Source organism: Narcine bancroftii, chromosome 12 (genome assembly GCF_036971445.1).
Source record: "Narcine bancroftii isolate sNarBan1 chromosome 12, sNarBan1.hap1, whole genome shotgun sequence".
Classification (NCBI taxonomy): domain Eukaryota; kingdom Metazoa; phylum Chordata; class Chondrichthyes; order Torpediniformes; family Narcinidae; genus Narcine; species Narcine bancroftii.
The window spans coordinates 1698-73235 of NC_091480.1; the positions used below are offsets into that span (position 1 = coordinate 1698).

General features: G+C 49.1%; 1 protein-coding gene across 3 annotated transcripts; it reads left to right on the forward strand.

Moving 5' to 3' along the window:
• Nucleotides 1-5885: 5885 nt before the first annotated feature.
• On the forward strand, nucleotides 5886-57553 carry LOC138747528 (soluble guanylate cyclase 88E-like). 3 transcript variants are annotated; one of them, XM_069906816.1, is made up of 18 exons: nucleotides 5888-6640; nucleotides 11091-11231; nucleotides 14385-14524; nucleotides 14841-14975; nucleotides 17716-17839; nucleotides 26253-26372; nucleotides 26637-26721; nucleotides 29969-30055; nucleotides 33400-33517; nucleotides 38104-38233; nucleotides 38328-38474; nucleotides 39567-39713; nucleotides 41226-41382; nucleotides 42378-42487; nucleotides 42902-42991; nucleotides 46605-46751; nucleotides 48244-48375; nucleotides 56945-57553. In XM_069906816.1, exons 1-18 carry the CDS (start codon nucleotides 6518-6520, stop codon nucleotides 57083-57085), a joined length of 2274 nt encoding a protein of 757 aa, XP_069762917.1. In that variant the 5' UTR covers nucleotides 5888-6517; the 3' UTR covers nucleotides 57086-57553. The 3 variants fall into 3 exon arrangements, with proteins under 3 accessions (XP_069762919.1, XP_069762917.1, XP_069762918.1); XM_069906817.1 differs by lacking the exon at nucleotides 48244-48375; XM_069906818.1 differs by lacking the exons at nucleotides 42902-42991; nucleotides 46605-46751; nucleotides 48244-48375; nucleotides 56945-57553 and adding an exon at nucleotides 42703-42806 and having other exon boundaries at nucleotides 5886-6640.
• Nucleotides 57554-71538: the final 13985 nt, after the last annotated feature.

Consider the following 71538-nt stretch of genomic DNA (forward strand, 5'->3'; position numbering starts at 1 on the left):
CGGGCCGCGGGGCCACACGCGTGGGTTCACGGGCCGCGGGGCCACACGCGTGGGTTCACGGGCCGCGGGGCCACACGCGTGGGTTCACGGGCCGCGGGGCCACACGCGTGGGTTCACGGGCCGCGGGGCCACACGCGTGGGTTCACGGGCCGCGGGGCCACACGCGTGGGTTCACGGGCCGCGGGGCCACACGCGTGGGTTCACGGGCCGCGGGGCCACACGCGTGGGTTCACGGGCCGCGGGGCCACACGCGTGGGTTCACGGGCCGCGGGGCCACACGCGTGGGTTCACGGGCCGCGGGGCCACACGCGTGGGTTCACGGGCCGCGGGGCCACACGCGTGGGTTCACGGGCCGCGGGGCCACACGCGTGGGTTCACGGGCCGCGGGGCCACACGCGTGGGTTCACGGGCCGCGGGGCCACACGCGTGGGTTCACGGGCCGCGGGGCCACACGCGTGGGTTCACGGGCCGCGGGGCCACACGCGTGGGTTCACGGGCCGCGGGGCCACACGCGTGGGTTCACGGGCCGCGGGGCCACACGCGTGGGTTCACGGGCCGCGGGGCCACACGCGTGGGTTCACGGGCCGCGGGGCCACACGCGTGGGTTCACGGGCCGCGGGGCCACACGCGTGGGTTCACGGGCCGCGGGGCCACACGCGTGGGTTCACGGGCCGCGGGGCCACACGCGTGGGTTCACGGGCCGCGGGGCCACACGCGTGGGTTCACGGGCCGCGGGGCCACACGCGTGGGTTCACGGGCCGCGGGGCCACACGCGTGGGTTCACGGGCCGCGGGGCCACACGCGTGGGTTCACGGGCCGCGGGGCCACACGCGTGGGTTCACGGGCCGCGGGGCCACACGCGTGGGTTCACGGGCCGCGGGGCCACACGCGTGGGTTCACGGGCCGCGGGGCCACACGCCGTCTCCTTCGTTGAGACCAGATCGGGATTTTGGCGGCAACGCCGTACGGCTCGAATGGGACGGGGGACGGGGGTCGGGCCCAGGCGCCGTTTCACCCCCCTCCCCGTCCCCCCCGTCCCCCCTCTCCTCCCCCTGCCCCCCATCCGACCCTCACCGAGTCCCCAACAGACGGTCGGAGCCCCCGATCTGCGCTCGGCAACGCGGTGCCGGAGATCAGCGGCTTTCACTGCGGTTCCCATCGCGGCGCCGGGGCCGAGCCGGCCCCTCCCGGTCGTTCAAGTGGGGGGGGGGGGGCGGGGGAGTGTGAGGAGGGAGGGAGGGAGGGAGGGAGGGAGGGAAAGAATGTGAGGAGGGAGGTGATGAGGCGAGGGAGTGAGAGGAGGGAGAGACTGAGAGGGAGTGTGAGGAGGGAGAGACTGAGAGGGAGTGTGAGGAGGGAGGGAGGGAGTGTGGGAGTGTGAGGAGGGAGGGACTGTGAGGAGGGAGGGAGTGTGAGGAGGGAGGGAGGGAGTGTGAGGAGGGAGGGAGGGAGTGTGAGGAGGGAGGGAGGGAGTGTGAGGAGGGAGGGAGGGAGTGTGAGGAGGGAGGGAGGGAGGGTGAGGAGGGAGGGAAAGAATGTGAGGAGGGAGGGGATGAGGGGAGGGAGTGAGAGGAGGGAGAGACTGAGAGGGAGTGTGAGGAGGGAGAGACTGAGAGGGATTGTGAGGAGGGAGGGAGGGAGTGTGAGGAGGGATAGAGGGAGTGTGAGGAGGGAGGGAGGGAGTGTGAGGAGGGATAGAGGGAGTGAGAGGAGGGAGGGAGGGAGTGTGAGGAGGGAGGGGATGAGGGGAGGGAGTGAGAGGAGGGAGAGACTGAGAGGGAGTGTGAGGAGGGAGAGACTGAGAGGGAGTGTGAGGAGGGAGGGAGGGAGTGTGGGAGTGTGAGGAGGGAGGGAGTGTGAGGAGGGAGGGAGGGAGTGTGAGGAGGGAGGGAGGGAGTGTGAGGAGGGAGGAAGGGAGTGTGAGGAGGGAGGGAGGGAAAGAATGTGAGGAGGGAGGGAGGGAAAGAATGTGAGGAGGGAGGGAGGGAAAGAATGTGAGGAGGGAGGGAGGGAAAGAATGTGAGGAGGGAGGGAGGGAAAGAATGTGAGGAGGGAGGGGATGAGGCGAGGGAGTGAGAGGAGGGAGAGACTGAGAGGGAGTGTGAGGAGGGAGAGACAGAGGGAGTGTGAGGAGGGAGGGAGGGAGTGTGGGAGTGTGAGGAGGGAGGGAGTGTGAGGAGGGAGGGAGGGAGTGTGAGGAGGGAGGGAGGGAGTGTGAGGAGGGAGGGAGGGAGTGTGAGGAGGGAGGGAGGGAGGGAAAGAATTTGAGGAGGGAGGGGATGAGGGGAGGGAGTGAGAGGAGGGAGAGACTGAGAGGGAGTGTGAGGAGGGAGGGAGGGAGTGTGGGAGTGTGAGGAGGGAGGGAGTGTGAGGAGGGAGGGAGGGAGTGTGAGGAGGGAGGGAGGGAGTGTGAGGAGGGAGGGAGGGAAAGAATGTGAGGAGGGAGGGAGGGAAAGAATGTGAGGAGGGAGGGAGGGAAAGAATGTGAGGAGGGAGGGGATGAGGGGAGGGAGTGAGAGGAGGGAGGGAGGGAGTGTGAGGAGGGAGGGGATGAGGGGAGGGAGTGAGAGGAGGGAGGGAGGGAGTGTGAGGAGGGAGGGGATGAGGGGAGGGAGTGAGAGGAGGGAGAGACTGAGAGGGAGTGTGAGGAGGGAGAGACTGAGAGGGAGTGTGAGGAGGGAGGGAGGGAGTGTGGGAGTGTGAGGAGGGAGGGAGTGTGAGGAGGGAGGGAGGGAGTGTGAGGAGGGAGGGAGGGAGTGTGAGGAGGGAGGAAGGGAGTGTGAGGAGGGAGGGAGGGAAAGAATGTGAGGAGGGAGGGAGGGAAAGAATGTGAGGAGGGAGGGAGGGAAAGAATGTGAGGAGGGAGGGAGGGAAAGAATGTGAGGAGGGAGGGAGGGAAAGAATGTGAGGAGGGAGGGGATGAGGCGAGGGAGTGAGAGGAGGGAGAGACTGAGAGGGAGTGTGAGGAGGGAGAGACAGAGGGAGTGTGAGGAGGGAGGGAGGGAGTGTGGGAGTGTGAGGAGGGAGGGAGTGTGAGGAGGGAGGGAGGGAGTGTGAGGAGGGAGGGAGGGAGTGTGAGGAGGGAGGGAGGGAGTGTGAGGAGGGAGGGAGGGAGGGAAAGAATTTGAGGAGGGAGGGGATGAGGGGAGGGAGTGAGAGGAGGGAGAGACTGAGAGGGAGTGTGAGGAGGGAGGGAGGGAGTGTGGGAGTGTGAGGAGGGAGGGAGTGTGAGGAGGGAGGGAGGGAGTGTGAGGAGGGAGGGAGGGAGTGTGAGGAGGGAGGGAGGGAAAGAATGTGAGGAGGGAGGGAGGGAAAGAATGTGAGGAGGGAGGGAGGGAAAGAATGTGAGGAGGGAGGGATGAGGGGAGGGAGTGAGAGGAGGGAGGGAGGGAGTGTGAGGAGGGAGGGGATGAGGGGAGGGAGTGAGAGGAGGGAGAGACTGAGAGGGAGTGTGAGGAGGGAGAGACTGAGAGGGAGTGTGAGGAGGGAGGGAGGGAGTGTGGGAGTGTGAGGAGGGAGGGAGTGTGAGGAGGGAGGGAGGGAGTGTGAGGAGGGAGGGAGGGAGTGTGAGGAGGGAGGAAGGGAGTGTGAGGAGGGAGAGAGGGAGGGAGGGAGTGTGAGAAGGGAGGGAGGGAGTGTGAGGAGGGAGGGAGGGAGTGTGAGGAGGGAGGAGGGAAAGTATGTGAGGAGGGAGGGGATGAGGGGAGGGAGTGAGAGGAGGAGAGACTGAGAGGGAGTGTGAGGAGGGAGAGACTGAGAGGGAGTGTGAGGAGGGAGGGAGGGAGTGTGGGAGGAGGGATGGACTGTGAGGAGGGAGGGAGTGTGAGGAGGGAGGGAGGGAGTGTGAGGAGGGAGGGAGGGAGTGTGAGGAGGGAGGGAGGTAGTGTGAGGAGGGAGGGAGGGTGAGGAGGGAGGGAAAGAATGTGAGGAGGGAGGGGATGAGGGGAGGGAGTGAGAGGAGGGAGAGACTGAGAGGGAGTGTGAGGAGGGAGGACTGAGAGGGATTGTGAGGAGGGAGGGAGGAGTGTGGGAGTGTGAGGAGGGAGGGAGTGTGAGGAGGGATAGAGGGAGTGTGAGGAGGGATAGAGGGAGTGTGAGGAGGGAAGGAGGGAGTGTGAGGAGGGAGGGAGGGAGTGTGAGGAGGGAGTATGAGGAGGGAGGGAGGGAGTGTGAGGAGGGAGGGAGGGAGGGAGTGTGAGGAGGGAGGGAGGGAAAGTATGTGAGGAGGGAGGGGATGAGGGGAGGGAGTGAGAGGAGGGAGAGACTGAGAGGGAGTGTGAGGGGGAGAGACTGAGAGGAGTGTGAGGAGGGAGGGAGGGAGTGTGGGAGTGTGAGGAGGGAGGGAGTGTGAGGAGGGAGGAGGGAGTGTGAGGAGGGAGGGAGGGAGTGTGAGGAGGGAGGGAGGGAGTGTGAGGAGGGAGGGAGGGAGGGAAAGAATTTGAGGAGGGAGGGGATGAGGGGAGGGAGTGAGAGGAGGGAGAGACTGAGAGGGAGTGTGAGGAGGGAGGGAGGGAGTGTGGGAGTGTGAGGAGGGAGGGAGTGTGAGGAGGGAGGGAGGGAGTGTGAGGAGGGAGGGAGGGAGTGTGAGGAGGGAGGGAGGGAAAGAATGTGAGGAGGGAGGGGATGAGGGGAGGGAGTCGAGAGGAGGGAGAGACTGAGAGGGAGTGTGAGGAGGGAGGGAGGGAGTGTGAGGTGGGAGGGAGGGAGTGTGAGGAGCGAGGGAGGGAGTGTGAGGAGGGAGGGAGGGAGTGTGAGGAGGGAGAGAGGGTGGGAGGGAGAGAGGGAGTGAGAGGGGGAGGAGGGAGTGATGTGGGAGGGAGGGAGGAGGGAGAGAGGGAGTGAGAGGGGGAGGAGGGAGTGAGGTTGGAGGAGGGAGTGTGAGGAGGGAGAGAGAGGGAGGGAGGGAGTGTGAGGAGGGAGGGAGGGAGTGTGAGGAGGGAGGAGGAGTGTGAGGAGGGAGAGAGAGAGGGGGAGGGAGAGAGGGAGTGAGAGGGGGAGGAGGGAGTGAGGTGGGAGGGAGGGAGTGTGAGGAGGGAGAGAGAGGGAGGGAGGGAGGGAGAGAGGGAGTGAGAGGGGGAGGAGAGAGTGAGGTGGGAGGGAGGGAGTGTGAGGAGGGAGAGGGAGGGAGGGAGTGTGAGGAGGGAGAGAGAGGAAGGGAGGGAGGGAGTGAGAGGGGAGGAGGTTGGGAGGGAGAGGGGGTGGAGGAGGGAGGGAGTGTGGAGAAGAGTGGGAGGGAGAGAGGGAGGGAGGGTGAGAGGGAGTGAGAGGGGGAGGAGGGAGTGAGGTGGGAGGGAGGGAGGGAGTGAGAGAGGGAGTGAGAGGGGGAGGAGGGAGTGAGGTGGGAGGGAGGGAGTGTGAGGAGGGAGAGAGAGGAGGGAGGGAGTGTGAGGAGGGAGGGAGGGAGTGTGAGGAGGGAGGGAGGGAGTGTGAGGAGCGAGGGAGGGAGTGTGAGGAGGGAGGGAGGGAGTGTGAGGAGGGAGGGAGGGAGTGTGAGGAGGGAGAGAGGGAGGGAGAGAGGGAGAGAGGGAGGGGGAGGAGGGAGTGAGGTGGGAGGGAGGGAGTGTGAGGAGGGAGAGAGAGGGAGGGAGGGAGGGAGAGAGGGAGTGAGAGGGGGAGGAGAGAGTGAGGTGGGAGGGAGGGAGTGTGAGGAGGGAGAGTGAGGGAGGGAGGGAGTGTGAGGAGGGAGAGAGAGGGAGGGAGGGAGGGAGTGAGAGGGGGAGGAGGTTGGGAGGGAGAGGGGGTGGAGGGAGGGAGGGAGAGGGGGTGGAGGGAGGGAGGGAGAGGGGGAGGAGGAGGGAGGGAGTGTGGAGAAGAGGGGGAGGGAGAGAGGGAGGGAGGTGGGAGGGAGTGAGACCCCACCATTGCTGTACCCCAGTGTTACACAGTGATAAACCTGTCTCCACCACTACTGTAACCCGGTGATACACAGACCTGTCTCCACCAGTACTGTACCTGGGTACCCCTGTGATACACAGGGACAGACTCGTCCCCACCAGTACTGTACCCTGGTACCCTGGTGATACACAGGGACAGACTCGTCCCCACCAGTACTGTACCCGGGTACCCCTGGTGATACACAGGGACAGACTCGTCCCCACCAGTACTGTACCCCGGTGTTACACAGTGACAGACCTGTCCCCACCAGTAATGACCCCCATTGGGAAGGGCTGGTGTACACAGTTATGTCAGAACCTCCAGGGACTGCAGAGGGATGCCACATGTCCCAAGCAGAGGCTGAGAGACCCCAGGCAGTGAGTGCAGTGAGCAGAGACTTGGGCCCTGACTTCACTGCTGGATATGTATACCCAAGATGGGGCAAGTGAATGAGGTCAAGGGTGCAGGGAAGGTGTTTCTGACATTGTTGACAATGAGGTGAGCATGTGCTGTTGAAGGCCACCTCTCCATGCCCAGGTTGTCTGTGCCAGCTGCCAGCAGAAGAGCCTCACATTAATAAGTTGGTGAACACACCGGCCAGACGCAGGAACACTGCAGCTCTGTGTACTGTCACCCCTCACTCATGATGTATGGGTTGCTGTGTGAGAGTCTGCATGACTTCATCAAGGAATCCTATGGGGACGATGTGTGGAAGCTGGTACGGGAGCGAGCTGACGTCAGACTTCACTCCTTTGTTACTCATGAGGTAAACAGCACCAATTCACACCTTTTATGTTTGATCTAGTCATCTGAGGTGGGAGAAAGTTTACCGCTTTTAGACTGCAATGTGGGAAAATCACAGAAAAATTAACATAATTACTGCCCGTGTGGTTGTTCACACTGGACCCCTTTGTGGACTGCAAGTCCCTGAGTGTGACAGTCCTGGGGGTTGGACAGGAAGTCGAGTGGATGACTGACAATTAATGTATCTGGTACGATTTACACTGCAGGCTTTCTCCAATAATTTGTAGGGATCCTGCAGGATCAATCGCGCAGCAGGAATTCCTGCACTTCCCTTTCTCGGCTGTGCGCGTAGCGGTAAAATTCCATGATTGTGCCCTTAATAGCTGCAGAATAGGAACCATAATTGTTCCAGCCACAAGGACATATGCCCTGAGATTCCACATTGACTATGATTGGAGATAATAAATTAACACCATGTGCTAACAGAAAAGGAAAACTGTATAAAATCAGTTGGGAATAGCAGGAGAAATTTCAGCCAATGTTTGCTTCCAGTAACAGAGAAGGTAATTCCTCTGGTGGCTGATTCAAATGCACCTCCTTTGTTTGGACGCTCGTGGTTAGCTGAGCTCCAGTTAGATTAGTCAAAGATCTTTTCACGAGGACAGTAGGCTATCAGCATAGATGCTGGATCAGTGTTACAAGAGAAGTATACGGACATATTCAGGCAAGAGTTGGGTAAAATGAAGGAATTCAAGGCAACTTTCCTTGTTTTTTTTTTTTTTTTTTTTTTTTTTTTTTTTTTTTTTTTTTAAATTTTTTTATTTTTCACACCATAAATCACATTAGCCATGATATACACTATTTCTTTTCACACATATACAGTGACTTTTTCTCCCCCCCCCCCTTTCCTCCCAAACCACCCCCCCACCCCCCCCTCTCATCCATTTTAGGTATACAATCTAGGTTGCGTTAAGCCAGTCAGACAATGTTGTCATTCAACCAAATTACACCAGAAATTCTACTGAGTCCATTCTTTTCTTTCCTTCTCCTTCCATCAACTTAGGTAATGTTTGTCCCCGGTAGGTTTTTGCTATTGTATTTAATGTAAGGCTCCTATACTTGTTCGAATATTTCAATGTTATTTCTTAACCAATATGTTATTTTTTCTAATGGAATACATTTATTCATTTAAATTTGGTAGTTTCTTCCTTTTAATTTGGTTATGTATTCCATTAATATTTAAAGACATATAGTTCAGCGTAGCCCTTTTATATTTTGTTTATCTTCTCTTTCCGTTTTTCCATCATTACCTTTCCTCCTTTCCCATTTCTGTTTTCTTATTTTCAACTCTTTATAAGACAACATTCCTACAACATCTAACATTTTCCTTATTCTCCTATTTCTATCTTATTTATCCCCAATCTCCCCTTCACCTCCTGAGTTGTCCTTTATCCCTTGTCGGACAACCACATCTCCCCTCTCCATTTGGATTTGCGAATCCACTCGCAAGCGTCAACTGATTTTGCAGTGACCGCTATTTCCCCCCCCCCCGCCTCCCCCAGAAAAGATTTCACTTTTCATATGTCACAAAGGTCCCTCTTTTAATTCCCTCCTTATTCTCTCTATTCCATTACCTTCCCTTATTAATTCTTGTCTATACTATCCATATTTTCCTCTAAGTACAGATACATTCATGTATGCTCATTGTCTCTATTCACTCTTATACCTCTTTACCTGCATACATATCAATCGTGATCATTTTTACTCTCATTACCCGTCTTCATCCCTCAGTCTATTTTTGTCTTTACCCACATACATATCAGTCGTGATCATTTTAACTCTCATTACCCGTCTTCCTCCCTCAGTCTATTTTTGTAATTGTTCTGCAAATTTTCGTGCTTCTTCTGGATCCGCGAATAGTCTGTTTTGTTTTCCTGGAATAAATATTTTCAATACCGCTGGATGCTTTAGTATAAATTTATACCCTTTCTTCCATAAAATCGCCTTTGCTGTATTGAACTCTTTTCTCTTCTTTAGGAGTTCAAAACTTATATCTGGATAAATGAAGATTTTTTGCCCTTTATACTCCAGTGGTTTGTTGCCCTCTCTTACTTTTTCCATTGTCTTCTCCAGTACCTTTTCTCTTGTAGTATATCTTAGGAATTTTACTACAATAGATCTTGGTTTTTGTTGTGGTTGTGGTTTAGAGGCCAATACTCTATGTGCCCTTTCTATTTCCATTTCATGCTGTAGTTCTGGACATCCTAGGGTCTTAGGGATCCACTCTTTTATAAACTCCCTCATATTCTTGCCTTCTTCATCTTCCTTAAGGCCCACTATCTTTATGTTATTTCTTCTGTTATGGTTTTCCATTGTATCTATTTTTTGAGCTAGTAGTTCTTGTGTCTCTTTAGTTTTTTTATTAGATTCCTCCAATTTCTTTTTTAAGTCTTCTACCTCCATTTCTGCTGCTACTGCCCGCTCTTCCATCTTGTCCATTTTCTTTCCCATTTCTGTTAAGGTCATCTCCATTTTATTTATTTTCTCTTCTGTGTTGTTTATTCTTTTTCTTAAATCCTTAAATTCCTGTGTTTGCCATTCTCTAAATGATTCCATGTATCCTCTAATAAGAGCAAGTATATCCTTTACCTTGCCTCTCTTTTCTTCTTCTATTTCACCATACTCTTCCTCTTCTTCTTCCTCTGGGTTGGCCATCTGTTGTTTCTTTGCTGCCCTTTCCTCCTCTTCTATCTTGTTTCTATTGTCTTCTGTGGTCTCTTCTTGCTGCAGGTGTTCTGCAGCTGTCGTTGCCGGCTGTGGAGATCGACTCCCCAGCTGGTCCCCCCTCCCGTCGGTGTGTTTTTTTTCATTCGCATCGCGCATGCGCGAAACTTCGCGCATGCGCGGTTGCGCACTTTTGTTCGGCTCTGCGAGCCATTTTTGTAGTCCATTATTTACCGACCTGAGGGAGCGGGTTTTTCTCTCCGCAGCGGGCCTCTTCGGACAGGTAAGGCCTTCACCTTTTTCCTCCTTTGTCTTCTCTTCCTCTCTTCTTACCGTTGCTTTCGACTTTTCTTTTTTTGTCGCCATCTTCTTTCCACCTTTATACTCACTTTTCTGTAACTTTTGTTTCTGTGCCTTTGTGTTTTCTCTTGTTTTTCCCGACTTTTCTGGAGAGGGCTGGAGTTCACCGTCCGGCCACTACTCCATCACGTGACTCCTCCGCAACTTTCCTTGTTGAGGTGAACGTGGTTCCTGTTTTCCATAAAGCCCGTAATGTACCAAATGATCTACGAACCACTGTTGAAAGGAATTGGACTGCATGCAACATGAAGGGGTGATTGTTCTGGTTGAATTCAGTGAATGGGCAACCTTACTAGCATGCATTCCTAAAGTGGATGGACAAGTTAGATCGTATGGTGATTACAAGGTAACCATCAACAAGAACATTCATTGTGGTATATAGAAATGAATAAATGTATTCCATTAGAAAAAATAACATATAGTTTAAGAAATAATATTGAAATATTCGAACAAATATGGGAGCCTTACATTAAATACAACAGCGAAAACCTACCGGGGACAATCATTACCTAAGTTAACGGAAGGAAAAGGAAATGAAAAGAATGGACTCAGTAGAATTTCTGGTGTATTTTTATTGAATGACAACATTGTCTGACTGGTTTAATGTATCCTAGATTGTATACCTTAAATGGACGGGAGGGGGGAGGTAGGGAGGGTGGGATGGGAGGAGGGGGGGGGGAGAAAATGGCACTGTATATGTGTGAAAAGGAAAAAGTGTGTACCATGGTTAATGTGATTTATGGTGTGAAAAATAAAAAATTTAAAAAAAAACAAGAACATTCATTGTGATCGGTACCTGATTCCCACTCCAACAGAAGTGTGCAGCAAGTTGGTAGGAGAGAAGTTCTTGAAAATTGATCTCATGTGTGTCTATCAGACACATTATAACACGGGAGTACAATGCTAGTCTCTGTGTAATACCGGGGTACAGTATTGGTGGGAATGGATCTGTCCCTGTGTAACACCAGGGTACAATGCTGGTGGGGACAGGTCTGCCACTGTGTAACACCAGGGTACAGTGCTGGTGGGAATGGTTCTGACCCTGTGTAACTCTGGGGTACTGTACTGGTGGGGACGGGTCTGTCCCTGTGTAACACCAGGGTACAGTACTGGTGGGGACGGGTCAGTCACTGTGGTATGTGGTACCTGGTGGAACCCCAGACAGAGGACTGTCAACCGGTGTGGACCCAGACAGAGAGATGAAGTTGGTGGGGACCTAGGTTGTGGGGATCCAGATGGTGGATTCCCAGATGGAGGACTGCCAGATGGTGAAGTCCCTGATGGTGGGGACCCAGATGGTCTGGCCCCATATGGTAGGGACCCAGAGGAGGTCCCAGACAGCGGTGTCTTACCCCTACTCTAACCTCATTATGGTTGCCCTGCCTCAGGTCTACAGTGAGAGCGTCATCCCCCGCATTGCCATGGCAGCCAGTGGGGTCACCGGCACTCCCTACAGCGAGCTGATGAACTCCTGGGGCATCTATTTCCTGGGATTCGTGGGGAAATACGGATACGATAGGATCCTCAAGGTCAGTGCTGATTGGACAGGAGCTGAGGGGGAAGGGCTGCATATGATGGGGACCGGCCCATATTTTGGGACAAGGAGAGAGGGAGGTTGGTGAGGGAGACGGTCGTTCCTGTGGGCAAGGAGGAAGGGAGAGGGGTGTAGGAGAGGGACATTCCTGTGGACAGGGAGGGAGGTGGGTATGGGTGAAGCACATTCCTGTGTTAGGGAGGAAGAACCAATGCTACAGCACAGAAAACAGGCCTTTTGGCCCCTCTAGTCTGTGCTCACCACTATTCCACTAGTCCCAATAACCTGCTTCCATTCCATAACCCTGCAGAACTCTCCCATCCATGTATCCATCCAATTTACTTTTAAAACAAACCTATATTCACCAAGTCAGATGGCAGCTCATTTCACACTCCTATCACTTTCTGAGTGAAAAAGTTTCCCCTCATGTTCCCCCTAAACCTTTCGCCTTCAGTTTAAAACTATCACCTCTTGTATTTTTCTCCCCCAATCTCAGTGGAAAGAGCCTACTTGCATTTTCTCTGTCTATACCTCTCATAATTTTGTAAACCTCTATCAAATATCCCCGCATTCTTCTACGTTCCAAGGAATAAAGTCTTAACCTGTTTAATCTTTCCCTGTAATTCAATTCCTGAAGACCCAGAAACATCCTAGTAAATCTTCTCTTAACTCTTTCAATCTTACTGACATCCTTCCTGTAGTTAGGCAACCAGAATTGCACACAATACTCCAAATTTGGCCTCACCAATGTCTTATACAACGTCAATGTAACATCCTAACCCCGATACACAGTACTTTGATTTACAAAGGCCAAGATGCCAAAAGCTTTCTTTACAACCCTGTCCACCTGCGATGCCACTTTCATAGAACAATGTACCTGTATCCCCAAGTCTCCTTGCTCCTCCGCACTTCTCAGTGCCCGATCATTTACTGTACATTCTTCCATGGTTTGTCCTTCCAAAATGCATCACCTCACACTTGTCTGCATTAAACTCCATCATCCATTTACTAGCCTATTCTCCCAGTTGGTCCAGATCCCTCTGCAAGCTTTGAAAATCTTCTTCACTGTCCACAGCGCCTCCTATCTTTATGTCATCAGCAAACTTGCTGATCCAATTTACCACATTATCATCCAGATCACTGATATAGACGACAAACAACATTGGTCCCAACACAGATCCCTGAGGCACATCACTTGTCACAGGCCTTCAGTCTTAGAAGCAAGCATCCACTACCACTCTGTTTTCTCCCACACAGCCAATTTCAAATCCAGTTTACAACCTCTCCATGGATACTTAAGTGAACCAACTCCCATGTGGGACCTTGTTGAAGGCCTTACTAAAGTCCATGTAGACAACATCCACAGCTTTTCCTTCATCTACCTTCTTGGTAACTTCCTCAAAAAAGTCTACAAGATTAATTAAATACGACCTACCACGCACAAAGCCACGCTGACTGTCCTTAATCAGCCCATGGCTGTCCAAATACCTATATATCCTATCCCTCAGAACACCTTCCAATAATTTACCCACTACTGACATCAAGCTCACTGGTCTATAGTTACCTGGTTTACTTTTAGAGCCCCTTTAAACAACAGGACCACATGAGCTACCCTCCAATCCTCTGGCACCTCACCTGTGGCTAAGGACATTTTGAATATATCCATCAGGGCCCTGCAATTTTCACACTCGTCTCCCTCAAGAACATAGATCATTGACCTTGGGGTTCAAATCCACACATCCCTCAAGGTTGCCACACAGGTTGATTGGATAGTTAAGAAGACCCATGGGATGCTGGGATTCATTAATAGGGGATTGAATTCAGGAGTAGAGAGGTCATGTTACAAATCTCTGCTGAGACCACACTTAAAAGAGTATTGTGTTCAGTTCTGGTCACCTCATTCCAGCAAGGATGTGGCAGCAATGGAGAGGGGGCAGAGGAGATTGACCAGGATGTTGCCTGGATTGGGAAACAAGTCTCATAAAGTGAGGTTAGCAGAGCTGGGACTTTGCTCTTTGGAGTCTAGAAGGATGAGAGGAGACTTGGTAGAGGTCTACAAGATTATGAGAGGCATAGACAGGGTGAACAGCCAGTACCTGTTTCCCAGGGCAGGATCAGCAAACACCAGAGGACACCTGTACAAAGTGAAGGGAGGGAAGTTTAGGGGAGATGTCAGGGGTAAGTTTATTTTTACACAGAGTTGTGGGGCCCTGGAATGGTGGTCGAGGCTGGAACATTACAGGCATTTTAGAGATTCTTAGATAGATTCATGGATGGAAGAAAGATAGAGGGTTATGGGGTAGGGAGGGTTTTTTTTAAGGAATATATGGATCAGCACAACATTGAGGGCTGAAGGGCCTGAACTGCGCTGTAGTGTTCTGTGTTCTTTTTATACATAACCAATGTGTCGAGCCTCAGCCCTTTAAGGTGTGAGTAAAATGTAGACAGGTGTCTAAACTAAAAGGTAAGAGGGCAGGGATGGGGTGTGGGGGTGCATGGTCCCAAAGGCAGGAAGTAATGGGTGGAGAAGGGAGAGAGGGCACAGCAAACTGCGGGAGGAAGGATGGCTCTGGGAATAGGGATAGACGGCAATGCTGAGGACTGCTTTTAAATATGTAGTCATGAGAAGATGAGTGAACACAGAACAGAACACAGGAGGAGGCCCTTCGGCCCCAAGTGTCTGTGCTGAACGTGGTTCAAATGAAACCACGTCCTGACCCGAGACATCCCTCTATCCCCTTCCTGTCCAAGTGTGTCGAGAAACCTCTTGCCCGCCACAGTTGTCTCTCCCTCCGCCACTCCTGCGATTCTGGCACACCCCATCCCTGTGTGGACTCTGTACTCCCTGGGTGCACAGGGAAACTCTCCCTGGTTGCAGATGGCCCAGATGGAGATGTTGGAAAAACGAGAGGTGGAAAGTGAAGCATAGACCACTGACCATGAGGCCAGGACACGCAGGGCACAGCAGCGCTGGACTCTCTCAGCAGGCCAAGGGGCTTGGTCCTGGGCCAGTCGTCAGGCCCCAGAGCCAGGCTCCCTGTAGGACTGGCTGCCGAGGGGGACGAGGAAGGAGTCTGAGGGAAACCATGACTATTATGTTGTCTGTGTGTGAGTGGCTACCCCTCACACTGCTTCTTGTCCCCAACAGGTCCTGGGCAGGCATGTGCGTGACTTTGTGAATGGACTGGATAATCTGCATGAGTATCTGCGTTTCAGTTACCCCAAGGTACAGCCTCCCACCTTCTTCTGCCAGGAGGAGTCGGCTACGGGAGTTACCCTTCACTACAGGTATAGCAGGGAGGGTCCTGCGGTCAGGGGTGTGTCCTGGGGTTAAGGGGAGGATCCCAGGGTCAGGGGGCAGGACCTGGGATCAGGATGCAGGTCCTGGGGTCAGGTGGAGGGCCCTGGGGTCAGGGGAGCGTCCTGGAGTCAGGGAGAGGGTGCTGCTGTGGTCAGGGAGAAGGTCCTGGGGTCAGGAGGAGGGTCCCGGGGTCAGGAGGAGGGTCCTGGGGTGGCACAGGCTCATGGACTGAAATGGCTGTAACTGTGCTGTGTGTAAATTTAAGATTGAACCATTAACCCTGGTTCTGATGGTTGTGAACAGGAGTAAACGGAGGGGATACCTTCATTACGCCATGGGCCAGCTGCGGCAGATGGGCAAGCAGTTCTATGATACAGACATCCACGTCGAAGTGTTGTCAGAGCAGTCAGTGGGAGATTACTCACACGTGACCATGAGGTACGAGCAGCAGTTCCTGCAGCGACCCCGACCCCGACCTTTCCTGTGGTGACTCCGACCTTTCTCGCGGTGAATCTGTGGACTTTGTTGCCGAAGACATTTGTGGAGGCCAGGTCATTGGGTCTGTTTAAGACAGAGATTGACAGATTCTTGATTAGCTAAGGCATCAAAGGTTATGGGGAGAAGGCAGGGCAGTGGAGCTGAGTGGGGATATGGATCAGCTCATGATTAAGTGGTGGGGCAGACTCAATGGGCTGAATGGCCTATTTCTACTCCTATACCTGACATTCTTGTACATGCCAGGATGCAGGAGAGACAGAGGTGCCCTGCCTTGGTCACAGCCCACAAGTCCACAGGTGAAAGGTGGTCAAGGTGCTCCCTCCCCTCTTTGCTCAGCAGATGACCCCTGTGCTCCTCCTGATGAGAACTCCCCTCGGTCCCATCATCCTCTTCCCCACTCTCTCCTGCACCTCCCACCCCAGCCTGTTCATGCTCATCCACTGCCCTCAGCTACCATTGTGCACCCTGGTTCCTTGCAACCCCTCTCCTGCCTGCTCACATGCTGTCCCACTACCCTCACCCCATCCTGCCCCTTCCCCTCACTCCCTCCCCCTCATTAGAAATGGGAAAAAGGATTATGAAAGTAAATTGGCACAAAATATAAAAACAGAAAGCAAAAAATTTTATAAATATATAAAACGGAAGAGGGTGGCCAGAGTTAACATAGGACCCTTGGAGGATGAGAAAGGAAAACTGGTAGCAAAAAATGAGGAAATGGCCGAGGCATTGAACAAATATTTTGTGTCAGTCTTCATGGTGGAAGACATGTCCAGCATGCCCAAGTGCGGAGTTAAGGATGCAAATGTTGGGGAGGGCCTTGATAAAATAATTGTTACAAAGGAAGTAGAGATGGAGAAACTCATTGGACTAAAGTCAGACAAATCACCTGGTCCTGATGATATGTATCCAAGGGTTCTGAAGGAAATGGCAGAAGTTATAGTTGATGCATTGGTGGTCATAGACCAAAATTCCTTGGATTCTGGGCAGATCCCGGCAGACTGGAAGACAGCAAATGTCACGCCACTTTTTAAGAAGGGATGTAGGCAGAAGACTGGAAATTATCGGCCAATTAGCTTGACGTCTGTAGTTGGAAAAATGCTTGAAGCCGTCATTAAAGATGAAATAGTGAAACTTTTGGAATGTAGGGGTTCAATCAGGCAGACGCAGCATGGTTTTAGAAAGGGAAGATCTTGTTTGACAAATTTGTTAGGATTCTTTGAGGATATAATGGATGCGTTGGATAGAGAGGAACAGGTTGATGTTGTATATTTGGATTTCCAGAAAGCATTTGATAAGGTGCTGCACAATCAGAAAGTTACAGCAAAGTGGAGTTCGGGGAAGTCTATTGGCCTGGATTGAAAATTGGTTGTCTGACAGGAGGCAGAGAGTCGGGATAAATGGGAGTTTTTCAGGTTGGCAGAGAGTGGTAAGTGGGGTGCCGCAGGGGTCGGTGTTAGGCCCACAACTGTTCATCATTTACATTGATGACTTGGAGGAGGGGACAAAATGTGGTGTAGCCAAGTTTGCAGATGACACCAAATTGAGTGGAAGAGCAAATTGTAATGAGGATGTGGAGAGTCTGCAGAGGGATAGAGTTAAGCTGGATGAGCGGGCAAAGGTCTGGCAGATGGAGTACAATGTTAGTAAGTGTGAGGTTATCCACTTTGGCAAGAAAAATAAAAGAGCTGAATATTATTTAAAGGGTGAAAAACTACAGCATGCTGTTGTGCAGAGGGACTTGGGAGGGCTTGTGCATGAATCGCAAAAAGTTAGGTTGCAGGTTCAGCAGGTTATTAAGAAGGCAAATGGAATGTTGGCCTTCATCGCCAGAGGAATTGAATTCAGGAGTAGGGAGGTCATGTTGCAACTGTACAAGGTGAGACCGCACCTGGAGTACTGTGTCCAGTTCTGGTCTCCATATTTGAGGAAGGATATATTGGCTTTGGAGACGGTCCAGAGGAGGTTTACTAGGTTGATCCCTGGGATGAAGGGGTTGACTTACGATGAAAGATTAAATCGTCTAGAATTGTATTTGCTCGAGTTCAGAAGAATGAGAGGAGATCTTATAGAAACATATAGGACTATGAAGGATATGGATAGGATAGATGTAGGAAGTTTTTTTGAGCTGTTCAGGGAAACTCAAACCAGAGGACACAGTCTCAAGATTCGGGGGAGTAGATTTAGGACAGAGATGAGGAAAAATAGTTTTTCCCAGAGAGTAGTGAATGTTTGGAATTCTCTAACCAGGGAAGTGGTTGAGGCTGCTTCATGAAACATATTTAAAATTCGGTTAGAAAAATTTTTACATGATAGAGGAATTAGGGGATATGGGGAGAAGGCAGGTAGGTGGAGTTAGGTCATAAGTTAGATCAGCCATGATCGTATTGAATGGCGGAGCAGGCTTGATGGGCCATTTTTGGCCAACTCCTGTTCCTACGTCCTATGTTCCTATTGGCTCCCACACAACCCCTTCTATCCCCTACCACCCCTTCCTCCTCACCCCTTCCCCCACCCTCTCTCACCCTTCCCCTTCCTCTCATTCCCTCCCCCTCCTTCCCACCCTCGACCTCTCCCACCCCTCCCCCTCCTTCCCACCCTCGACCTCTCCCACCCATCCCCCTCCTTCCCACCCTTTCTCACACCCTTTCCCCTCACTAACGTTGTCTGTTCCTTGAGCCAGGTTGAACTTTGATAATTCTGCCTACCGCTACATTCAGAAGGAGGACACAGATGAGCAGGAAATGTTGCCATTCACCAGCGACTTCTTCTTTGAAGTTTTCCCATTCAACATTGTCTTCAGACAGGTACCTTCCTCTCTCCCTGCTGTGGCTTAGCCAGTCGACATCCCTCTGATTCCTGCTCTCCCCTCTCCTCCCTCTCCATTCCCCCTCTCCCTCCCACTATGCCAGAGTGAGACCGAAGGGAGGAAGTCTAGCCCCTCTTGTCCTGATCATTGAACCAGCAAAACCATGAAAACGATCAGCAACTTAGCAGCTTGCTCACTTTCTGGTGTCAGGATGTCATGGCATCACGGTGTCAGGGTGGGTTAACGTGTGTCACGGTGTCAGGGTGGGTTGACGTGTGTCACGAAGTCAGGGTGGGTTAACGTGTGTCACGGTGTCAGGGTGGGTTAACGTGTGTCACGGTGTCAGGGTGGGTTGACGTGTGTCACGAAGTCAGGGTGGGTTAACGTGTGTCACGAAGTCAGGGTGGGTTAACGTGTGTCACGGTGTCAGGGTGGGTTAACGTGTGTCACGGTGTCAGGGTGGGTTGACGTGTGTCACGAAGTCAGGGTGGGTTAACGTGTGTCACGGTGTCAGGGTGGGTTAACGTGTGTCACGGTGTCAGGGTGGGTTGACGTGTGTCACGAAGTCAGGGTGGGTTAACGTGTGTCACGAAGTCAGGGTGGGTTAACGTGTGTCACGGTGTCAGGGTGGGTTAACGTGTGTCACGGTGTCAGGGTGGGTTGACGTGTGTCACGGTGTCAAGCTGGTTGACGTGTGTCACGAAGTCAGGGTGGGTTAACGTGTGTCACGAAGTCAGGGTGGGTTAACGTGTGTCACGGTGTCAGGGTGGGTTGACGTGTGTCACGGTGTCAGGGTGGGTTAACGTGTGTCACGGTGTCAGGGTGGGTTGACGTGTGTCACGGTGTCAAGCTGGTTGACGTGTGTCACGAAGTCAGGGTGGGTTAACGTGTGTCACGAAGTCAGGGTGGGTTAACGTGTGTCACGGTGTCAGGGTGGGTTAACGTGTGTCACGGTGTCAGGGTGGGTTGACGTGTGTCACGGTGTCAAGCTGGTTGACGTGTGTCACGAAGTCAGGGTGGGTTAACGTGTGTCACGAAGTCAGGGTGGGTTAACGTGTGTCACGGTGTCAGGGTGGGTTAACGTGTGTCACGGTGTCAGGGTGGGTTGACGTGTGTCACGGTGTCAAGCTGGTTGACGTGTGTCACGAAGTCAGGGTGGGTTAACGTGTGTCACGAAGTCAGGGTGGGTTAACGTGTGTCACGGTGTCAGGGTGGGTTGACGTGTGTCACGGTGTCAGGGTGGGTTGACGTGTGTCACGAAGTCAGGGTGGGTTAACGTGTGTCACGGTGTCAAGCTGGTTGACGTGTGTCACGGTGTCAAGCTGGTTGACGTGTGTCACGATGTCAGGGTGGGTTGACGTGTGTCACGGTGTCAGGGTGGGTTGACGTGTGTCACGGTGTCAAGCTGGTTGACGTGTGTCACGATGTCAGGGTGGGTTAACGTGTGTCACGGTGTCAGGGTGGGTTGACGTGTGTCACAGTGTCAAGCTGGTTGACGTGTGTCACGAAGTCAGGGTGGGTTAACGTGTGTCACGAAGTCAGGGTGGGTTAACGTGTGTCACGATGTCAGGGTGGGTTGACGTGTGTCACGGTGTCAAGCTGGTTGACGTGTGTCACGAAGTCAGGGTGGGTTAACGTGTGTCACGAAGTCAGGGTGGGTTAACGTGTGTCACGGTGTCAGGGTGGGTTGACGTGTGTCACGGTGTCAAGCTGGTTGACGTGTGTCACGAAGTCAGGGTGGGTTAACGTGTGTCACGAAGTCAGGGTGGGTTAACGTGTGTCACGATGTCAGGGTGGGTTGACGTGTGTCACGGTGTCAGGGTGGGTTGACGTGTGTCACGAAGTCAGGGTGGGTTAACGTGTGTCACGGTGTCAAGCTGGTTGACGTGTGTCACGGTGTCAAGCTGGTTGACGTGTGTCACGATGTCAGGGTGGGTTGACGTGTGTCACGGTGTCAGGGTGGGTTGACGTGTGTCACGGTGTCAAGCTGGTTGACGTGTGTCACGATGTCAGGGTGGGTTAACGTGTGTCACGGTGTCAGGGTGGGTTGACGTGTGTCACGGTGTCAAGCTGGTTGACGTGTGTCACGAAGTCAGGGTGGGTTAACGTGTGTCACGAAGTCAGGGTGGGTTAACGTGTGTCACGATGTCAGGGTGGGTTGACGTGTGTCACGGTGTCAGGGTGGGTTGACGTGTGTCACGAAGTCAGGGTGGGTTAACGTGTGTCACGGTGTCAAGCTGGTTGACGTGTGTCACGGTGTCAAGCTGGTTGACGTGTGTCACGATGTCAGGGTGGGTTGACGTGTGTCACGGTGTCAGGGTGGGTTGACGTGTGTCACGAAGTCAGGGTGGGTTAACGTGTGTCACGGTGTCAGGGTGGGTTGACGTGTGTCACGAAGTCAGGGTGGGTTAACGTGTGTCACGGTGTCAGGGTGGGTTGACGTGTGTCACGAAGTCAGGGTGGGTTGACGTGTGTCACGGTGTCAGGGTGGGTTGACGTGTGTCACGGTGTCAGGGTGGGTTGACGTGTGTCACGAAGTCAGGGTGGGTTAACGTGTGTCACGGTGTCAGGGTGGGTTGACGTGTGTCACGAAGTCAGGGTGGGTTGACGTGTGTCACGGTGTCAGGGTGGGTTGACGTGTGTCACGAAGTCAGGGTGGGTTAACGTGTGTCACGATGTCAGGGTGGGTTGAAGTGTGTCACGGTGTCAGGGTGGGTTGACGTGTGTCACGAAGTCAGGGTGGGTTAACGTGTGTCACGGTGTCAAGCTGGTTGACGTGTGTCACGGTGTCAAGCTGGTTGACGTGTGTCACGGTGTCAAGCTGGTTGACGTGTGTCACGATGTCAGGGTGGGTTGACGTGTGTCACGAAGTCAGGGTGGGTTGACGTGTGTCACGGTGTCAGGGTGGGTTGACGTGTGCCAAGAAGTCAGGGTGGGTTAACGTGTGTCACGGTGTCAGGATGGGTTGACGTGTGTCACGGTGTCAAGCTGGTTGACGTGTGTCACGATGTCAGGGTGGGTTGACGTGTGTCACGAAGTCAGGGTGGGTTGACGTGTGTCACGGTGTCAGGGTGGGTTGACGTGTGTCACGAAGTCAGGGTGGGTTAACGTGTGTCACGGTGTCAGGATGGGTTGACGTGTGTCACGGTGTCAGGATGGGTTGACGTGTGTCACGGTGTCAGGGTGGGTTGACGTGTGTCACGAAGTCAGGGTGGGTTAACGTGTGTCACGGTGTCAAGCAGGTTGACGTGTGTCACGATGTCAGGGTGGGTTGACGTGTGTCACGGTGTCAAGCTGGTTGACGTGTGTCATGAAGTCAGGGTGGGTTAACGTGTGTCACGATGTCAGGGTGGGTTGACGTGTGTCACGGTGTCAGGGTGGGTTGACGTGTGTCACGATGTCAGGGTGGGTTGACGTGTGTCACGATGTCAGGGTGGGTTGACGTGTGTCACGATGTCAGGATGGGTTGACGTGTGTCACGGTGTCAGGGTGGGTTGACGTGTGTCACGAAGTCAGGGTGGGTTAACGTGTGTTACGGTGTCAAGCTGGTTGACGTGTGTCACGGTATCAAGCTGGTTGACGTGTGTCACGGTGTCAGGGTGGGTTGACGTGTGTCACGGTGTCAGGGTGGGTTGACGTGTGTCACGAAGTCAGGGTGGGTTAACGTGTGTCACGGTGTCAAGCTGGTTGACGTGTGTCACGGTGTCAAGCTGGTTGATGTGTGTCACGATGTCAGGGTGGGTTGACGTGTGTCACGATGTCAGGATGGGTTGACGTGTGTCACGGTGTCAGACTGGGTTGACGTGTGTCACGAAGTCAGGGTGGGTTAACGTGTGTCACGGTGTCAGGATGCGTTGACGTGTGTCACGGTGTCAGGGTGGGTTGACGTGTGTCACGAAGTCAGGGTGGGTTAACGTGTGTCACGGTGTCAAGCAGGTTGACGTGTGTCACGATGTCAGGGTGGGTTGACGTGTGTCACGGTGTCAAGCTGGTTGACGTGTGTCATGAAGTCAGGGTGGGTTACGTGTGTCACGATGTCAGGGTGGGTTGACGTGTGTCACGGTGTCAGGGTGGGTTGACGTGTGTCACGATGTCAGGGTGGGTTGACGTGTGTCACGGTGTCAGGGTGGGTTGACGTGTGTCACGATGTCAGGGTGGGTTGACGTGTGTCACGATGTCAGGATGGGTTGACGTGTGTCACGGTGTCAGGGTGGGTTGACGTGTGTCACGAAGTCAGGGTGGGTTAACGTGTGTCACGGTGTCAAGCTGGTTGACGTGTGTCACGGTATCAAGCTGGTTGACGTGTGTCACGGTGTCAGGGTGGGTTGACGTGTGTCACGATGTCAGGATGGGTTGACGTGTGTCACGGTGTCAGGGTGGGTTGACGTGTGTCACGAAGTCAGGGTGGGTTAACGTGTGTCACGGTGTCAAGCTGGTTGACGTGTGTCACGGTGTCAAGCTGGTTGACGTGTGTCACGATGTCAGGGTGGGTTGACGTGTGTCACGATGTCAGGATGGGTTGACGTGTGTCACGGTGTCAGGGTGGGTTGACGTGTGTCACAAAGTCAGGGTGGGTTAACGTGTGTCACGGTGTCAGGATGGGTTGACGTGTGTCACGGTGTCAGGGTGGGTTGACGTGTGTCACGAAGTCAGGGTGGGTTAACGTGTGTCACGGTGTCAAGCAGGTTGACGTGTGTCACGATGTCAGGGTGGGTTGACGTGTGTCACGGTGTCAAGCTGGTTGACGTGTGTCATGAAGTCAGGGTGGGTTAACGTGTGTCACGATGTCAGGGTGGGTTGACGTGTGTCACGGTGTCGGGGTGGGTTGACGTGTGTCACGAAGTCAGGGTGGGTTAACGTGTGTCACGGTGTCAAGCAGGTTGACGTGTGTCACGATGTCAGGGTGGGTTGACGTGTGTCACGGTGTCAAGCTGGTTGACGTGTGTCATGAAGTCAGGGTGGGTTAACGTGTGTCACGGTGTCAGGATGGGTTGACGTGTGTCACGGTGTCAGGGTGGGTTGACGTGTGTCACGGTGTCAGGGTGGGTTGACGTGTGTCACGATGTCAGGGTGGGTTGACGTGTGTCACGGTGTCAGGGTGGGTTGACGTGTGTCACGAAGTCAGGGTGGGTTAACGTGTGTCACGGTGTCAAGCTGGTTGACGTGTGTCACGGTGTCAAGCTGGTTGACGTGTGTCACGGTGTCAGGGTGGGTTGACGTGTGTCACGATGTCAGGATGGGTTGACGTGTGTCACGGTGTCAGGGTGGGTTGACGTGTGTCACGAAGTCAAGGTGGGTTAACGTGTGTCACGGTGTCAGGATGGGTTGACGTGTGTCACGGTGTCAGGGTGGGTTGACGTGTGTCATGAAGTCAGGGTGGGTTAACGTGTGTCACGGTGTCAAGCTGGTTGACGTGTGTCACGGTGTCAGGGTGGGTTGACGTGTGTCACGAAGTCAGGGTGGGTTGACGTGTGTCACGGTGTCAGGGTGGGTTGACGTGTGTCACGATGTCAGGATGGGTTGACGTGTGTCACGGTGTCAGGGTGGGTTGACGTGTGTCACGAAGTCAGGGTGGGTTAACGTGTGTCACGGTGTCAGGATGGGTTGACGTGTGTCACGGTGTCAGGGTGGGTTGACGTGTGTCACGAAGTCAGGGTGGGTTAACGTGTGTCACGGTGTCAAGCTGGTTGACGTGTGTCACGGTGTCAGGGTGGGTTGACGTGTGTCACGAAGTCAGGGTGGGTTGACGTGTGTCACGGTGTCAGGGTGGGTTGACGTGTGTCACGGTGTCAGGGTGGGTTGACGTGTGTCACGGTGTTAAGCTGGTTGACGTGTGTCACGGTGTCAGGGTGGGTTGACGTGTGTCACGGTGTCAGGGTGAGTTAACGTGTGTCACGATGTCAGGATAGGTTAACGTGTGTCACGGTGTCAGGGTGGGTTAACGTGTGTCACGATGTCAGGATGAGTTGACGTGTGTCACGGTGTCAGGGTGGGTTGACGTGTGTCACGGTGTCAAGCTGGTTGACTTGTGTCACGAAGTCAGGGTGGGTTAACGTGTGTCACGATGTCAGGGTGGGTTGACGTGTGTCACGAAGTCAGGGTGGGTTGACGTGTGTCACGATGTCAGGATGGGTTAACGTGTGTCACGATGTCAGGGTGGGTTGACGTGTGTCACGAAGTCAGGGTGGGTTAACGTGTGTCACGATGTCAGGATAGGTTAACGTGTGTCACGTTGTCAGGATGAGTTGACGTGTGTCACGGTGTCAGGGTGGGTTGACGTGTGTCACGGTGTCAAGCTGGTTGACGTGTGTCACGAAGTCAGGGTGGGTTAACGTGTGTCACGATGTCAGGGTGGGTTAACGTGTGTCACGATGTCAGGATAGGTTAACGTGTGTCACGATGTCAGGATGAGTTGACGTGTGTCACGGTGTCAGGGTGGGTTGACGTGTGTCACGGTGTCAAGCTGGTTGACGTGTGTCACGAAGTCAGGGTGGGTTAACGTGTGTCACGATGTCAGGATGGGTTGACGTGTGTCACGAAGTCAGTGTGGGTTGACATGTGTAACGATGTCAGGATGGGTTGACGTGTTTCACGATGTCAGGGTGGGTTGACGTGTGTCACGAAGTCAGGGTGGGTTAACGTGTGTCACGATGTCAGGATAGGTTAACGTGTGTCACAATGTCAGGATGAGTTGACGTGTGTCACGGTGTCAGGGTGGGTTGACGTGTGTCACGGTGTCAAGCTGGTTGACGTGTGTCACGAAGTCAGGGTAGGTTAACGTGTGTCACGATGTCAGGATGGGTTGACGTGTGTCACGAAGTCAGGGTGGGTTGACGTGTGTCACGATGTCAGGGTGGGTTGACGTGTGTCACGATGTCAGGGTGGGTTGACGTGTGTCACGATGTCAGGATGGGTTGACGTGTGTCACGATGTCAGGGTGGGTTGACGTGTGTCACGAAGTCAGGGTGGGTTAACGTGTGTCACGATGTCAGGATAGGTTAACGTGTGTCACGATGTCAGGATGAGTTGACGTGTGTCACGGTGTCAGGGTGGGTTGACGTGTGTCACGGTGTCAAGCTGGTTGACGTGTGTCACGAAGTCAGGGTGGGTTAACGTGTGTCACGATGTCAGGATGGGTTGACGTGTGTCACGACGTCAGGATGGGTTGACGTGTGTCACAAAGTCAGGGTGGGTTGACATGTGTCACGATGTCAAGCTGGTTGACGTGTGTCACGATGTCAGGGTGGGTTAACGTGTGTCACGACGTCAGGATGGGTTGATGTGTGTCACGGTGTCAAGCTGGTTGACGTGTGTCACGATGTCAGGGTGGGTTGACGTGTGTCACGATGTCAGGGTGGGTTGACGTGTGTCACGAAGTCAGGGTGGGTTGACGTGTGTCACGATGTCAGGATGGGTTGACGTGTGTCACGATGTCAGGGTGGGTTGACGTGTGTCACGAAGTCAGGGTGGGTTAACGTGTGTCACGATGTCAGGATAGGTTAACGTGTGTCACGATGTCAGGATGAGTTGACATGTGTCACGGTGTCAGGGTGGGTTGACGTGTGTCACGGTGTCAAGCTGGTTGACGTGTGTCACGAAGTCAGGGTGGGTTAACGTGTGTCACGATGTCAGGATGGGTTGACGTGTGTCACGAAGTCAGGGTGGGTTAACGTGTGTCACGATGTCAGGATGGGTTGACGTGTTTCACGATGTCAGGATGGGTTGACGTGTGTCACGATGTCAGGGTGGGTTGACGTGTGTCACGAAGTCAGGGTGGGTTGATGTGTGTTACGATGTCAAGCTGGTTGACGTGTGTCACGATGTCAGGGTGGGTTAACGTGTGTCACGATGTCAGGATGGGTTGATGTGTGTCACGGTGTCAAGCTGGTTGACGTGTGTCACGATGTCAGGGTGGGTTGACGTGTGTCACGGTGTCAAGCTGGTTGACATGTGTCACGATGTCAGGGTGGGTTGACGTGTGTCACGATGTCAGGGTGGGTTGATGTGTGTCACAATGTCAGGGTGGGTTGACGTGTGTCACGAAGTCAGGGTGGGTTAACGTGTGTCACGATGTCAGGATGGGTTGACGTGTGTCACGAAGTCAGGGTGGGTTAACGTGTGTCACGATGTCAGGATGGGTTGACGTGTGTCACGATGTCAGGATGGGTTGACGTGTGTCACGATGTCAGGGTGGGTTGACGTGTGTCACGAAGTCAGGGTGGGTTGATGTGTGTCACGATGTCAAGCTGGTTGACGTGTGTCACGATGTCAGGGTGGGTTAACGTGTGTCATGATGTCAGGATGGGTTGATGTGTGTCATGGTGTCAAGCTGGTTGACGTGTGTCACGGTGTCAGGGTGGGTTGACGTTTTGTCATTGTGATGGATATTGATGCCACTTTGCCTTCCCCAGGACATGGTGGTTCACAACGTGGGCTCTGGTCTGGCCACGGTTTTCCCTGACCTGGACGGAAAACTGATCACTGATACATTCCTGCTGGCCCGTCCCCTGGTGGAGTTCACCTGGAGCATGGTGAGGCCGTACCGGGGGGGGGGGGGCGGGGGTGGGTGGGGGTTTGGGTGCTGCTGAATGGGGGTGATGCTTGGAGAGCCTCTCACTGTCTCTCTCCAGATGTCTAACACCAGTCCCTCCGACCCCTCTCCACTGACCCCTCCCCACCAACCCCTCCCCATCCCTCTCCGCCCACTGCCCTCCAGGGACCGGCTGCTGTGCAGGGCTGAACAGTGACCCATATAGAGAGAGGTTGATCAGCGAATCTCCCACTTCCTGTTGCAGATCATTTCTCACCCCAACAACCTCTTTGAGATCATCTCCAAGGAACCAGTGAAACGGGAGAGAAACCTCCACAACCGAGTACAGAGTGAGTGAGGGAGGGGAGGGGAAGAGGGATTGGAGGAGGGGGGGAGAGGGAGCTTGGGAGGTGGTGGATGGGAGCAATGAGGTAGGGGATCCTATTAGAGAGGATTCTTATGGACAGGATTTGTGAGCATTTAGCGATGGACTGTCTACTCAGGGAGAGTCAGTGTTGCTGTGTGAGGGGCAGTCATTATTCAAGAGTTTTTGAAGGAGTGAGAAATGGAATTGATGAGGGTAGAGCAGTAGATGTGGTCCACATGGATTTTAGCAAGACATTTGACAATGGTAGACTCATTCAGAAAGTCATGAGATCCATGAACCTTGGCTGTGTGGATTCAGAATTGGCTTGCCCGCTCTGGGACCCCTGCTCTTGATGATTTTTATAAATGATCTGGATGAAGATGCGGAAGGATGGGTCAGTAAGTTTGCAGATGACACGAAGGATGGAGGAGATGTGGATGGTGTAGAAGGTTGTTGTAGGTTACAACAGGATACAAACCGAATGTAGAGTTGGGAGGAAAAGTGACAGATGGAATTCAATCTGGGTAAGTGTGAATTGATGCAATTTGGAAGGAAAACCAGAACCCAGAAGGGTTAATGGCAGGAACAGTGTGGATGCTTGAGGTTGCTGCACAAGGACATCCCAGGTCAAGGTTCCATTTATTGCCAAGTAATATACATGATATACTTCAACTTTTGCATGTCCCTAACAATAAGAGGAGAAGCACAAGAGGGTCTGTGGATTTGCCTCCAGCCACCCCACAGCCTCTGCAGCCACACAGACTCCGGTTCAAACCTTCGGCAGCCAAGCTCCTGATCCAGACCTCCAACACCATCAACAAGACCAGTGCCCGAGGTCCCTTGCAATCCCTTATTGGCTTCAGCACCCTCGAATACTAATACCTTGTTCCCATCTCCAGTAGCCTGTGTGAGTCCTTCAAAGTTCAAATTTATTGTCAAAGTACACACATGACATCCCATACTACCCTGAGATTCTTTTTGTTGCATGCAATACAGAATTTATCGATAACTATACTCAAGAACGGATACCTATACTAAAGAGAGAAATGTAAACAAACTGTTCAATACAGAAAAAAAATATTGAATAACAAATAATGTGCAAAGAGGCCTTGACAAGTCCCCAGGAGGTTGCAGTCTGTGTTTATCCTTCAGCCACTGAGCCCCTCACTGGTCAGCTGCCATGGCCATCTTCCTTGTAGGGTCATCACCCACACTATGGGGGTGGGAGGGTGTTCTCCCCGTTTCTGATCCTTGTGCCGGTTTGCTTCCCCTTGTGGTATGCTGCCCAGCACAGGCGCTGCCATCTTGGACACAGATCTCCATGGTCATAGATTAAAAAAAAGTCAGCTCCTTTAACAGGCTGTTTGAAGCCTAGTTGGAGTCAGGTGTCAGGACTGGGCAGTAGGACTCTGCAGAGCAGCACTGTGTCTCCACTCCCCATGCTCCCGGGTCTGTAGTGCTGCCACAGTTCTGGGATGCTGGCTTTCATTCATCAGGGGATTAAGTTGAAGGGCAGAAAGGTTATGTTGCAGGTCTATAGATCATACTTGGAGAATTGTGTTCAATTCTGGTCGCCTCATTATAGGAAGGATGTGAAAGGGATATTTACCAGGATGTTTCCTGGATTGGAGAATATGCCTAATGAAACAAGGAAGACAGAGCTGGGGCTTTCTCTTTGGAGCGATGAAGGATTAGACGTGACTTAATAGAGGTCCGCAAAATTACGAGAGGCATTGATAGGGTGGGCAGACAGCCAGCACCCATTCTCTGGGAGGACAGTAGCAAATATCAGAAGACATCATTTTAAGATGAGGGGAGGAAAGTTGAGGGGAGAAGGGAGACATTAGGACTAAGTTTTTTTACACAGAGATGTGGTGGATTCCTGGAATGTGTTGCCAGGGGTGGGGGTGGAGGGTGATACAATAGGGACATTTAATAGACTCTTGGACAGGCACATGGATTCAGGAAAAGTAGGTTATGGGTGAGAGGAGGGAAGATTTAGATTGACATAGGAAGGCACAACATTGTGGGCCTATGCTATGCTGTAATGATCCACGTTCACTGATGTCCCTCTCCCTGGAGAACACTGAGGCAAAGTATTCATTTCAGAGCTCCCTGAACTCCTCTCCCTCCAGGTACATTTCTCCCTTTATCCCTAATTGGGTCCACCCTCACTAACATCACCATTCGTATGTGAAGAACGACTTTGGGATTTCCTTGACCTTTCTCGCTCTCCTAAGTCCTTTATTAAGCTTCTTCCTGGCTACCATATAATTCTCATGAGCCCTTTTTGACTTCTACTTCCTCAACCTATTGAGTGTCTATGTGTGTGTGTGTGTATGTATATGAATGTGTGTGCGCGTGCGTGCGTCTGCACGAATGCCTGCTTCCTTTTTCCTCTTGACAAGCTGTCCCACCTATTGGTCAATCACAGATCCTTAACTCTATCTTTTTTTCCCTGTCTCAGTGAAACAAACCCATCCAGAACCCTGCATAAGTGGTCCCTAAACATCCTCCACATGTGCCTTTCCCTGAGAACATCTGTTTACAATTTATTCTCCATAGTTCATGCCCCATCCCATCATAATTAGCCCTCCTCCCCATTCCTATCCTTGCCCATAGCTAAAAGACATGGTCACTGAGGTGCTCCCCCACCGAGATCTGCACCACCTGACCAGGTTCATTACCCAGAATTAGATCCAGTCTGCCCTCCCCTCTCATTGGCCAGTCCACACACTACGTCAGGGATCTCTCTTGGACACACCTGACAAATTCTGCCCCATCTATCCCTCTTGCATTCTGGAGGTGCCAGTCAATATTAGGGATGTTGAAGTCTCCCACGACTACAGCCCTGTTATTTTTGCATCTTTCCAAAATCTTTCTGCTTTTCTGCTACTCGCTGTCCTGAGGGTCTATCTGAGGGTATTCTCCCGATAGAGTGTGGCTCCCTTCCAGCTTCTAACTTGCACTGACACCGACTCAGTGGACTCCACTGGACAACGACTCCACCATGTCCTCCCAGCTGCGACAGTATGCTTAATTAGCAAGGCCACCCCATCCCCCCAATCAGCCCATCCTGTCCTTGGGACAGCCAAGTCTCTGGAATGACCACAACACACATTGTATCTCATTCTCTGTCTTGGTCTCATGGACCTCCACGATGGCCTCATCCTCCCACTCTCTGTCCTGTCCCTCGTTCTCAGGATCACTTTCTTTCCTTCTTGCTGCAGATGCTGACTATGAGAGTGCGAACCGTGCTGGGGATGTCAGTGTCCTCCTCTTGGCTTTTCAGTCTATTGTCAGTGAAGATTATAAAGGTGACATGTCTTGCATACCTTTTTCGCTGTTCTCGGCTAATTTCAGGTCTATGTCGTAAAAAAGACAGATTGAACACAGAGTGAAGCTCCCTCCGCACCATCCCATCACACATGGCCGGGGTCAGACACAGGGTGAAGCTCTCTCCACACCGTCCCATCACACACTCCTGGGGTCAGACACAGAGTGAAGTTCCCATCACACTCTCCTGGGGTCAGACACAGAGAGAAGCTCCCTCCACACCATCCCATCACACACTCCCAGGGTCAGACACAGAGAGAAGCTCCCTCCACACCGTCCCATCACACACTCCCAGGGTCAGACACAGAGTGAAGCTCCCTCCATATCATCCAATCACACACTCCTGGGGTCAGACACAGAGTGAAGCTCCTTCCACACCACCCAATCACACACTCCTGGGGTCAGACACAGAGTGAAGCTCCCTCCACATCTTCCCATCACACTCTCCTGGGGTCAGACACAGAGAGAACCTCCCTCCACATCGTCCCATCACACACTCCCAGGGTCAGACACAGAGAGAAGCTTCCTCCACACGTCCCATCACACTCTTCCGGGTTCAGATACAGAGTGAAGCTCCTTCCGCACCGTCCCATCACATTCTTCCGGGTTCAGATACAGAGTGAAGCTCCTTCTGCACCGTCCCATCACACTCTTCTGGGGTCAGACACAGAGTGAGGCTTCCTCCGCACAGTCCCATAACATACTCCTGATGATGGTATCTGCTCGTTATCCCTAACAGTTTCACCCCTTACCTCTTACAGTTTCTGCTATTACTGCTGGCAGGTTCACCCCATTATCGCTGACGGTTTCACCCTGTTATTGCTGACGGTTTCCACGTTACCACTGACAGTTTCACCCCGTTATCACTGACAGTTTCACCCTGTTATTGCTGACCTTTTCCACATTATCGCTGGCAGTTTCACCCCTTTACCGTTGACAGTTTCACCCTGTTGTCGCTAATGGTTTCTACATTACCGCTGATGGTTTCACCCCGTTAACGCAGACGGTTTCTACATTATCACTGACGGTTTCACCCCGTTATCACTGACAGTTTCACCCCGTTATCACTGACAATTTCACTCCGTTATCGCTGACAGTTTCACCCCGTTATCACTGACAGTTTCACCCCGTTATCGCTGACAGTTTCACTCCGTTATCGCTGACAGTTTCACTCCGTTATCACTGACAGTTTCACTCCGTTATCGCTGAGTTTCACTCCGTTATCACTGACAGTTTCACCCCGTTATCGCTGACAGTTTCACTCCGTTATCGCTGACAGTTTCACCCCGTTATCACTGACAGTTTCACCCCGTTATCACTGACAGTTTCACCCCGTTATCACTGACAATTTCACTCCGTTATCGCTGACAGTTTCACCCCGTTATCACTGACAGTTTCACCCCGTTATCGCTGACAGTTTCACTCCGTTATCGCTGACAGTTTCACTCCGTTATCACTGACAGTTTCACTCCGTTATCGCTGACAGTTTCACTCCGTTATCGCTGACAGTTTCACCCCGTTATCACTGACAGTTTCTCCGTTATCACTGACAGTTTCACCCCGTTATCGCTGACAGTTTCACCCCGTTATCACTGACAGTTTCACCCCGTTATCGCTGACAGTTTCACCCCGTTATCGCTGACAGTTTCACTCCGTTATCGCTGACAGTTTCACCCCGTTATCGCTGACAGTTTCACCCCGTTATCGCTGACAGTTTCACCCCGTTATCGCTGACAGTTTCACCCCGTTATCGCTGACAGTTTCACCCCGTTATCGCTGACAGTTTCACCCCGTTATCGCTGACAGTTTCACCCCGTTATCACTGACAGTTTCACCCCGTTATCACTGACAGTTTCTCCGTTATCACTGACAGTTTCACCCCGTTATCACTGACAGTTTCACCCCGTTATCGCTGACAGTTTCACTCCGTTATCGCTGACAGTTTCACCCCGTTATCACTGACAGTTTCACCCCGTTATCGCTGACAGTTTCACCCCGTTATCGCTGACAGTTTCACCCCGTTATCGCTGACAGTTTCACCCCGTTATCGCTGACAGTTTCACCCCGTTATCGCTGACAGTTTCACCCCGTTATCGCTGACAGTTTCACCCCGTTATCGCTGACAGTTTCACCCCGTTATCACTGACAGTTTCACCCCGTTATCACTGACAGTTTCTCCGTTATCACTGACAGTTTCACCCCGTTATCACTGACAGTTTCACCCCGTTATCGCTGACAGTTTCACTCCGTTATCGCTGACAGTTTCACCCCGTTATCACTGACAGTTTCACCCCGTTATCGCTGACAGTTTCACCCCGTTATCGCTGACAGTTTCACCCCGTTATCGCTGACAGTTTCACCCCGTTATCGCTGACAGTTTCACCCCGTTATCGCTGACAGTTTCTCCGTTATCACTGACAGTTTCACCCCGTTATCACTGACAGTTTCACCCCGTTATCGCTGACAGTTTCACCCCGTTATCGCTGACAGTTTCACCCCGTTATCACTGACAGTTTCACCCCGTTATCACTGACAGTTTCACCCCGTTATCGCTGACAGTTTCACCCCGTTATCACTGACAGTTTCACCCCGTTATCACTGACAGTTTCACCCCGTTATCGCTGACAGTTTCACCCCGTTATCGCTGACAGTTTCTCCGTTATCACTGACAGTTTCACCCCGTTATCGCTGACAGTTTCACCCCGTTATCGCTGACAGTTTCACCCCGTTATCACTGACAGTTTCACCCCGTTATCGCTGACAGTTTCTCCGTTATCGCTGACAGTTTCACTCCGTTATCACTGACAGTTTCACCCCGTTATCACTGACAATTTCACTCCGTTATCGCTGACAGTTTCACTCCGTTATCGCTGACAGTTTCACCCCGTTATCACTGACAGTTTCACTCCGTTATCGCTGACAGTTTCACCCCGTTATCACTGACAGTTTCTCCGTTATCACTGACAGTTTCACCCCGTTATCGCTGACAGTTTCACTCCGTTATCGCTGACAGTTTTACTCCGTTATCGCTGACAGTTTCACTCCGTTATCGCTGACAGTTTCACCCCGTTATCGCTGACAGTTTCACCCCGTTATCGCTGACAGTTTCACCCCGTTATCGCTGACAGTTTCACCCCGTTATCGCTGACAGTTTCACCCCGTTATCGCTGACAGTTTCACCCCGTTATCGCTGACAGTTTCACCCCGTTATCGCTGACAGTTTCACCCCGTTATCGCTGACAGTTTCACTCCGTTATCGCTGACAGTTTCACCCCGTTAACGCTGACGGTTTCCACGTGACTGCTGACAGTTTCACCCATTACAGATGGACACAGCTCGAGTCGGGTGGATACCGGGGGAGATGGTAGCCGCTGCCTCAGACTAAAGGGCCAGATGAGATACATGCCTGAGTGGGAATCCATCATCTTCCTGGGAACGCCAGTGTACGAGGTGTTGTGCTTAGCAGGCAGGGGCACAGGGCAATGGTTGTGCACTGGGTAGAGCCATTATCTGGTTGTGATGGACACCATGGTCAATCCCCTGCATGGAGTTAGCCTATCTTCACCATCAATTCTGCATCCTGTCTATATCCTCTTGGCATCTTCACCTTCATCCACAACTCCTCCAACCTTCGTATCATCTGCAGACTTACTAAACCATCTTTCCACAACTTCATCAGGGTCAATTATAAAAATCACAAAGAGCAGAGGTCCTAGAACTGATCCATGTGACACTCTACTAGTCACTGACTCCAGGGAGAATACCTTCCTTCCACTACTACACTCTTACAATACAATTTTTTAACTACACATCCAAGGTTCCACTGATCCCTTGACTCCTGTCTTTCTGAATTTTTAAAAAAATTTTTAAAAATTTTTCACACTATAAACCATATTGATCAAGATACATACATTTTCCTTCTTGAATATATACAGTGTCGTTTTCTCCCCCCCCCCTCCCCTCCCTCCCTCCCTACCTCCCCTCCCATTTATTTAAAGTTCAGAAAATAAGATACATTAAACCTGTCAAACAATGTTGTCACTCAATAAAAATAAACAAGAAATTCCACTGAGTCAGTTCTTTTCATTCTCTTCTCCTTCTGTCATTTGAGTCTCTCATGGGGACCTTGTCAAATGCTTTGCTAATATCCATGTCGATCATATCTACCACCTGACCCTCATCAATTTATTTTGTTACCTCCCCAAAAATCTCAATTAGACTCGCGAGGCATGACCTTCTCTTCACAAACCCATGCTATCCTTGGGTAGACTGGACTTCTCCAAATGCTCTCAGATCCTGTCCTTAAGAATCCTCTCCAATAGTTTACATACCATTAACGTTAAGACTCACTGGTCTATAATTCCAAGGATTCTCCCTATTACCTTTTTTAAACAAGGGGACAACATTTGCCATTCTCCAATCCTCCGGCACCTCGGCTGTGACCAAAGAGGACTCAAAGATCATAGCTACTGCTCCAGCTACCTCTTCTCTCACTCCCCACAGCAACCAAAGGTATATCGATGTTTTTAACCTCCACATTGTCCAGCACACAAACCTGTTCTATTCTGACCTCACCCTGATCAAAATCCTTTTCTCTTGTGAATACTAACGCAAAATATTCATTCAGGACCTCTCCAACCTCCTCCACCTCCAGGCACTTTGCCTCTTTTATCCTTTAGTGGCCCCACCTTCATTCTTGTCATCCTTCTGTTCTTCACATACACATAAAGCACCTTGGGATTCTTAATCCCACATACCAAGGCCTTCTCATGCCCCTGAGCTCTCCTAAATCCTTTCTTGAGCTCCTTCCTGGCTACCATATACTTCTCATGAGCCCTTCCTGCTTCCTGTATCTAATGTAGGCTTCCATCTTCCTCTTGACCAGTTTCCTCACCTGTTTTGTCATTTCCCATCATCTTTTCCTTGTCCCAATGGGACAAACCTATCCGGAACCCAGCACAGGAGGTTCCTAAACTTCCTCCACATTAGTTCTGTGCTTTCACCTTTGAACATCTGTTTCTAATTTATTCTCGCTAATTCCTGCCTCATCCCTTCCCCAATTTTTAAAACACCTTAACCCCAGTACCTGCATCAGCCAGTTCTGCCCTTCCTCCAGCCAAGTCTCAGTAGTAGCCATAATATCGTAGTTCCATGTACTGATCTATGCTCTAAGTTCATCCCCTTTATTCCTTCCACTCAGAACACAGACCATCATGCTTTTGACCTTCTGCCCTATTCTCTGCACTCACATTTTGGTTCCCAGCCCCCCGCCAAACTAGTTTAACCCCTCCCAACAGCTCTAGCAACATTGGTCCCTTTCCAATTCAGATGCACCTTTTTTGTACAGGTCAGACATTCCCCAGAAGTGATCCCAATGATTCATAAACTTGAACCCCGGCTCCCTGCACCAACTCTTCAGCCATACTTCAGCCTACAACCTCCTGTTTCTATCCTCTCAGGCATGTGGCACAGGCACCAGTCCTGAGATTACCACCCTTGAGGTTCTGCTTTTTAACTTCTTATCTAACTCCCTATATTCCCTCTTCAGGGCCTGATCACGACTCCTATCGATGTCATTGGTCCCCATGTGGATCATGACATCCACCTGCTTGCCTTCCCCTCCAGAATGCTGTGTACTTGATTAGAAACATCCCTGACTCTGGTGCCTGGGAGGAAACATACCATCCCATTCACCAAACCTCCTATCTGCTCTCCTAACCAACGAGTCCCCAATTACCATCAGGCCAAGTTAACTACCCTCTGGAGATGCATCGTTGCTCTTGTTCCCTACCCCTCTCGAAACAAACACCAACACTGCATTTGGCTTCTTCACCTTCGACTCAACTAGGAGTTAATCTTTAGGGTGCCCTGCACGAGAGCCACAGGTCCCTTTGCTACTTGGAATTTTGAATTTTCTCCCCATCTAAATAGTCTGCACATTTATTTCTTCTACCAAAGTGCTTGACCGTACCCCTCCCAACACTATATTAGATCTGCCACTTCTTTGCCCATTCTAATTAATCTATCCAAGTCCCCCTACAGCCTTTTTGTATCCTCAGCCCCACCTCCCCTACCACCTATTTGGGTGCCATCCACACATTTAGCCACAAATCCATTTATTACATGATCCAAATCACTTATATACAAGGTTAAAACACTGCAGAACACAACTAGTAACAGGTAGCCAACCAGAATATGATCCATTTATTCCCACTGTTTCCTGCCTATCAGCCAACACTCCACCCATGTGAGAGCATCTTTCCTGTTATTCCATGAGCTTCATCTCGTTCTGTAGCCTCATGTGTGGCACCTTGACAAAGGCCTTTTGACAGCCCAGCTACACGACGTCCATTGCTTCTTCCCCGTCCATCCTGTCTGATCTCCTCAAAGAATTGCAGTAGGTTTGTCAGGCATGATTTTCCTTTCAGGAAACCTTTCAGCATCGTGTGATGCTCCTCCAGGTACTCTCTAACCTCACCTTTGATCATTGATTTCAACATCTTCTCAACTGCTGACGTCAGACTGATGGGTTCAGTTTCCTTTCTGCTGCCTCCCTCCCTATTAATCAGCGAGAGACGATCGCGATCCTCCAGTCCACCAGAACCTCACCAGAATCCATTGATTCCTGCAAGATCATTACCAATGATTCCACAATTTCTGCAGCATTCCTCCTTTGGAACCTGAGGGTGGTTCCATCCGGACCGGGAAACTCATCTACCCTTGGACCATTTAACTTCCCAAGTACCTTCTCTCTCATGATCTTGGCTGCACTCACTTCACTCTCCGGAGATCCCTGCGAGCCCGGGATGACACTAATGACTTTTACCATGAAGACTGATCCAAAATATTCATTCAGTTCCTCTGCCATCTCCCTGCCTCACATTACAATCTCTCCAGCTCAGTCCCAGGTTCACTTTAGCCACTCTTTATATATTTACTGAAGCTTTTAGATTTTACCTGCTGACCTCCTTTCATAATTTCTCATTCCCTTTCTATTCTCCTTCCCCACGTGTTGAAACATTCCCCAGTCCTCGCCTATCCCACGTTTTGAAACATTCCCCAGTCCTCGCCGTCATCACGTGTTGAAACATTCCCCAGTCCTCACCTTCCCCATGTGTTGAAAAGTTCCAGTCCTCTACCTTCCCCACGTGTTGAAATGTTACCCAGTCCTCGCCTTCCCCACGTGTTGAAAAGTTACCGTCCTCTACCTTCCCCATGTGTTGAAAAGTTCCCCAGTCCTTGACCTTCCTCACATGTTGAAATACTCTCATCCTCTACCTTTCCCACATGTTGAAATGTTCCCCAATCCTTGCTGTCTCCACGTGTTGAAACATTCCCCAGTCCTCGCTGTCTCCACGTGTTGAAACATTCCCTAGTCTTCACCTTCTTCACGTGTTGAAACGTTCTCGTCCTCGACCTTCCTACTAGTTCTTGCTCTCTTCTCTGGCTTTGTTGCTTTTCCTTTGGTATTAACTTTCCTGGTCGGCCACAATTGCCTCATGTTCCCATTCATTGTTTTCTTTCTTGTTGGTCTGCACCTGTTCTGCACGTCCCTCATTTCTCGCTGAAATTCAACTCGTGACTGATCCGCTGCCTTCTTCGTTAATGTGTTTTGGCCAGATCCTCTCTCACTGTAACTTCCTTTACTCTACTGAAATACCCACACAACAAACTTTAGCCTCTCCTTTTGAAATTTCACAGCAAATTCAATCAAATTGTGATCATTGCCCTTTGCTTTAAGCTCTCTAATCCCTTCTGGTTGATTCTACAGCACCCAGCTCAGAATAGCTGGTTCCCTGGAGGGCTCATCTACAAGCTGCTCCAAAAACCATCCCATCAGCTTTCAACACAAACTCCTCCTCCTGGGATCCTGCACCAACCCGACTTCCCCAATCTACTTTCATTACTTTCGTGACTCTGTCCTTCTGACGGGGAAATGGGATGGGGCTGAGCAGGCACAAACTTAATGGGTGGAATGGCCTCTATGTGTGACAGGCGGTTGGTGATTATTTGGGCTCTTGTGTTGCAGAATGGAGAATCTGGGGGCCATGTTTAAGACAGGATTATACATCAATGACCTCAGCATGCACGATTCCAGTCGCGATCTGGTTCTTGCAGGAACACAGCAATCTGAAGAGCTGAAACGTGCTCTGATACAGGCAAGTGGATGTGGGTGTAGGGGTGTGTTGGTGTGTGTATGGGTGTGTGAGTGAACACTTGCTTCTACCTGTGTGAGATGCTGTTCCCTTTTAGGAACAGAAGAAGTCGAGCAAACTGGAGGAGAGCATGAAGATGTTGGATTACGAGATGAAGAAGACCGACGACCTCCTCTATAGGATGATCCCCAAACCCGTGGCCAAGAGTCTGCGCAAAGGAGTGCCTTCAGTCAACACATGTGAAGTAGGTCTCCCTCTCCCCTCCACCTCCTCGCTACCCATCCCCTCTATCCTCATACCCCTCCCTCCCTACCCATCCTCTCTCCCATACCTCTCCCTCCTCCTCATTCCTCCCTCCATCTCAACCCCTTCCCTTGTTCTGAGGGCCCTGTCCCTGTACTCTACTGCGCTGAGTGTAGCCCCCGTCTCTATAACCCACACCTCCTCATGTCCCACACGGTCAGTGACTTGGACCATTGCCTGAAGGCCCAGGCAGCACGTTATTCTTCACCACCAGGCATACATTCCAAATTCCAGCCACTCTCTGGGGAAAAATATGTTATTCAGATCCTCTTGAAACCGTAGTCCCCACATTAAGCCTGTTTCCTCTGCCAAGAGGATATGTGTGTAGCGCTACAATTAGACCCGACAGACTAGAAGTTGTGATTAATAGGCTTTAATTTCTATAAACTTACAGGCATCTCTTACATGCTGTTGGTCCAATTCTAAGGCAGTACTGAGGGAAGGGATTGGGTGACACCACCTTCATTAGGGATCCTGGAGGGGAAGGGGGTTACAGTATCAGGGCCAGGTCAACCAGTACAATGCCTGTAATACAGTGTGTTCCTCACAGGGCACCTGCTGAAGATGAGGAGGTGGGAGTTGAGTGGGAGGAGGAGGAAGATGTCAGAGGTGCTTGGCAGGGCAGGCATCCTGAGGCAGTGATGGAGGGAGACACTCCCCAACCTGTAAAGGATGAGAGCTGGTAAATGGGATCAGGATTTGACAACAGACTCAGAAAGTGGGTGAAGGCCCTTGGTCTATGTGACACAATTCGAGCATTTCACTCTGCTTCATCCTTGAAGCCGATGCTGGGCCTTGGGAGTGGAATGAACAGCGGGCAGAGAGATGGGAGCATGCTGAGTAGAGCAGAGGCAGGAGGCCGTGTCACCCAATGGACGGAGGCAGGTTCTGAGGAGTCACCAGCCTGCTGTCAGTTTCTCCAGAGTAGGAGAACATCAGGGGAGGGGGTGTCCCTCAGACGCTCCCAAGGAGGGTGCAGAGGGCGATGTGTGGGTGGACACGCAGTGTGATGTGCTCCTCCATTCCACTACAGGTATTCCCTGACGTGACCATTCTCTTCAGTGACGTGGTGGGTTTCACTCGGATCTGCAGCCACATCACCCCGATGCAGGTTGTGTCGATGTTGAACACGATGTACACGCTCTTTGACACCCTGAGTGAGAAGCACCGAGTGTTCAAGGTCAGTGTGAGAGGAAGGAGCAGGCAGTGTGGTGACGGTGTTATGGTGACCGGGAGAACTCCGGTGCAAATCTCCCGGACACATGCCAGGAATCCAAACCCAAGCTCACTCTGCTGCTAGTCTCAGCTGTCTGAGCACCATCCGCAGGAGACAAAGAACAGCCCACACCTGAGTCAAAACCCTTCACCTATCATCTCTGACCTGTTGGCTGAGACTCCTCCCCTCATCCCCCTTCCCTTCCTCCTCCTGTACCCCCTCCCCTAATACCCCTACCCACCTCTCCTCATCTTCCCCACCATTCCCACTGATTTGGCCGAATGACAGAGCCCCATGGCCAATTCCTGCTCCTTCACAACTGGAACACTCGATCCAGCAATGCTTCAGTGCATCTCTTCTGTCCCCTCTCCAGTGCAACCCTGTCATTTTCTGCAGATAATATTCCACCTGTGGCCCTACATGGTATCACTCCTGCCTGTTCTGTGCCCTTTCTCCACCACTTTATCCAACCACATCTGGATTCTCCAACATGTACACAGGGATCTGTCTGTCCCTCTGTGTGGCCCAAGGCCCCACCATTCATTGAGGCTGACATAACTCAGTTGTCTTCCCAAAACGGCCTGGAGGTGACAACAAAGCTGATAAAGGAAGGTGGTGTGGAGGCAGATGAGAGGGGTGGGGGGTGGTGGGATCTGCTGGGAGGGGAGGGAACCCGGGGAGGGGGTGAGTAGATGAATTGAGGTAGGGTGGAGAAATGGGCTGTGGGATGGAGGGGAGAACTGGGGGGGGGGGGGTGGTGAACAGATGGAGCCAGTGGGGAGGGGGATGGTGAACGTGGGGGATGAACAGATCGAGCCATTTGGGAGGGGGATGGGTGATGGGCTGGGGGAAGGGCAGGATTAGGGAGGAAGGAGCAGGATGGGTCGGACAGAGGAGTGTAGTTCCCTGGGGATCCAAGGCTGGTGAGCACGGAACAGAGAAGGTCTCCCAGCTGTGGACCCCCATCTACACTTGGATGCAAGTGGAGGTCGTGCCCGACATACCATCTGATAGGGAGGGATGATAAGATCTGACTCATTGACCCACGGATTGGTCTTAATCCCATCCGATAAGTTGGAATGGGCCTGTGTGTCTGGGGGTGACTCAGCAACATGGCTGGTGTCAGATTGAAGCTGCTGGGACTGGTCTGATTGCAGTCAATGTTGTGTTTAACCTGACGGTTGTGTATGAGGGTTCCTGAGTGACTCCTGGTGACTGACCATGTTTCCTGACTCACCTTGACCCGTGACCCTGGATCTATGTTGAGTCCTTTCCCTGATGCTCGCCTGCTGCCCACGAGAATTGCCTCTGCCTTTGTGCAGGCCTCCAGATGGAGGCACGGAGTGTGTGGGCACACTGGAAGTCTCGTGTTTGTATCCCTGGGGGAGGGAGGTTGTCCTCGTCAGCCAGACACGAGCAGAACCTGTGGATGAGGGAGCAAATGGTTATGCCTCTCTGATCAGCTGGTACCTGCAGGTGGAGACAATCGGAGATGCCTACATGGTGGTGGCAGGAGTCCCAGAGAAAACCATGTTCCACGCCCATAACATCTGCGACATGGCACTGGACATGGTAAGGTCCATTGACCACCTGAAGGACCCATCGACAGGGAACAACATTCAGATCCGTGTGGGTGAGTAATACCTCAGTGGCTGAGCTGGGTGGGAGACTGAGCAAGGGAGAGAGGTAATGGTGGGGAGAAGGAGCAAAGTGTGTTCACAGGAGCATCACCGTGGCAATGATGTGATCAGGCACTCACGGTAACACCCATCCTGTCCAGCAGTGGCACCTATCCTATTCAGCAGTGGTGGGGGGTGGGGTTGGGGGTACTGAACACCCTCTGAATGAGAAAGTTGACCACAGTTCCCTTTTAAACCACCCCCCCCCAACTCTAAGCCTCTGTCATCTCACTCCAGAATCATCCCTCAGGGGAAGAGTCTGCGACCATCTCCTTTCTCCACAACCCTTCTACAAGATTTCCCCCCCTCACCCTTACACACTCCAGAGCTCCTGTCCAACTTGTTCCTGTGATAACCCCAGTCCAGTCTCTCTGCACCAATTCCAATGGTTCCAAAGTGGTCTGCAGAGACCTCCTCTGGCCCTGGCCCCCATTTCAATGTGGTCTGCAGAGACCTCCTCTGGCCCTGGCCCCCATTTCAATGTGGTCTACAGAGACCTCCTCTGGCCCTGGCCCCCAGCAGCAGCTCCTAACATGGCCACAGCCAGTATGTGTCTGGGTGGTCTCTTCCGTGACGTTTCTCTGCTGAACATTTAACTCATAAGGAATTTATATCAAAACATCAATCTTCACCATCATTGTGAAGCTTGAATGTCCAAGAGTTATGCAGCCTCAGCCCACAAGCCCCTGCTGCCCAGTGTCGCACTCTGGCCATCCATTTTCCGGCAAGCCCCTCTTTAAATAGCCATCTCTCTGCCTGTTCCAGCAGGCCAAAGGCAAACGGCAGTCTGCGGACACACAGGTTGGGGAGGAACTGATGAGGTTGAGGTGATCACTGCCTTTCCCAGTGGCCGGGCACATCCACACACTCGTGGCTGCCAGGGCCCGCGATGTTTCCAGTGGCCACTCTAATATGGGTATCCATCCCTTCATGCCTCTCCTGTGACCAGGTGTCCATTCAGGGATGGTGGTGGCTGGAGTGGTGGGACACAAGATGCCTCGTTTCGGGCTCTATGGAGATACCGTGCACTCGGCATCCGCCATGGAGAGCAATGGCAAGGTAGGGAATTGGCGAGACTTGGGGGCACTCATTCCACCTCCTCTGCACCATCCTGGCCTCCCGCATTTCTCCCACGATAACCCTCTCAGTCCCAATGTCATTCGAAGGAATCGTGCTCCGATATCTGTGTGGGACGAGTCGGGGGGAGGAAAGGTGCATTAACTGATCCTCTCTTTGCTGTTGTCCACCCCACACCCCACTCCCCACTCCATCAGGTCCTCACTCCTGACCCCTTTCAATTCGCTGCGATTCTCCCACGTAGGACCTTGTCAACGTCTTTCTGAAATATGCATGATCTGCAACCTGTACGCCATGAAACTACTGGCCACTGCTGTCATTCTGCAGCCCCAATCCAGTTGGTACTCGTCTTTGCTAGAGTTTCCAGTAATACCTGCACTCACCTCCTCCCTCCAGGAAATGCACATCCAGCTGAGTGGCGCAACCTACCAGCACCTCATCGATAGCCCTTTCATCTTTGAGAGACGCGGGACGATCACAATTAAGGTAGTGCTCATGATGCCTGCAGGACCATTACCGTGTATGTGTGTGTGTTTATCTGTAGCTGTGTCTGTCTGTGTGTTTGTGTGTGTGTGTGTGTTTATCTGTAGCTGTGTGTGTTTGTGTGTGTGTGTGTGTGTGTGTGTGTGTGTGTGTGTGTGTGCGCGCGCGCATGTATGTGAGTAGGCTGTATGTATTCCTGTCTCCCATAGATTCTGTCACCTCCTTCCCCCAGTCTGTTTTGTGTCTCTCCCCATCTCCCCCCAAGTGAGTTCCCGAACTTTCAGTGTCTCTCCCCATCTCCTCCCCATCTCCCCCCCACAGCGAGTTCCCGAACTTTCAGTGATTCTCCCCACCTCCCGCTCCCCCTGTGCGTTGACCATTTACTTCCCCCTGTTGCCTTCTTCACTCACACACCAAGATCCATTCCTCGATATTTCGTGGGGGACACCCTTCATGATCTTTCCCAGTCTCACATGCTGCCCCACGTTGATCAATGTGAAATTATTCATCCACTTTACGACGCTCTGTCTCTGTAGCCTGAGACACTACCAGCTCCCCTCATTTGTGAGCCTCCTGTACTGCACCCAAGTCACTGATGTGCATGGCCCACCGTGAGGGTCCCAGCATTGCCCCGTGGACACCAGTGGTCAGATTACCCACTCTCCACCATTACCCTCCAGCTCCTTATGCTGAGTCAGTCTTGAACCCATTTGCCACCTTGACCCAGTCGCCCATGTGGGACCTTGTCCAAGATCTCTCTGTCCTCCATGTAAAACACATCAACGAACTTCGATACCTCCTGGAATGGTTCAGTCAGGCTGGCCTGATAAGTTCTGCCCTTGTCAGTCATGGTGTCTTTTTGTAACTCAGTGGCATCACCAGGGCTGACAAAAGCAGTGACTATAAAAAAACAACAGCGCTTGCTGGTGGACGTGCAAACGGAACCATGTGATTTGAAATGTCGTTGTTATTGGGGAATAACGGCAGCTCTGACTGGAGCACATAGAAGGCTCAAAGAGTAAATGAGCATTGACACATGTAGCTGGGCCGACGGCAAGGAGAGTTTTATAAAAATAATACATTTCTGCTGAAATATTGCTCAAAAACGTTATAGACAGTCATTTTGATGTCTTATGGTCTGCACCCCCCACCCCCACCCCCTAGTGATACCAGTGCTCCAACTACACCCTGCATTCCCCGTGGGCTGTCATCCTCTCCAGCACTTTTTCTAACCGGGTCCCTGCTCCTGATCTCATGTCATCTGCTGCCTTTAGAAGGAGGAGGATCAGAGTCACCTCCAAACCCTCGTGTTCCACAAAGATTTAAACATCTCAGCTAGCAGAGTCAAGATGTGCGACAGTACACAAACAGGCCCTTCAGCCCAGCTGGCCAATGCCAACCAAACTTGCCCCATTTGCCTGAATTTGATCCATTTCTTCCTAACCCCACCTCTGCCACTCCAACAAACCCATTCATCACCCTGTGTGGAAAAGGTTCCCCTCAGGGCCCTGTTAAATCTTTCTCCTTAAACTTCTGGTTTCAAGTTTTAGATCCCCCATCACGGGAAAAGGACCATGACTATTTGCCCTAATGAGCCCATCTTGCTGAGGCATGGAGTCCTGGGAAACAAGGCTGCATGGCTTTGGAATGGCTCCCCCGCAGAAGGCAGAGGGTAATTGTAGATGGAAAGAATTCTGTCTGGAGGCTGGTGACTCATGGTGTTCTGCAGGGGTCTGCTCTGGGACCCCTATAAATGACCTGGATGAGGAAGTGGAGTGGTGGGTCAGCAAGGCTGGAGCTGTGTGGATAGTGTAGAAGGGGTTACAACAGGAGGCACCTCAGGGGGCCAATACAGCTCCTCAGGGGGCTGATCCAGGCATTTCGGTGGGGGGGGGGGAACGACAATCCAGCACCTTGGGGCTGATCCAGGCACCTCAGGGGACTGATTCGGGCACCTCAGGAAGGGGCCAATCCAACACCTCAAGGGCTGATCCAGGCACCTCAGGGGATGATCCGGGCTCCTCAGGGGGACTGATCCAGGCACCTTGGAGTAGGGGGGGCTGATCCAGGCACCTCAGTGGGGGGAGTGATCCAGGCACCTCAGGGGACCGATGGAGTTAAATCTGGATAGAGTGTGAACTGTTGCAATTTGGAAGGTCCATGGTCAGGGGTGCAGTGTGGCTGGAGCTCACAAGAGCAGTAATCAGGGGGTGTTGATCCAAGCAGCTCAGGGAGCCTCAAGAATGATTAAGTCCCTGCTGTGGTTCACAATTAATGTTCCCCATTAGATATGTCAAATATACTTGCTTTTTATTCTCAAAGTAATATGTATCATTATCAATCACATCTCAGGGACAATTGTTAGCTTCTGCGATGCTAATGTTTTAATTAAACTAGTACCAACTGCTTTCAAATTAAAGTAATGAGGCAACCTTCTCTAATTTAGCGGTTAGTAGAATATCTTGCTTCACAAACTTCAAACATCTTGGCGAGGTACTCATTCCACAAAAATTAAGTTGATGGAAATTAAAAACCAATCTAGATTCCTTACATACAAAAAAAGTGAGAACATTTATTCCAGCACCTTGGTGGGTGGGGGGGGGGGGTATTGAGCCGATCCAGGCACCTCAGGGGGCTAATCCAGCACCACAGGGGGCCAATCCAGGCACCTCAGTGGGGGCTGATCCAAGCACCTCAGTGGGGGCTGATCCAAGCACCTCCTTGTCACCATTTTTGGTGAGCTCTGCCCACCTGGAGAGAGTAGTTAAGAAGGGGCTGGCACATTAATCAGGGGGGTCTGTTCAAGTACCATAAGGTGATGTTGCAGTTCTATAAACTCTGGTTTAATTCTGGTTGTCTCACTACAGGAAGGATGTGGAAGCTCTGGAGAGGGTGCAGAGGAGTTTCACCAGAATGTTGCCTGGATTGGAGAACTGAAGCAAGGTTGACAGCTATGGCTTTTCCCTTCGGAATGGCGAAGGATGAGAAGGATGGAGGAATGTAAGATTCTGAGGCAGAGACAGGGTGGACGGCCAGTGCCTGTTTCCCAGGGCAAGATCAGCAAACAGCAGAGGACACCTGTACAAAGCGAAGGGAGGGAAGTTTAGGGGAGATGTCGGGGTAAGTGTTTTACACAGAGAGTTGTGAGGGCCTGGAATTCTTTTCCAGGGATGGTGTTGGAGGGTGGAACATTAGGGGCATTTCAGAGACTCTTGGACAGACACATGGATGGAAGAAAATTAGAGGGTTTTGGGTGTGAAGGATTGTTGTAGTGTAGGTTGGCACAACATTGTTGGCCGAAGGGCCTGGACTGTGCTGGAATGTTCTATGTTCTAAACTAACCATTCTAACTTTTTGTTCTACCTCCCCACCTCACACCCATAGGTGTGTCACTCTACCTGTCTCCCTGCCTCTTTCTGCGGCACTCTCTCACCCCCTCACGTTTTCTCTACTGATAGGTCTGAAACCACCTTTCTCATGTTGCCTGACCATTTCTCTCCAGGAATATTGCTCGATCTGTCAAGTTCCTTAGACTTCCTTTGCTCAATCTCCCTTTGAGTGCCTGCAATTGCAGTGAGTCTCTGTGACACTGTAACGTGTTTGATTATTCTGGCAGGGGAATGTGGAAATCGAAACGTACTGGCTGAAGGGAAAACGAGATAAGGATGGCAATACACAGGCTGCATGCCCCCAGTTTGATCATCAGACGGTTCACACAACAACTGTCTCACAGCACTCCTCAGCATGCAGCAACAGGAAGTTGGTGAGTGCTTCCAATGCTCTAGTGATGGAAGGAAGGGGTTAACATCAACAGGAACCCTCAGTGAATGAAGGAGGGGTTAACAGTGACACAGTGAACCACAGTGACTGACGAAAGGGGTTAACAGTGACACAGTGAACCACAGTGACTGACGAAAGGGGTTAACAGTGACACAGTGAACCACAGTGACTGACAGAGGGGTTAACAGTGTCACAGTGAACCACAGTGACTGATGGAAGGGGTTAACAGTGACACAGTGAATCACAGAGACTGATGGAAGGGCTTAATGATGACACCGTGAATTACACGCAAACACGGGGTCAGGGGTATGTGCTGGGTCTGCACAGCATTAGAAACGCAGGAATACTGTTTTTTGGTGAGATTGAGGTTGGGATCTGGTCCACCACTGAGAGCCCCGGGGAAATGTTGCTGACCACTCTCTTCCATTATGTAACCCAGATTGAAGTAGCGACAGCAGTAATGTTATTCCCAACGTCCACACCTGTTCAACAGCACCCAGAATTTACTGCTCACCCCAACCAGCAGCACCCAGCACCTACTTCTGAACCTGTTCATCAGCACCCAGCACATACTGCTGACATCTGACCCTGTCCAGCAGCACCCAGCACATACTGCTGACATCTGACCCTGTCCAGCAGCACCCAGCACATACTGCTGACATCTGACCCTGTCCAGCAGCACCCAGCACATACTGCTGACATCTGACCCTGTCCAGCAGCACCCAGCACATTCTGCTGACATCTGACCCTGTCCAGCAGCACCCAGCACATACTGCTGACATCTGACCCTGTCCAGCAGCACCCAGCACATACTGCTGACATCTGACCCTGTCCAGCAGCACCCAGCACATTCTGCTGACATCTGACCCTGTCCAGCAGCACCCAGCACATACTGCTGACATCTGACCCTGTCCAGCAGCACCCAGCACATTCTGCTGACATCTGACCCTGTCCAGCAGCACCCAGCACATTCTGCTGACATCTGACCCTGTCCAGCAGCACCCAGCACATTCTGCTGACATCTGACCCTGTCCAGCAGCACCCAGCAAATACTGTCCTACATCCTCACTACCCCAGAGTTGGCCTGGTCTCTTCTGCTCTAATTACTTCATCTCACTAGGCTGAATGACCACTGAACACCAGTCGCTCACATACTTGCCCCGTCCAGGGGCTCACCTGGAGCTGTTCATTAGTGTGGGAGGCAGGTCCCCAGCACAAGATTCTGGGGTCCATACATGTGTGTGTTCAGACTGGGTGGGGCCAAGAGCCCACTGGGTGCCCGTGATGACTCCGTGTAAACTCTGGGCACGAATCGATAGATGTTCACAACTGCAACAAGGTGATCCACTGAATTCCCTACTTTTCCCAAACAGTGAATGAACTGGGTGCAGTTCACGATGGTTCCAGACCCCTTGAATTTCAGGTTGTTCACAGATTGGGTAAGCTGCTTCAACATCATTATCCTCACCTTTTAGATCAATCTAAGCACAGGGGAAGATGACGAAACTCTGAAACCCCTCAGTCCCCAACTGAAAATGGGGTTGTCAACGGCATCGCTGGAGAAGACAGTTGAAGAATTCAGCAGTGATAAAAACTCTAACACTGAGGTGAAAATGGGCACAGTGGGAAAGTTTGAGGAGCATGTACAAAGCAGCAGGTGATCCATTCCCCACTCAGGGCCAGTGACCTGCACACACTGTCCACAGGGCCTTCACTGATGGCACCTTCTCACATCCCCAAGGTGCTCAGGAGGTTGATATAAATCACTCCTCGTGTTGGTAGGTGTAAAAAGACAATAAGTTATAGAACATTGTGGGGCAATGGGATTGCCAGAATGTTCTGGGTTGTCTCAAACTTCCAAGCTCGTTCCATAAAGCATTCACCTGTGAACAACCAGGCAAGGCGGACATCACTTGCTCCAATGTTCTGATGATGTCCAGTCCATCCAAGGCAATTCCAACAATCCTTTCCTTTCTCCACCTGTCACATTCTGTCCAAGCACTATTTCTGTTTCTGGAATCTTCCATCTCACCACACTCTCTCTTAGAACTGTGGTCTCTTCAGGAGAAGCATCTTCACCGGGAATGGGCAGTTTCTCTTCCATCCTGACTACCACCAGGATTCCATGTCCCAGCACCTCACTAATGCACCTTGCAGCATGGAAATAGGTCATTCAGCCCAATGTCCATTCTGGCCACATAAACCTGCTTTTGGCCCATATCCCTCTGAACCTTTCTTATCCAAGTACTCTTCTGAATGTATTTTAAACATCTAATTGTCCCCGCCTCCACTGCTTCCTCTGGCAGCTCGATCCATTGACCCACCACCCTCTGTGTGAAAAAGTTCTCCCTCAGATTCCTTTTAAATCTAGTGAAACACAAAAGTCTACAGATTGTGGTAAAAACATCAGAAATGCTGGAGGAACACAGCCGGTTGAAGCATCCATAGGAAGACAAGATATATTACTAACGTTTTTGGCCTGAGCCCTTTTGAGATATAAGTAAAGAGCAGGCAGGCATCTTAATGAAAGACTAGAGAGAAAGGGGGAGAATGGGAGGGGGAGGGAGGGGACCAGACCAAAAGAGAAAAGGTGTTAATTGGATATGATAAGAGGAAAGGTGAGAATTGATTTTGGCTTTGAAAGGAGGCACAGAGAGAGAACTAGATGGAAGGAGATGGGGAAGAAAGAAGGGGGGAGTTAAATAGAAACTGGAGAAGTCGATGTTAATGCCATTCAGTTGGAGGGTGCCCAGATGAAAGATGAGGTATTGTTGCTCTAATTGCCTGGCAGTGCATGAATTCTTTTAAATCTATATGTGTCTCCACGTTCAGGGAACTTTATACCCGTTACCCCCAGCTCTCTCTGTTCCTCAACCCTTCTCTGGACTTATAGTGTAAGTCCTACCTGGCTTAACTTCCCAAAAGGACATCGCAATTAGCACCGGGGTTCGAATCTAGCACTGTCTTTAAGGAGTTGTAAGTTCTTCCTGTGTCTACATGGATTTCCCTCAGGTTGGTAGGTAAACTGGTTATGTGGGCATATTTGGGCTCGTGGGCTGCAAGGGCTTGTTAAACTGTGGCAAATAGTGTGAATGTGGAACTGGTCTTGTCTTGCATCCCAAGTAACTGCAAATTGCTCTTGCGAGTTGAACTGGAAGGATGGAATGGAAAATACAGCATTCTTGTTGCAGGGCCTGAACTGTGGGAGACAATCTTGGAGGAAGGGACGACAACAAATGATTTCCTTTGCCTGTCCCAGCTACAATTTGCAATCTATGCAACCCCAAATGTAAACTTGCCCCTGTTTTTATAAAGGGACTGTTCCTTTAAAACTTTGGTCCCAAGAATGCATTCTGGGGAAGGCCCTATTAACACTGTTACAGGAATATGTGGCCTCAGGTTCTCGGGCAGGTGTGGACAATGGAGCAAATGTGACGGGGCCCTGGCCTTTATCCTATAGAAAGGGGGTTAGGGTCTGCCATCGCATGGGTGCGGGTTCCTGCTGGCATAGATAGAACAGTTCCTGTCTCAGTAGGTCTCTGAGCTCAGCCTTGAGGGCAGGAGAAACCTTCGTGGGGGAGGAGCAGAAATGGTGTCAGTGTCAGCAGGGGCAGCCCTAGGCTTTATCCAAGGGTGGTTGTAGGTTCTCTCCCCCACAAAGCTCTTTCCACAGGGTGTTAATGCCAGAGGTCGGGATCCCGTCTATGCTGGCAGGGTCAACCCGTGTTCAGTAGATCCACAAACAGCTGCCTGCTTGTAAAGCAGGGAAGGAATGTGTTTCCAGTCCTCACTGCTGCCCTGTGGATCTGCGTGGATCCCCCCACTGCATGTATTCTAGCCCTTCCAGGAGGATGATGGCATCCCACACAGTCTTCCCATTAGCCAGTGCCATGAGGGGCAGGGCCACTGATTTAAATTTGGGGCGCTTGGTGGTGACCAGGTATCCTGCTAGGGCACCGGTCACCAGGGTATTTTCTAAAAAGTTAGTCACAGGCTCCTTGGTAGATGCCGTTGACCAGCGCCTACTCTCTAATAACCTGGGTGTTCTCACCAACCATACCCCACTGTGGGCACCCAAGTAGACTCACTCCAGGAGGTTGGGGTACTGGACCCTCACTGCAGTCACTACCTGATTCCACAGGGTAGGGCCTTCCCAGACCTCTGGCTGTGGTGTCTGAAGGGCATTGGTAATTCTTTGTTGGTCAGAGAGGCTCAAATTGGAGGCCCAAAGCCGGAGCAGCCACGTGGTCAGGTGCTCGCCTGGCCATTGGTGGTAGCGGGCCGCCAGCTGAGTCAGCTCCCTTGGGGAGAAATCCCATGTCCCTGTGGTCTCGGGATTGACCATGGGCATGCCTCCCTTGCAAGTTGGTCATCCACATCCTCCTCCTGTCTGGTGGACCTGGTACAGGGTGGTGATGGGTCAAAGGGTTTTGGCGCATAGGGAGAAGGGTGGTCATGGGACCCAAGCTGCTCGGGCACCCCCTCCTCATTACTGTTTTACAATGTATCCCCAATTAACCTGCAAATTCTGAACGATTTTGGATGGTAGAGAAACCAGAGCACAGACACGAGAGAACTCCTTATAGAGCAGTATCTTTGGTTCATTGATTATTCAGGAATCTGATGGAAGTAGGGGAGAAGCCGTCCTTGTGTTGCTGAGTACTTGTCTTCAGGCTCCTGTACCTTTACCCTGATAGTAGCAGAGTGAAGAGGGCATGGCCTGGGTGATGGGGGTGTTTGAGCAGAGGGGCTGCTTTTTTTAAGATACCTCATATAGATGTCCTTGATGGAGTGAGGTCTGGTGCCTGTGATGTCCCAGACCAAGTTAACAACCGTCTGGAGTTTCTTCTTGTCCTGAGAATTGGGACCTCCATACCAGGCAGTGATGCAACTGGCCAGAATGCTCTCCATGATCCACCTGTAACTGTTTACAAGAGTCTTCAGTGACATACCAAATCTCCTTAGACACCTCACAAAGTATAGCCACTGGCGCCTTCTTAGTGATTGCATCAACATGGAGGCTCCAGCAAGGGAAAGATCCACTCAAACCAGCGTCATATAGACCAATATCTTTACTTAACACAGATTATAAGATAATAGCTAAACTATTAGCAAACAGATTAGCAGAGTATGTACCGAAAATGGTAAATTTAGACCAAACTGGATTTATCAAAAAAAGACGCACAACAGACAATATTTGTAAATTTATTAACTTAATTCATGCAGTAGAAGGGAATAAAGCACCTACAGTAGCAGTTGCTTTAGACGCAGAGAAGGCCTTTGACAGAGTAGAATGGAATTATTTGTTCAAAGTATTGCAAAAATTCAGTTTACCGGAGAAGTATATTAATTGGATTAAAGCATTATATAAGGGACCGTTAGCGAAAGTGACAGTAAATGGACATGTATCAAAACAATTTAACTTAAGCAGGTCAACGTGGCAGGGATGCCCACTATCACCTTTATTGTTTGCGTTAGCTATAGAACCACTAGCAGAATTGATAAGAACAGAAAATAATATAAAAGAAATAAAAATAAAAGACAAGGAATATAAAATCAGTTTATTTGCGGATTATGTTATAGTGTACTTAACAGAACCAGAACTATCAATAAAAGAATTATATAAGAAATTGAAGGAATATGGAGAAGTGTCGGTTTGCAAGATAAACGTAAATAAAAGTGAAGCAATGCCTATGAATAATGCAGATTTCTCAAAATTTAAGAAGGAATCACCATTTAGATGGCAAATGCAAGCAATAAGATACCTAGGTGTACAAATAAACAAAAATGTCGGCCAACTATATAAACTCAATTATTATCCACTAATGAAAAAAATTACAGGACGATTTAGAGCATTGGAAAGATTTACCACTAACACTAATAGGAAGGATAAACTGTATTAAAATGAACATTTTTCCAAGGATATTATACTTATTTCAGGCATTGCCAATACAACTGACAGAGAAATTCTTCAAGGAGTTAAAGAAAATAATAAGGAAATTTTTATGGAGAGGGGGAGAACCGAGGATAGCAATAGATAAATTAACAGAATGGTATAAACAAGGAGGCTTACAACTGCCGAACTTTAAAAATTATTATAGAGCCGCACAATTAAGATACCTATCAGATTTTTATCAAACAAGGGAAAAGCCAGATTGGACGAGATTAGAATTAGATAAAATAGGGGAAAAGATACCTGAACACATATTATATAAATGGGATGAAAAATTGGTACAACATAGAAGTTCTCCAGTATTAGATCATCTCCTCAATATTTGGAAGAAGGTTCATGTAGAAAGAAATAAAACAAATTATCAATTACCAAAACTAATATTGACGCAAAACAAGTTACTCCCTTTTACAATAGATAACCTTTCCTTTAGAGAATGGGGAAAAAAAGGGATTAAGAGAATAGAAAATTGTTTTTCAGGAAATAGATTCTTATCCTTTGAACAAATGAAAGATAAGTACAACATAACTCAAGATTTTTTCTTTGGCTTGGCTTCGCGGACGAAGATTTATGGAGGGGGTAAAAAGTCCACGTCAGCTGTAGGCTCGTTTGTGGCTGACAAGTCCGATGCGGGACAGGCAGACACGATTGCAGCGGTTGCAGGGGAAAATTGGTTGGTTGGGGTTGGGTGTTGGGTTTTTCCTCCTTTGCCTTTTGTCAGTGAGGTGGGCTCTGCGGTCTTCTTCAAAGGAGGTTGCTGCCCGCCAAACTGTGAGGCACCAAGATGCACGGTTTGAGGCGTTATCAGCCCACTGGCGGTGGTCAATGTGGCAGGCACCAAGAGATTTCTTTAGGCAGTCCTTGTACCTTTTCTTTGGTGCACCTCTGTCACGGTGGCCAGTGGAGAGCTCGCCATATAACACGATCTTGGGAAGGCGATGGTCCTCCATTCTGGAGACGTGACCCATCCAGCGCAGCTGGATCTTCAGCAGCGAGGACTCGATGCTGTCGACCTCTGCCATCTCGAGTACTTCGACGTTAGGGATGTAAGCGCTCCAATGGATGTTGAGGATGGAGCGGAGACAACGCTGGTGGAAGCGTTCTAGGAGCCGTAGGTTGTGCCGGTAGAGGACCCATGATTCGGAGCCGAACAGGAGTGTGGGTATGACAACGGCTCTGTATACGCTTATCTTTGTGAGGTTTTTCAGTTGGTTGTTTTTCCAGACTCTTTTGTGTAGTCTTCCAAAGGCGCTATTTGCCTTGGCGAGTCTGTTGTCTATCTCATTGTCGATCCTTGCATCTGATGAAATGGTGCAGCCGAGATAGGTAAACTGGTTGACCGTTTTGAGTTTTGTGTGCCCGATGGAGATGTGGGGGGGCTGGTAGTCATGGTGGGGAGCTGGATGATGGAGGACCTCAGTTTTCTTCAGGCTGACTTCCAGCCCTCTGAACCCTTCTCCATTAACAATGGCGTGAAGCAAGGCTGTGTTCTTGCACCAACCCTCTTTTCAATCTTCTTCAGCATGATGCTGAACCAAGCCATGAAAGACCCCAACAATGAAGACGCTGTTTACATCCGGTACCGCACGGATGGCAGTCTCTTCAATCTGAGGCGCTTGCAAGCTCACACCAAGACACAAGAGAAACTTGTCCGTGAACTACTCTTTGCAGACGATGCCGCTTTATTTGCCCATTCAGAGCCAGCTCTTCAGCGCTTGACGTCCTGCTTTGCGGAAACTGCCAAAATGTTTGGCCTGGAAGTCAGCCTGAAGAAAACTGAGGTCCTCCATCAGCCAGCTCCCCACCATGATAACTCAAGATACAGCGCTGGCATATTACCAATTGAGATCCTACTTGAAGGAAGCAGTTTGAGCCTTGAATATGTGATTACAAACACAATGATAATCAAAAGATTTATAACAAATATGTATATTAAACTGCAAGAAAAGGAGAATGAGGAAACAAATGGTAAAACTAAACAAAAATGGGAACAAGATTTAAATATAAAGATAAAAAAGGAAACATGGGAGAAGTTATGCTCCGGAACGATGAGAAATACAATAAATACGAGGTTACGTATGATACAATATAACTGGATACACAGGCTATACATTACACCTCAAAAGTTAAATAAATGGGACCCAACAGTATTTGATAGATGTTTTCGATGTAAAAAAAGAAATGGGAACAACAATTCATGCAATCTGGACATGTGAGAAAGTAGAAAAATTTTGGGAAGATCTAAATCAGATATTAAATAAAATAACAGAAAACAATATACCAAAGAATCCAGAGATCTTCCTCCTAAGTAACATAAAAAACAAAGAATTTGGAATTGATTTGGAGGATGCACAAAAAAGATTTGTTAAGATAGCTCTAGCCGTAGCAAAAAAATGTATTATGTCAACCTGGAAATTGGAAGATAATTTGAAAATACAACAATGGTATATAGAAATGAATAAATGTATTCCATTAGAAAAAATAACATATAGTTTAAGAAATAATATTGAAATATTCGAACAAATATGGGAGCCTTACATTAAATACAATAGCGAAAACCTACCGGGGACAATCATTACCTAAGTTAACGGAAGGAAAAGGAAATGAAAAGAATGGACTCAGTAGAATTTCTGGTGTATTTTTATTGAATGACAACATTGTCTGACTGGTTTAATGTATCCTAGATTTTATACCTTAAATGGACGGGAGGGGGGAGGTAGGGAGGGTGGGATGGGAGGAGGGGGGGGGAGAAAATGGCACTGTATATGTGTGAAAAGGAAAAAGTGTGTACCATGGTTAATGTGATTTATGGTGTGAAAAATAAAAAAATTTTTTAAAAAAACATGGAGGCTCCAGGACAGATCCTCTGAGATGTTGACATCCAAGAATTTGAAGTTCTTGACCCTCTCCATGACTGAGCCCTCGATGAGCCCCTGACTTCCTCCTTGGTTTTGCTGATGCTGAGCACAAGGTGTTGTCATTCAATGAGCTGATCCGTCTCCCTCCTGGACGCTTCCTCCTTGCTGGTTGTGATTCTTCCGACAACTATGGTGTCATCAGCAAACTTGTAGATGGCCTTGGAATTGGGCCTGGCCACAGTCGTGGGTATATAATGGGTAGAGTAGTGGGCTAAGCATGTACCCTTGGGATGCATCTGTGTTGATGATCAGTGAGGAAGGGACATTGTTTTCAATTTGTACTGACTGTGGTCTCCGATGAGAAAGTCAAGAGTCCGGTTACCGAGAGGGGTGCAGAGACCCAGAGTTTGTAGCTTCTTGACCAGCACTGAGGGAACTATGGTGTTGAAGGCCAAGCTGTAGTCAATGAAGAGCAGCCTTGTGTATGAGTTGCTGTTTTCGAGGTGAATCAGAGCCGAGTGGAGAGCCAGTGATATTGCATCTGCTGTGGAGCGATTATGATGACAGGAAAATAGCAATGGGTTCAGATCTTTGCTTAGGTACGTGCTAATTCTGGCCATGACCAGCCTCTCAAAACATTTCATCATAGTAGAAGTTAGTGCTACTGGGCGATAGTCATTGATGCAGCTCACACTATTCTTGGGCACTGGGATGATTGATGCCCTTTTGAAGGTGGGAACCTCTGACTGCAGCAGTAAGAGGTTGAAAATCTCTGTAAATACTATGGCTTGTTGGTTGGCACAGACTTTCAGTACCTGTCAGGTATGCCATCAGGACCTGACGTCTTCCAAGGGTTCACCTGCTTGATTGATGTTCTAACATCGCCCTAAGAGACAGATATCACAGGGTCCTCAACCCTTCCAGGGATTCTAGTAGGCACTGTTTGGTTCTTCTCAAAGAGGGCAATAAAAAGTGTTCAGATCCTTAGGTAATGATCTGAAGGTTGTAACTGGGGAACTGATGTTGTGAAGGTTGTAACTAGGGAACTGATGTTGTGAAGGTTGTAACTGGGGGAACTGATGCTGTGAAGGTTGTAACTGGGGAACTGGTGCTGTGAAGGTTGTAACTGGGGAACTGGTGCTGTGAAGGTTGTAACTGTGGAACTGGTGCTGTGAAGGTTGTAACTGGGGAACTGGTGCTGTGAAGGTTGTAACTGGGGAACTGGTGCTGTGAAGGTTGTAAATGGGGAACTGATGTTGTGAAGGTTGTAACTGGGGAACTGATGCTGTGAAGGTTGTAACAGGGGGAACAGATGATGTGAAGGTTGTGATGGGGGGACTGATGATGTGATCTTTCTCTGCTCTTCAGGTGGATTACAAGGAGGAGCAAGTGCCAGAGGATGCAACTGCAGTGCATGGTCAGCTTCAGCTTGCTCGTCCAATGAGCCCTGATCCGCCTGCTCAGAAAGGTACTGCCTTCACCAGTACACAATTCTGCTGCCTTGTTTGACCCTTCACAGTGCAGCAGGCAACATGCTTCCTGTGTCATTGATGTGGTTCATTTCCCTCATTCTAGCCTGGCATTTTTTCCTTCCTTTGTGGTCTATCATTATAAACCAGTCTGACAAACACCAGAGATTTGCCTTTATGTTCCCTGTGGCCACTCAATGACTTGCTGCTGCTCGTTTCGAGTGTTGCATTACTCCATATGCCTGTCATCATGAGCACCTTGTCCTGTGCGATTGAAGCTCGACAGACACCTGTGGAGATGAGCTTTGAGCAAGGGCCTGTCCCTCGTGCACGAGAGCCCCTCTGGCCTGGCAGTGCTTTGCTTGCATAATAAAGTGTTTGAAGCAAAGTTGCAACTTCCATCATTTGTTGATCGTTCGAAGATGCACAGACCATTTTGTTCTCCATGAGACCCCATGTGCCTCCTTACCATCATCGAGCATGGGTTCTGGAGTGTTTGGGTTCTTGGTGATGAAGATAACCACAGACATCACTGATTCCCTTTTCCGGGATCTGTGCATTGGCAGAGGGCCAGGATTTAGATTTGATCAGGCTCAAGGACATGGTCTGTCTGGAATCACAAATCAGACAGAACATCTAAGAGAGCAAATTTCCACAAGCCTAAGTTCTCACGAGGAGTCACGTGATGGAGTAGTGGCCGGACGGTGAACTCCAGCCCTCTCCAGAAAAGTCGGGAAAAACGAGAGAAAATACAAAGGCACAGAAATACAAGTTAAAGAAAAGTGAATATAAAGGTGGAAAGAAGATGGAGACAAAAGGAGAAAAATCAAAATCAACGGAAAGAAGAGAGGAAGAGAAGACAACGGAGGAAAAAGGTGAAGGCCTTACCTGTCCGAAGAGGCCCGCTGCGGAGAGAAGACCCCACTACCTCAGGTCGGTAGAAAGAGAACTACAACAATGGCTCACAGAGCCGAGTAAAAGTGCGCAACCGCGCATGCGCGACTCCTCGCGCATGCGCGATGCGCATACAAAAAAACACACCGACGGGAGGGGGGACCAGCTGGGGAGTCGATATCCACAGCCGGCAACGACAGCTGCAGAACACCTGCAGCAAGAAGACACCACAGAAGACAATGGAAACAAGAAAGAAGAGGAGGAAAGGGCAGCAAAGAAACAACAGATGGTCAACCTAGAGGAAGAAGAAGAGGAAGAGGAAGAGTACAGGGAAATAGAAGAAGAAAAGATAGGCAAGGTAAAGGAGGTACTTGCTCTTGTTAGAGGATACATGGAGTCATTTAAAGAATGGCAAACACAGGAATTCAATGATTTAAGAAGAAGAATAAACAACACAGAAAAGAAAATAAATAAAATGGATATGACCTTAACAGAAATGGGGAAAAAAATGGACAAGATGGAAGAACGGGCAATAGCAGCAGAAATGGAGGTAGAAGACTTAAAAAAGAAATTGGAGGAATCTAATAAAAAAACTAAAGAGACACAAGAATTACTAGCCCAAAAAATAGATATAATGGAAAATTATAACAGAAGAAATAACATAAAGATAGTGGGCCTTAAGGAAGATGTAGAAGGCAAGAATATGAGGGAGTTTATAAAAGAATGGATCCCTAAGGCCCTAGGATGTCCAGAACTACAGCAAGAAATGGAAATAGAAAGGGCACATAGAGCATTGGCCCCTAAACCACAACCACAACAAAAACCAAGATCTATTGTAGTAAAATTCCTAAGATATACTACAAGAGAAAAGGTGCTGGAGAAGACAATGGAAAAAGTAAGAGAGGGCAACAAACCACTGGAGTATAAAGGGCAAAAAATCTTCATTTATCCAGATATAAGCTTTGAACTCCTAAAGAAGAGAAAAGAGTTCAATGCAGCAAAAGCGATTTTATGGAAGAAAGGATATAAATTTACACTGAAGCATCCTGCGGTATTGAAAATATTTATTCCAGGACAACAAAACAGACTATTCTCGGATCCAGAAGAAGCACGAAAATTTGCAGAACAATTACAAAAATAGACTGAGGGATGAAGACGGGTAATGAGAGCAAAAATTATCACGATTGATATGTATGTGGGTAAAGACAAAAATAGACTGAGGGATGAAGACGGGTAAGGAGGATAAAAATGACCACGATTGATATGTATGCGGGTAAAGAGGTATAAGAGTGAATAGAGACAACGGGCATATGTGAAAGTATCTGTAATTAGAGGAAAACATAGAAAGTATAGACAAGAATTAATAAGGGAAGGTAATGGAATAGAGAGAATAAGGAGGGAACTAAAAGAGTGACCTTTGTGACATATAAAAAACGAAATCTTTTCTGGGGGGGGCTGGGTGGGGGGAAAAGAGCGGTCACTGCAAAATCAGTTGACGCTTGCGAGTGGATTCGCAAATCCAAATGGAGAGGGGAGATGTGGTTGTCCGACAAGGGATAAAGGGCAACTCAGGAGGGGAAGGGGAGATTGGGGATAAAGAAGATAGAAATAGGAGAATAAGGAAAATGTTGGATGTTGTAGGAATGTTGTCTGGTAAAGAGTTGAAAATAAGAAAACAGAAATGGAAAAGGAGGAAAGGTAATGATGGAAAAACGGAAAGAGAAGATAAACAAAATATAAAATGGCTACGCTGAACTATATGACTCTAAATATTAATGGAATACATAACCAAATTAAAAGGAAGAAACTACTAAATTTACTGAAAAAGGAAAAAATAGATATAGCATTTGTCCAAGAAACACATTTAACTGAATTGGAGCACAAGAAATTAAAGAGAGATTGGGTAGGACATGTAACAGCAGCATCGTATAATTCAAAAGCAAGAGGAGTGGCTATATTAATTAGCAAAAATGTGCCATTTAAAATAGAAGAGGAAATAATAGATCCAGCAGGGAGATATGTTATGATAAAATGTCAGATATATTCAGAGCTTTGGAATCTACTTAATATATATTCACCTAACGAAGAAGATCAAAAGTTTATGCAAGATATCTTTTTGAAGGTAGCTAATACGCAAGGGAACATACTAATAGGAGGGGATTTCAATCTGAATTTGGATCCAAATATGGATAAAACGGGGAAAAAAATTAACAGGAAGAACAAAGTAACCAAATTTATAATTAAATCAATGCAAGAAATGAAACTTGTGGACATATGGAGGAAACAAAACCCAAAAGAAAAGGAATACTCATACTACTCGACTAGACATAAAACATACTCAAGGATAGACCTATTCCTGTTATCAGCCCACATACAAGGGAGAGTTAGGAAAACGGAATATAAAGCTAGACTATTATCGGACCACTCACCCCTGTTATTGGCAATAGAGCTAGAAGACATCCCTCCAAGAATGTATAGATGGAGATTAAACCCCATGCTACTTAAAAGACAGGATTTTAGAGAATTTATTGAAAAACAATTAAAAATGTACTTTGAAGTAAATACGGAATCAGTGGAAGATAAGTTTATACTATGGGACGCAATGAAAGCATTCATTAGAGGGCAAATAATAAGTTATGCAACCAAGATGAAGAAGGACTATAATCAGGAAACAGAGCAGTTGGAAAGGGAAATAATAAACATAGAAAAAAAATTAGCAATAAAGGAAGATACAACCAAAAGAAGAGAATTGGCGGATAAAAAAATAAAATATGAAACATTACAAACATATAAGGTGGAGAAGAATATAATGAAGACAAAACAGAAATATTATGAACTAGGGGAAAAAACACACAAAATCCTAGCATGGCAGCTTAAGACAGAGCAAACTAAGAAAACGGTATTGGCAACAAGGAAAAAAGACAAACAAATTACATATAATCCAAAAGAAATTAAGGAAAACTTCAGAGAATTCTATGAACAATTATACCGAACCGAAAACGAAGGGAAAGAAGGGAAAATAGATGAATTTTTGACTAAAATTGAACTACCAAAACTACAAATAGAGGAACAAAATAAATTAACAGAACCATTTGGAACAGTAGAAATACAAGAGATAATAAAAAATTTACCAAATAATAAGACACCAGGAGAGGATGGACTCCCAATAGAATTCTACAAAACATTTAAAGACCTAATAATACCGCCCCTCCTGGATGTAATCAACCAGATTGATGAGACACAAAACTTACCAGATTCATGTAAAACAGCAATAATTACAGTGATACTAAAACAAGGGAAAGATCCACTCTCACCAGCGTCATATAGACCAATATCTTTGCTAAACACAGATTATAAGATAATAGCTAAACTATTAGCGAACAGATTAGCAGAACAGGTACCGAAAATGGTAAATTTAGACCAAACTGGATTTATCAAAAAAAGACGCACAACAGACAATATTTGTAAATTTATTAACTTAATTCATGCAGTAGAAGGAAATAAAGCACCGGCAGTAGCAGTTGCTTTAGACGCAGAGAAGGCCTTCGACAGAGTAGAATGGAATTACTTGTTCAAAGTATTGCAAAAATTCAGTTTACCGGAGAAGTATATTAATTGGATTAAAGCATTATATAAGGGACCGTTAGCGAAAGTGACAGTAAATGGACATGTATCAAAGCAATTTAACTTAAGCAGGTCAACGCGGCAGGGATGCCCACTATCACCATTATTGTTTGCGCTAGCTATAGAACCACTAGCAGAATCGATAAGAAGAGATAATAATATAAAAGGAATAAAAATAAAAGACGGAATATAAAATCAGTCTGTTTGCGGATGATGTGATAGTGTACTTAACAGAACCAGAACTATCAATAAAAGAACTATATAAGAAATTGAAGGAATATGGAGAAGTGTCGGGATACAAGATAAACGTAAATAAAAGTGAAGCAATGCCTATGAATAACGCGGATTTCTCAAAATTTAAGGAGGAATCCCCATTCAGATGGCAAACGCAGGCAATAAGATACCTAGGTGTGCAAATAAACAAAAATCTAGGCCAATTATATAAACTCAATTACAATCCACTAATGAAAAAACTACAGGACGATTTAGAGCATTGGAAAGAGCTACCACTAACACTGATAGGAAGGATAAACTGTATTAAAATGAACATTTTTCCAAGGATACTATACTTATTTCAGGCATTGCCAATACAACTGACAGAAAAATTCTTCAAAGAGTTAAAGAAAATAATAAGGAGATTTTTATGGAGAGGGGGGAAACCGAGGATAGCACTAGACAAATTAACAGAATGGTATAAACAAGGAGGCTTACAATTGCCAAACTTCAAAAATTATTATAGAGCCGCACAATTAAGGTACCTATCAGATTTTTATCAAACAAGGGAAAAACCAGACTGGACGAGACTAGAATTAGATAAAATAGGGGAAAAGATACCTGAACACATATTATATAAATGGGACGAAAAATTGGTACAACATAGAACTTCTCCAGTATTACACCATCTCCTCAATATATGGAAGAAGATACATGTAGAAAGAAATAAAATAAATTACCAAATACCAAAACTAATATTGACGCAAAATAAGCTACTCCCTTTTACAATAGACAACCTTGCCTTTAGAAAATGGGAAAAAAAAGGGATTAAAAGAATAGAAAATTGTTTTTCAGGAAGTAGATTCTTATCCTTTGAACAAATGAGAGATAAGTACAATATAACGGGAGATACAGCGCTGGCATATTACCAACTGAGATCCTACTTGAAAGATAAATTAGGAAGCAACTTGAGTTTACCAGAGGGAAGTAACCTTGAATATGTGATTACAGATACAATGTTAATCAAAAGATTTATAAAAAATATGTATATTAAACTGCAAGAAAAGGAAAATGAGGAAACAAATGGTAAAACTAAACAAAAATGGGAACAAGATTTAAATATAAAGATAAAAAAGGAAACATGGGAGAAGTTATGCTCTGGAACGATGAGAAATACAATAAATACGAGGCTGCGTATGATACAATATAATTGGTTACACAGACTATACATTACACCGCAAAAGTTAAATAAATGGGACCCAACAGTATCTGATAGATGTTTTCAATGTAAAAAAGAAAGGGGAACAACAATTCATGCAATCTGGACATGTGAGAGAGTAGAAAAATTTTGGGATGATCTCAATCAGATATTAAATAAAATAACAGAAAACAATATACCAAAGAATCCAGAGATCTTTCTCCTAAGTAACATAAAAAATAAAGAATTTGGAATTGACTTGGAGGATGCACAAAAAAGATTTGTTAAGATAGCCCTAGCTGTAGCAAAAAAATGTATTATGTCAACCTGGAAATTGGAAGATAATTTGAAAATACAACAATGGTATATAGAAATGAATAAATGTATTCCATTAGAAAAAATAACATATAGTTTAAGAAATAATATTGAAATATTCGAACAAGTATGGGAGCCTTACATTAAATACAATAGCGAAAACCTACCGGGAACAAACATTACCTAAGTTGATGGAAGGAGAAGAGAAGAAAAAAATGGACTCAGTAGAATTTCTGGTGTATTTTTGTTGAATGACAACATTGTCTAACTGAATTAATGCAACCTAGATTGTATAACTAAAATGGATGAGAGGGGGGAGGGATGGGGGGGTGGCTTGGGAGGAGGGAGGGGGGAGGGAGAAAAAGACACTGTAAATGTGTGGAAAAGAAAAAGTGTATATCATGGCTATTGTGATTTATGGTGTGAAAAATAAAAAATTTAAAATAAAAAAAAAAAAAAAAAAAAAAAAAAAGCCTAAGTTCTCACCAGGGAAATGTGCAAAAACAATGGATTTGAGAGGGTATTTCTTCACTGTCTTCACCACCCCACAGCTCTATCTGTATAGCTCTTCATCAAAGGGTTGGCAACACCCAGTCACCACACCCATCATTTATTCTAAGCATCTTCAGCCCTTCCAGTTGGTGCTAAACTCTTATTCTGCCTCTTCCCTATGACTTGCACCCTAACCATACCCTTCCAAAATTGTGCCCACATTCATCACTTCAGCTGTCATCTTGTTCCACATCCTCACCATTCTGTGTGGAAAAAGTTGTCCCAAATCCTCCCCTTCAACATCTCACATTTCACCCTTAACCCATGAACTCTGATTTGTATCTCACCCACCCTCAGTGGAAAAAACTGACCTTCATTTACTCTGTCTATCCCCCTCGTAATTGTAAATACCTCGATCAATTCTCCCCTCATTCTTCTGCGCTCCAGTGAATAAAGTCTTAACCAGTTTAACGTTTCCCTGTAACTCAGTTCCTGAAGTCCAAGCAACATCCTAGTAAATCTTTTCTGCACTCTTTCTATCTTATTGATATCTTTTCTGTAGTTAGGAGACCAAACCTGTACATAACACTCCAAATCTGGCCTCATCAATGTTATGTACAACTTTAACATAACATTCCAAATCCTATTCTCAATGTTTTGATTTATGAAAGCTGATATGCCAAAAGTTCTCTTTATGATCCTGTCCACTTTCAGGGAACAATGTGTCTGTATTCCCTGATCCTTCTGCTCTACCGCACTCATCAGTGCCCTACCATTTATTGGGTATGTCCTACCTCACACTTGTCTGCATTAAATTCCATCTGCCATTTTGCTAGCTGGTTCAGATCCCTCTGCAAGCTTTGAAAATCTTATTCACTGTCCACAACACCCTCAATCTTAGTGTCATCTGCAAACTTGCTGATCCAATTTATCACATTATGATCCAGATCATTGATATAGATGGAAAACAACAGCCAATGTCAAATCTAGTTCACTACTTCACCATGAATACTGAGCATATTGAACCTTCCTGACTGCCTCCCATGTGGGACCTTGTCAAAGGCCTTACTAAAGTCCATGTAGATAATTCACAGCCTTTACTTCATCAACATTCCTGGTAACCTCCTCGAAAATCTCCATAAGATTGGTTAAACACAACCTACCACACACAAATCCATGTTGACTGTCTCCAATCAGTCCTTGTCTACTTTAATATCCAATTTTTTAGAACACCTCCAAATAACTTATTCACTACTGATGTCAGGCTCATTGGCCTTTGATTTCCTGAATTAATCATTAATTATAGAAGCTTTTTAAACAACAGAATAACATTAGTGATCCTCCAATCTCACCTGTGGCTAAGAACATTTTAAATATTTCTGCCAGGGACTTTGCAATTTCTATATTGGCCTCCCTCAAGGACTGAGGGAATATCTTGTTAGGTCCTGGGGATTTATCCACCTTATTTCCCTCAGGACAACAATCACTGCCTCCTCTTTAATCTGACTTCACTGCATTTTTGCCTCACTTACATAGACGACGTTTATCTCCTGAGTAAGTACAGAAGCAAAAATTCCTCGCCCTATCTCCAAGATCTTCCCCATCACTTTTGGCACCATACCTAGGACCGGTTCACCTGAGGACCTATAACTCACCTGACCCCTGTGTGGTGAACTACTGTTCATTAATCTGGCTCTGCCCTGTCCTGTGACTGGACCTGTGGCTCCTCCCTCTTGACCCTGTATAAAGGTTCCAACACCATAACCCCTCCCCAGAAAGCCTAGGTCACGGCACAGGATGATCTTCAAGTTTATTGTAAACATCAAGTCTGATGCCCAAGTATTGAGTTATTGATAGCACATCACCCTGGCAAGAAGCGATGTCCAGCAGTGATGGTCATAGCAAGCATCTGCAAGGCCACTGAACGCAACAAAAAGGAGGACCCATCATCAGTAGTTCACATCAGGCCCACCCTCATCCCATCAGCTGTTCACTGTAGGCTTCACTGCTGGGAAGAAGTGGTTGAGGCAGAGCTGATTGACCTTCATCAACAATTTCATGGTCAGCTTCATCCCAAAATCGATTGAACACCTCATACAAGGCCCAGTAAAGGTTTAGGTCAGATACACCCAGGTCCTTTGTTCCAAGAATCCTCATCACTACAGCCAGACTCCATTATGTAACTGGCTGCAGTGATGTGCGGAAGGATCTGGGCATCCGAGTTATAGCTCAGTGAATGTGGCCACACAAGTGGAACGGGTGGTAAACAGGGTGTTGAGGTGCTTAGCCACATTGGGCTGGGTATTGAGTATGAAGGGGTCGGGGCACAGGGGTGGGGAACAATGGCTGGGAGTGTGAGGATATGGAGCAGGGTGACAGGGAATGAGGGTCATAGAGTCACAGAGTAACACAGGGTGAAGACAGGCCCAACCTGCCCATGCCAACCAAAAATGTACCCCCCACACTAGCCCCATATCTGTTTAAATCAGTGATCCCGTAAAATCACATCCCACGTTAAGTAATCCCTAGGTCATTGGTGCATTGTGATTAGTCTGGGATTGTTTAAGGTGGGAAGGGAAGGTTGAGAATCACGATCAAGACCCAATTGTTATTGAAACATTTTGCTTGAGAAAAATGGTCATTGGCCCATTTCCTTTCGAGTTCTGAAACCCTGCACATAATGAGTCAATGAGGGACAATTAAAACAGTGGCTTTCAAATTGGATAGAGATCATTAAGACTCACAGCAGTGAGACACTTCAGCACTGGCACGATGGTGGCAACTGCCTGGGCCAAGGATCGATTGAAAATATCTGGGAAAACTCCGGCCAACTGACCTGCATGTACTCTAAGTACATGGCCATGTATACCATCTGGACCAGCTGCCTTCGAACATTCACCCGTAACAGGATGGTGCAAACATTAGAGGTGGAAAGTGAGAGAAGCCGTTTACCAGGTGGAAGATCCACTTTGATGGTCACCTCCATGTTCCCCCACTTAAATGAGTGTAGAAATAATTAAGCTCCTCAGAGAGGGAGGCACAGCTGGAAGGGGAAGCAGTACTAGGTGGTTTATAGTTTGTAATGATCTGTATGCCATGTCCCATGTGACAGGGGTCCAAGGAGTTGAAAAGGTCCTTGACCCATTGTTTGTTCGTTTGATTAGCCTGAGAGATTCACTTCCTGAGGTTGGCCCTGGCTGAGATGAAAGCAGCATTGGCACCAGAGTGTCTTAGTGGAGGGCATTAGGGAATCCAGGTAGCACAATTTGGTGCTTGAAAACTACATACCCTGTTAAATCTGGGTTCCTTAGGCCAGGTGCAGCCATGTTTCTTATTGTGTGCACATGCTAGGGCCAGCTGTGGTATGTATAATGGGTTGGAGTAAAAGGGCCCGGAGTAACGGGGCTCAGCGTCACTAGGGCCGGCTGATATATGTACAATGGGTTGGAGTAACGGGTCCCAGCATCACTAGGGCCAACTGTGGTATGTATAATGGGTTGGAGTAACGGGGCTCATTGTCACTAGGGCCGGCTGATGTATGTACAATGGGATGGAGTAAGGGAGCCCGGTGTCACTAGGACTGGCTGCTGTATGTAAAATGGGTTGGAGTCAGGGAGCCCAGCATCACTAGGGCCAGCTGATGTATGTACAATGGTTTGGAGTAAGGGAGCCCAGCATCACTAGGGCCAGCTGTGGTATGTATAATGGGTTGGAGTAACGGGGCTCGGAGTAACGGGGCCCAGCGTCACTAGGGCCGGCTGATGTATGTACAATGGGATGGAGTAAGGGAGCCCAGTGTCACTAGGACTGGCTGCTGTATGTAAAATGGGTTGGAATCAGGGAGCCCAGCATCACTAGGGCCGGTTGGTGTATGTACAGTGGGTTGGAGTAACAGTGCCACTGGGGCTGACTGGTGCATGAGAATTCCACCCCTCCATTTCCTCAAATCTCTTTACACCCCCGTTTCACCCTTCTGTTCTCTATTCTCTGTTTTGCACCCCTCTGCTTCTACCCTTTATTTCCACCCTTCTGTTTCCTCCCCTGACCCCTGACCCTTCTCCAGCACTGGAGATGAGTTGGGCCCATTCCTTGACCTTGGTCCTTCTCCACTCAGGATGATTGTGGCCCAGACCCTGCCCCTTCTTCAACACTGGAGATGATTTGGGCCCATTCCCATTCCCTGACCCGCCTCCAACACTGGAGATGATTTGGGCCCATTTCCTGACCCTTCTCCAGCAGGTTACCCCCCAGGTACAGTTTAATTCTCCTATAAATCCGAGAAAAGGCTCTTCCTTCGCTGAAGTGTTTGGTAAAGTTTGGAGATGCTGAAGGAGAAAGGATAATTAACTAATTTAAACCCCTGACAGACCCAGCAACTCACCCTCCTTCACCAGCCGCCACACTCCACTCCACGACGTCGTCATTGGCGCCACAAGCCCGTGCCTGCGCTAAACGCCCCCACCCCGCACATGCGCGCCGGGCCTGGTTCTCGCCTCCAATGCGCATACCCGAATGCAAGAGGGCGCATGTGCGCAAGAATGATGGCCGCGCACAGCTTCCAGTCAATGGACTCACAAACACTCTGTTCCTTCCCTGTTGGCCGATCCTGCCCTTTACGTTGTCCTCCATTGGACGGGGCAGGGACCACACCCTCAAAATAGAGAATGAATTCATGTCCGGTGCGAGGTGGCGCCCGACGGAGGATGCTGATTTCCAGTGGTTCCTTCCAAATCTCATGACACACCTGGGATTTAATCATTCACAACGAAGAGTCTCCTTCCCACGGTCCCTGCCAATGCAGGTGGTATTTGTGTGTCAGGTGGACTGTGGGTGCACGGTGCTCCAGACAGTCGCAATTCCCTCGGGTTGGACATGGACCTCCTGTGGAGGCTGCGACACTGGCTGAGTCCTCCAGCACGTCCCCCTCAGGTGTTGCACCAAACACATGGGCTCTTGCCGATGGATCAGTCCGACAACAGGTGGCGGCGTTGCCAGGTAATCTGGTTTATGATATCCCCCATCCGATTGGTCCATGAGTTGCCCGAGACGATAGTTTATGATATGCCGCACTCGATTGGTTGGTGAGTTGCCTGGGAGTCTGTTTAATGTATTGCCCCACCCGATTGGTTTAATGCGCTGCCTGGGGCGCTGGTTAATGATATTCCCCACCCGATTGGTGCATAAGTTGCATGTAACGCAGGTTAATGATATGAGCCACCCGATTGGTTTGTGAGTAGCATGTGACACTGATTAATGATATGCCCCACCCGATTGGTTCATGGGTTGCTTAGTAAAACTGAAAAGTGGCAAAGCAGCAGGTATGGATGGAATCCCCCCCCCCAGAGGTCTGGAAAGCTGCCGGCAAAACTCTGCATGCCAAACTGCATGAGTTTTTCAAGCTCTGATGGGACCAAGGAAAGCTGCCTCAGGACCTTCGTGATGCCATCATCATCACCCTGTACAAAAACAAAGGCGAGAAATCAGACTGCTCAAACTACAGGGGAATCACGCTGCTCTCCATTGCAGGCAAAATCTTCGCTAGGATTCTCCTAAATAGAATAATACCTAGTGTCGCCGAGAATGTTCTCCCAGAATCACAGTGCGGCTTTCGCGCAAACAGAGGAACTACTGACATGGTCTTTGCCCTCAGACAGCTCCAAGAAAAGTGCAGAGAACAAAACAAAGGACTCTACATCACCTTTGTTGATCTCACCAAAGCCTTCGACACCGTGAGCAGGAAAGGGCTTTGGCAAATACTAGAGTGCCTCGGATGCCCCCCAAAGTTCCTCAACATGGTTATCCAACTGCATGAAAACCAACAAGTTCGGGTCAGATACAGCAATAAGCTCTCTGAACCCTTCTCCATTAACAATGGCGTGAAGCAAGGCTGCGTTCTCGCACCAACCCTCTTTTCAATCTTCTTCAGCATGATGCTGAACCAAGCCATGAAAGACCTCAACAATGAAGACGCTGTTTACATCTGGTACCACACGGATGGCAGTCTCTTCAATCTGAGGCGCCTGCAAGCTCACACCAAGACACAAGAGCAACTTGTCCGTGAACTACTCTTTGCAGACGATGCCGCTTTAGTTGCCCATTCAGAGCCAGCTCTTCAGCGCTTGACGTCCTGTTTTGCAGAAACTGCCAAAATGTTTGGCCTGGAAGTCAGCCTGAAGAAAACTGAGGTCCTCCATCAGCCAGCTCCCCACCATGACTACCATCCCCCCCACATCTCCATCGGGCACACAAAACTCAAAACGGTCAACCAGTTTACCTATCTCGGCTGCACCATTTCATCGGATGCAAGGATCGACAACGAGATAGACAACAGACTCCACAAGGCAAATACCGCCTTTGGAAGACTACACGAAAGAGTTTGGAAAAACAACCAACTGAAAAACCTCACAAAGATTAGCGTATACAGAGCCGTTGTCATATCCACACTCCTGTTCGGCTCCGAATCATGGGTCCTCTACTGGCATCACCTCTGGCTCCTAGAACACTTCCACCAGCGTTGTCTCTGCTCCATTCTCAACATTCATTGGAATGACTTCATCCCTAACATCGCAGTACTCGAGATGGCAGAGGCCGACAGCATCGAATCCACGCTGCTGAAGATCCAACTGCGCTGGGTAGGTCACGTCTCCAGAATGGAGGACCATCACCTTCCCAAGATCATGTTATATGGCGAGCTCTCCACTGGCCACCATGACAGAGGTGCACCAAAGAGAGGTACAAGGACTGCCTAAAGAAATCTCTTGGTGCCTGTCACATTGACCACCGCCAGTGGGCTGATATCGCCTCAAACCGTGCATCTTGGCGCCTCACAGTTCTGCGGGCAGCAACCTCCTTTGAAGAAGACCGCAGAGCCCACCTCACTGACAAAAGGCAAAGGAGGAAAAACCCAACACCCAACCCCAACCCACCAATTTTCCCCTGCAACCGCTGCAACCGTGTCTGCCTGTCCCGCATTGGACTTGTCAGCCACAAACGAGCCTGCAGCTGACGTGGACATTTACCCCTCCATAAATCTTCGTCTGCGAAGTCAAGCCATTGGTTCATGAGATGTTTGGAACGTTGGTTAATGATTTGCCCAACTCTATTGGTTCATAGATTGCCTGGGAAATTGGTTAATGATATGCACCACCTGATTGGTTCACAAGTTGCATGTGACTCATGTAAATGATACCCTCCCTTCTTTTTTTCACCTCTGTTTGAACTCTTCTGTGTGCAGCCCCTGGTTCCAATTTGGTTTCCACAGCCCTGCTTCCATGCTATGTATATGCCTCTCTCTTTTGACCCCTTCCTTTCTTCCCGTCTGTTTCTACCCCTCTGATTCGGCACCTCTCAGTAAAGCGCTCAATAGTGCAATTTGCTCATTCTGACACCAGATGGCGGTATGGTTCCAATTTCTCTCCTCCCGATTCATTCCAACTGATTCATTGAAATTAAGTCAATAATTTTTTTCAATCTTAAATATTTGTAAAATACAATTTATTCCAATACAATAATATTTATTCCAATTTTAGTAGTGTTTTGGGTCATTTGGAAGTTTGGTGGTGTCTTTATGCCCCAAAATAAGTGCCAGGGACTTGTTTTTCTGGTGGAGGTTATAGTTAAATGTCATTTGATGTCACGAAGGGCTGTCCAAGAACGTCAGCCCTCCATGGAATGAGATCCTGTCCAAGAGCATCTCCCCTCCATGGAATGAGATCCTGTCCAAGAACATCTCCCCTCCATGGAATGAGATCCTGTCC

What these genes read in the sequence shown, in the direction of transcription:
- LOC138747528 (XM_069906816.1), top strand. Translation starts at nt 6,518, where the DNA reads ATGATGTATGGGTTGCTGTGTGAGAGTCTGCATGACTTCATCAAGGAA. An exon ending in TACTCACACGTGACCATGAG is followed by an intron (nt 14,976 to 17,715) that starts GTACGAGCAGCA and finishes TCCTTGAGCCAG; the next exon opens with GTTGAACTTTGATAATTCTG. An exon ending in CAACATTCAGATCCGTGTGG is followed by an intron (nt 41,383 to 42,377) that starts GTGAGTAATACC and finishes TCCTGTGACCAG; the next exon opens with GTGTCCATTCAGGGATGGTG.